This window comes from Plasmodium malariae, assembly GCF_900090045.1.
Source record: "Plasmodium malariae genome assembly, chromosome: 10".
In the NCBI taxonomy this organism is placed as follows: domain Eukaryota; phylum Apicomplexa; class Aconoidasida; order Haemosporida; family Plasmodiidae; genus Plasmodium; species Plasmodium malariae.
Window position 1 is genome coordinate 2,029,327 of NC_041784.1, and position 72,089 is coordinate 2,101,415.

Sequence of the window (72,089 nt, forward strand, 5' to 3'; positions counted from 1 at the left end):
TAATTCAAAATTTCACGTTTTGTTATGTAATTTATGCAAAGTTAATTTGTATAAATAAACACAAAAAATATAAATTATATATATTTGATTCCGGTTGATATAAAAATATCATTAAATGAATATTTTTAGATAAAAATTGAAAAGAATAAATTCACCTGCATATACATAACAAGAATTTCTATATACTATTAAATACCTAAAATGTTATTTATATTAAAATAAATGAATTCAATATAAATTTTTACAAGTAACATTATTTAATATAGTCCTAAGAAAAACTTAAATTCCTTATCCTCATTTGTATTGTTATCATTAAAATTGTCAGTATATTTAGATAAGCAAATATAAATTAAAGTAAAAAAAAATAATGGAAAGAATATGAATATAGATATATATAATGGAATTATGATAGGTTAAAAACAATTACATTTGTTGTTAAAAATGGAATAAAAGCTTTGTACATTTTTTTAATTATTTGGTTTGTTATACCTTTTAAATTATTGTACATTTTAAATTCCATATCTAATACGTTATGTACTTCTTTTTCGTATTTTTCATCTATATTCTTTAATATTTTAGTTATAAACGATGAACGTTTTTCTTTTAACATATATTTGTTCGTTTGATTAGATGTTTTTGATTCTCTTAATAATTTTTCAAAATAATCATGGACTTCTGAATTTAGGGAATTTTTGAAGTTATCTTTAAATTTTAAAGTATTAGATGGTTTTTGAATTTTCATATTTTGCTTTTTTTTTTTTAAATTGTTCCTTCATATCATTATTTTGAAATAATGTATTTAATTTATTGAAATTATTATATTCTTTTTTACTTGCCATTTTTGTTTCCTTTTCTTTTAAGAATTTGTATAAATTAAAGGAACCTATATCTGTTTTTCACTTAATAATCTCTTTATGCTTATATCTGATATATTATTTAAGTAAATCCTATTATTTTATGACTTTCCGGAGGTATTTTCGTAAAAATATTGGAGATTATTTAATATCTATGAAAACATCAATATTCTTATACGAATAAAATATAATTTTTAAAAAGAAAAAGTAAGCTTACAAAGGTTGCATAGAAGTAATTGCATGTAATAACTAACATACCTCATAAGAATCGTGACATATCCATATTAATAGGGAAAATAGTAAAATTATAATAAAATAAAAGAAATTATTTAGATGAACGGGCATCTCGAATTTATTTTTAGATGATAAATTTTTTGTGATTACCAAATTTTTATCAGTTATTTATTTGATAATATTCAATATAAGATTTGTTATAATTTTTCTTTATTATTTTCTGTTACTTTAACAATTTTAAATTGTTACTATAATATATTTAGATATAAATTTTATTCAAATGCTGTAAGTTAAAAAGTACATTAAATAAAAATATGATAATAAAATTTTTATGTAAATATATTATTAATTATATTAATATGTATAGAAATAGTTTTAAAAAATATTAGAATACATACAATTATTGCATGGCAATTGAAATTTCGTAATCTGCAAATAATTTATTTCAAAATTTTGGTTTCTATACTATACAAAAGTATTATTAAAATGTTTCAATTATGTCTTTATTAAAATGGATAATACCTAATAATATTACATGACATACTTTATATATACTAGTCTTTGGAAAATTGTCATTTAAAATTTCTTCATTACGATTATAATGATGAAATATATATTTAAATCTTCTTATGATTGACATATGAAAAGATTTTTAAATAATTTTTATTAAAAATAATAATTTGAATAACAATATATATATATATATGATAAGGATAAAAAAATTAAAAGATTTTAATTAATACCATAAAGTACACACAATATTAACATTATTATATAGTTTATGAAAAAATGTTTAATGGCATGTTAATAATAAAATATATATTATTTGAAGTTACATTTATTGTTATACCATTTAAGATATAATGAAATTTTATTTTTTAAATAAAATAAAACGTAATTTTGTTTATGTTTCCTCGGAACATAGTTCTTGTAATATTAATTAAAAACTTTTAATAATGAAATATATAAAATAAAATGTAACGTAAGTATTTGAAAAATATTATTTTTTGAATTCCTCCTATAAAATTAAGAAAATGTAATAAAAAAAAAAACTAATAAAAAGTAATAAATATACAAAGTTAAAAATATTATAAAATATTTTGTGTATAAATAGTTTAGACATTAATGTTTCTGTAAAATTCAATTATTAGGTATTTTAAATAATTTAGCAATAAAATTAAACTAACTAAAGAAAAAAAAAGACTTCATTAAGTAAAAATATAGAAATAAAATTAACATTATTATTAACTAAGAAAACGCATTAACATTACGTGTAATAAAATAGTGGCAGTTCAAATTGTGCATGTTGTTTTTACAATATGTTATTAAAATGTTATTAATTCTTTTTCAAATTTCTTTATGTAGTAATATTTAGTTAAAGTTATTAGAACATTATAAACATATTCCTTATTTATTAAATGTTTATTCCGTATAATATATCTATAAATAAAATGTTCATATCTGTTCTTTACATTTATTATGTTTATAATGAATCTTAAATTGCTATTTTTAATTACCTTCTTTTGTACATACATATATATAAAATTTGAACAGAATTTTTATTTTTTAAAAATAATAAATTTGTATAGTATGTAAAAATATTTTTTGTGAAGTTCTATAATGAATAATTTTTTTAAATTTTATGTATGTTTATACTTTTAAATATAGTCCTGTATAATATTTACTGAATTTTATTACATGCCAATAATATGAACAAAGGATTATTACAATGTAATGTGATTTATTGGTTATTAACCTGGGTATCATATTATAAATAGTTAATGATGATGAAACAGAGTTTACGAGGGTTACTATCACCTTAAATTATATATATAATATATTAACATCTTGTATTATCTGAAAAAGAAATTAATTAAATTAATACACATTTTTATCTATAATATAATTAGAACGAAATAATAACTAAGAAATTAGTAAATATTAGAACTAACATGTATATAACAAAAATTTATGTATAGTGATTATTTAAAATAGAATATATATAAGGTGTTAAAGATTTAAATTTTTAATATTATTATTTATGGGATGTTGATATGTATGTGTACGTAAAGATTTCATTTTAAAAAAATATTAATCAAAATAATAATAGGGAATTAAGAAATTACTATATTTAGAAATATGTGATAATCTATGGTTTGTTATATTCTAGCAAATGTCACTATGTTCATATATAATCATTTATATTAACTATCATATATAACTAATTTAATTAATCGTCATAGTACATGAACAAGCAATATTTATTGGAAATATATTATACGTATAATGAAATTAATAACTAAGTTAAATTCAAGTACTTTGTAAAATTTATAAGGCAAAAATGAAAAACGTATGATTTATTACATAGAAAGAATAAATGTAGAAGAAATTTCGAAAGAATAATAATTTCGCACATCACTTTTCTAATCTAAATGTGATATATTAATATGTAATAAAATTAGTTTTTAAAAAATCTCTGAGAAATAAAAATTAAGTTTTCTATAATTTATTATGTAATAAAAAAATTTAATTATAAAAAGTAATTTAAGATTATTTTTTCATTCTTCCAATATAATATATATTGCATAAAAAAAAATAATATAAAGGGTAAGAAAAAAATAATATATTCTGAAATGTTTGAAATATTTTTGTTAAAAAAAAAATAAGAAATTCTAATTTAACTATATTTTGCTTTTTGATACTTAAATATGTTATCAACTTTCATATTATATTAGAGAAAATAATACATAATGTACTGTTTATGAATAAATGTTCCATTTTTCTATTATCAAACTTTACGAATAAAGAAAATATTATATGCATATTTTTAAATATTTAGTATACATATTAAATCTATTTCCATTTTTATATTTGTTTTTTTCAATTAATTTAATAATAACATTTATGTTTTACATATATTTATATGTATCTTGAACATTCATTTTACGTGTCAGCAATAGATATGCGTATTAACATATATTTGATATACAATATAAAGAAGATATACATGAGAAGTATATATATATTTTTTTTTTTACAAATCTATAGTGTTATAATTAAGATATATAATATAATTAATTAAGTGCATTATATTTCTGGAAAATAAATTATGTATCCTATGCTTGTAATTGTTATTAATCGAAAATGAATATATATATTTGTTTAATTAGATATTCAGTTAAAAATAAAATCATTAATCTTTATATTAGATTATACATATTATAAAGTAATATTCAATATAACAAGTAACTTTGTTGAATAATATAAAGAAAAAATAAATTAAGAATGTAATAATTTTTTTTTCACGGTGCATTAAAAATATTATTATAAATTATACTAAAAATAAATTCCTGTCAATGTAGAATATAATGTTAATGTAGTTATAAAATTTAAATGATCTATTACCTAAAGGAAGTATATACAAATTAAAAATCTAAGAAAAAAATACAAAGAATTAACGAATAATATATATATATGTAATTAAATGAATTCCTTTGTAGTGTTCTAATGCTCTTAGTATTATTTCTGTATCAATCACCTTTTCAATATTATGAATTAATGTAGTACATATATGTAAGATATTAGTATAAATTTTAAAATTATATGCTATTAACTTAAAATATCCTATAATTTTAATGAAAAAGTTAGTTATTATATATTTAATCAAGAAATATTGCTTAATGTATCGCGAATTGATACTCAGATGATTAATACAAAAATATTAATTATTTTTTGTACATATATTAAAGTCTTTCTATTTTTATTTAATAAAGTATTAAAATAAATGCTTTATATATATGATTTAAGAAATAAAAAACCTTTTATATATTAGGAATATTTTTGATATATCTTCTTTTTAATAATCGCATTTAATGCTTTCTTTTTTCCTTTATATTAATAGTTACTTTACAAAACTCCTCCTCTTTTTCATTCCCTTCCGATATTACAAAACCTTAGAAATATTTTTCAATAGCAACTGTTTTCTTTTAAATGTTATCCTAATGTTTTTTTGGATGTATACATATGAATTTATAAAATTTATTTTTCTGCTATTTTATCGGTTTTTATACTGTTTCATCATTAACTATAGAATTTAGATATGTACATTCTTCTTTTATAAAAATTAATAGTTCCTCTCTAAAACAATTTTCTTAGATATAAGCAAGAATTTTCTTGTTTATGCTACTGTCTAGGTTTCTGTTGTTAGTTTTAATAATATCTTTTTTTATCTGTTATTTTCTATATAAACTTTTTTTTGTCTTCTATTTATTTAAGGAACTATCCAAATATGACTCCCTATTTTCTATATGTTCTACTTTTTTGAATTATTCCAAAACTACTATAAATATACACAGTTATACTAGTAATTTTTTATTTTATATAATTCTTTATAATTTACTTTGTGTTCCAATATTGCTATATTTATTAATGATACATTACTTTTAGGATCTTCCTTTTTTTATAGATATGAAATGCTTAGAAATTTCTGTGTTCGCCCCGTAAATGAATCCTCTTCCAAATACTATTCTATAATTATGGCCTTTTTTGATATACTCGATCAACATATATATTTTTCTTTTTCTAGAAATGGAAATTTTTAAACTTCATTCAATGATTTCTTTTTTAATTTTTTCATTTAATTTATGTAAGCTTTTACTTCTCTCCATTTATTTTTCTAATTATTAAGCCAATCTAATTTTTCTAGTCTTTTAGAATGATTTCTATGTCTTTCTAATTTTTTATTGCATAAAATATTTTATTTCTCAATTTTATTGCTACTGTTAATATTTCTCATTCTTCCTTCTACATTTGTCAAATTATGATAGGTTCAACTTCGCTGTTCTGTGAACTCTTATAGGCATATTTCCAAAAATTCTACTTTTCATTATTCCCATTCATCACTAATGTATGTTTTGTGTATATCAGTATGCACTACTGTAATGGATTTGGATATATTCTTTATTCTATTTTACTCCTTTACATTTTTATTCATACACAGTTCATTTATTTTTATTTTTTTTTAAGTTCTAAGTCAACATTTTTTCTAGGTTTTAAATGATTGTGTTAAAAGCTTAATTTTTGTAAGAAAAAATAAGAGTAGTTGTAATCTAAGAAATATCAATTATTTTCTTTTCATCTTTTATGTTTTTTTGTATTTTATAAATGTTTTAAAATTTAATTTTTTTTTATTATATTTTTAATTATTTCATTGTAATATATGATTAAAATTATGGCGTGATATGTAGTTTACATATTACATTTATTTAAAAGCAATATAAAATAAATAATTATTCATGTGTGTTACTGAATATTTCTTCATGGTATTGTAATTAAAATATTTACTTAAAAATAATATTTAATATTAATATAGATATTTTGCCTAAGTAAAATTTTCATACACAAATACAATAATAAAATTGAAATAGAAACATATAAAAAAGCGCAGTATATATTTGAAAATATAAATAAAAGTAAACTTATATAACAATCATAATTTCTTTAATTACGATATTCTAACTTTTTTGCATCTAATATGTATATATTCACAAAGAAGTAACTATCATGTAAATTACTATAACTAGTCACTTACAATTAATATTTTTTAGATAATATTATATTAGAAGGTAATTCATAATTATAGGTATATTATTAAAATAAAAATATACCTAAAAAATATGTATGATAAGTGTTAAGATAAACTTTATATTGATGATAAATACATATTCATTTTACAAATATTCTTTTAGCAGAATACATAAATATAGAATTACTTGATACTGCAAAACAAACTTGTTTTTATATATGATTTCACTAATAATACAATAAATTATATATATTAACATTATGTAAATGTTATTTATGTGATATTATTGTTAAATTTTAATTAGTATTTTTTAATTTTACTGGATTTAATAAAATTGTTGTAACCATTTTTTCATTAACGAATTATGTTATATACTATATATTTCAATTATGGATTAACATAATTTATTAAATTCCCTACAGTTTAGATATTATAGTAAAGGAATCATCATTTATTTTGTAATACTACATTAATATATGTCATATATTTATTATAATCATTTTCATACAATATAATAAAAATCCTGTTTATCCACTATACCTAGTGGTATTGTCATGCATATACACTTATTGAATTGCTCTTTAGGATGCATATCAATATAAGTATATATATATTATATAAATATATTTCTGATAATAAATATTATATATATTTACTATTCTAATCTTTAGTATTAATATTGTTAATGTAATCAATATTATCGTATTTTTCTACTTTTTATGTATCTTCTTCACAATATAGGTATCCATAAAATATTTATTTTGTAATTTCATATATTTTTTTTTTTCGAACTTTTTAAACATTTTACATGTTTTTTTTTTTGTATGAAATCTCTATGATTCAATTAGAATATTTCTTTATATTATTATTTGTGTTATAATATTCCTAAGAAAATGTATTTGAACATTTTTCATTTTCTTATTTTTTCAAAATATATTTCATTTATTTTTTTTATCATAAATTATATGAGAGAATATATCTATTATTGAGAATTTATATATTATAATTTTTTACACTATGGTATGTTATATGATACCTTATCTTAGCCAAATATGTTTGCTTATTTTTAGAACTCTTTGTAGCTCTTTTTTCTATTTTCTCGTTTATATATTTAAACATATTCTTATTTCTTCTCGTTTAAGATAAAACCAAAGTCTAAATGAAGTAAAAAAAATTGTTATAAACTTATTTGTTCCTAGCTACAAAACATATGCAACAATAATTTTCATTCTAAATAGATTAAAGAGATTGAAAAAAAACATTCTCAATTTTAATTGAAATAATATATTGTGGTATAAAAAGAAAAAATATTTAACATACTACCATAAATATTTATATAATTATTGGAAATGAAGAGTTAAATTTACGACAATTAGAGTGAGAAGTTGATCAATGTGAAAGAATACATAAGTATGTAAAGTTTTTAAGAGAAATAAACTTCATTGTATTTGAAAAAGTTCTTGGACTTCATTGACAACGTTTAAGAATTGTACCCAGTTATTCTTGGTAATACGATTTATACGAGAATTATATTTATTTAAAATATTTTTAAATTATTTTCAAAGTTTATTGCATTTTGTGTAGTATATCTATTTAAGTGATCATTATATAAACAAATATATATTTCATTATAGATGTGAAGAATACATATATATTGAATTATAGAGGTAGTATAACAAATAATTAGCATTAAAAATATAAAAAAGTGGAAATTTTTAAAATATATGTTTTTGTAGAAATGTATAAACATAATCCTATTAAAATAATTAATGTTTTAAATTAGATAAATAATACATATTATATATAAAAATAGAATATTTGTTTGAATATTTTATTTTTTGTGGATATTGGAATATATAAGTGATGAAACTATAAAAATATTATACTGAAAACTGAAATTTAATACTGTTTTATATTTAGCTTGTGTTATTTGCACAAATTAAAAATTGATAATATACTTTATTAAATATAAAAAAGATGTAATTTGGAATATATTTAAAATTTATGTATATATATATAAACGGAAATTTACACATTATATTTGAGATATATATACATTATAAGAATGAAAATTAAATATTTTACTTGGAAATTAATGTATAAGTATGTAACTTATTAATGTAAGAAACGTACAAATAATTTAGTAAAATATAGATATTAGTTTTAAGAAAATATTTATAAATGTTGTTTAGAAAAGTCAAATGGTGCTAAAATTGAAAATTTTTTATTTATATATATGGAACAATTTTATTTTATAGTTAAAAAACTTTTAATATATTATATGTGGATTACCATAAATTCATGATATAAATTAATTTGTATAATATATATAAAAATTAACTATGAGTAAATATTAAATGTTACAAAAGAGAGAGAAAAAGTAGAAGAAACTAAGAAAAAACCTTAATGAATATCATAAGGCAAATAATTTATATTTTAAAAAAGTAAAAATATAATAATTTTAATTTCTGTAAATGTTTTTTTTTTTTGGAAATTTAAAAATAGTATATAAAATTTTTCTTTTTTTTTCCATTTTAAGTTTATTATATATTTACTTGGAAAATATTGTGATTTAAGACCAATATTGAAAGGCCATATTTCAAATTGTTACAATTATTTTTGTTAGTGCAATATTTTTGTAATTACTACCATTTTCCCATAATACATAAGAAATCGAAATATTTTTAAATGAAATATTTTTGCAGTTAAAGGGTTTTTTAATAAAATATTATTTATTTATATATTTAAGTTAATCCCTTATTCCGAACCTTTAAAATGTGTACTTTATATATTTTTAAAAGAATAAATAAAAATTAATATATTTCCATAAAATTAGTAAAGGATGAACATCTAAATCATATATTTTAGAAGATTATATTGTTATTCATTCTGATTTGATACAAATATATTTTAAATAAAATTATTTTATTTGTTATATTTTTAAATTAATGAAATTATATGCAAATAATTTTATAGAAATATATCTCTAATCTTCCAATTTTTTTTTTTGTTTTTTTTTTACTATATCTGTATATCTTCTAAATATATGTAGTTAATAAAAAAAAAATTAAAATCTTAAGTTAAAGTGAAACTACTTCATTAGTAATAAGATAAATTAAACTTAATTAAAATTTTTTATTTTCAAATATTATGGTACATAAGTAGAAATATCAGTCCTTGTATGCTTGAAGAATATATATTTTTTCGTATATTAAGTATTACTATATATATAAGGTTTTTTAAATATATAATGCATTATAATTTATTCTATGTTATTGAGGAATAATTAATACATATATTTTAAATTATATAAAACAAAATGTTGCTTTTTACATTTATTATTATTAAAATTAATATTTTATTAAATATAACTAATTTTTACAATATACCATGTTTATAATACTAGAATTATTAATAGAATAGCACATTAAAATTAGTAATTATCATCTTAAAATTAGAGAAATCTATTATACATATTCTCTACATTTTCTATAGTATATAAACTCAATATATATATATTATAAGAAGCTCCATATTTATTTCTTAATTGTGAATATTATTAATAAAAGAATTATATAATTAATGCACTAGAGTAAAAAAAATTAAATTATATATTTTAAATGTTTTTGAATCAGTTAAAATTACTCTATTTTATTGAAATTCAGTTTTCTTTTAAGGAACGTTATAATGATAATGAAATAATATATTTTTAAGGTTATTTTACTTTGTATGTGTGTTAAAGTTTACTATAGTTATATAAATTTTACTAATTATTTAAAAATAATAAATTAAAATTTTTTATTCATATAGCACCCCTTATAATTAGAAGTATACAATATTATTATTAGTACATTGCATACCGAATATATGGGGATATTGAAAATTTGTAAGATGGAAAATAAAACTAAGTCAATTATTATTATTATAATTGCTATGTTTATGCTTAAAACTTGGTATTGTCATTTTTATAATGATACGGTATAATAATATTATTTAATAATATTTGAATTATTCTTATTTTACGTATTTTAATATTTTTAATACTATTTTATTCTGTTAAATTATGGATTTTATTAAATAAGAAGTATCTAAAATTTATTTTGTTAAGATATTTTTAACAATTAATTGTATGAAAATTGTAACCTTTGTGAAAAGTTATGTCCAGTAAATTATGAATTTCTAGTAGAATATAAACAAACTAAAGATTCATATATTTTGAGTTTAAAGGATGATATGCTAAATAATGAAGATAAGAAGAAGGAAAAAAACAAATGATCTAATATAAATTTATTAAATAAGGTGCATACTATACAGAAATTGGTGATTATAATAGTGGAATATTTGATAGAAAACATTTTCATTTTGAAAAAATGGGGATAAAAAAAAAACATTACTATAATTTTATTGAAAAAAGGAGGAGAATTATATATATAAGTTTATAGAAAATAGTATTTAGATGATACGGATTTGGAGTTCCTATTATTTGTCTTTTTATCTTGCTAGGATTAGGATACCCCATATCTCATCGTTATAGTGTGGTGGAAGGAATAAGGGGGAAACTCGTAGAATTACTTCCAGTATTTTATGATGACCTCGATAAGGTATTAAAGGTTTGTGAAATGAGTATAATATTATATAGTGTAGTCATCGTTATTTTATCAATTATACTTACAGTAGTGATTTATACGATCTTAAGAAATAATGAAAAATATCAAAAAATTAAATATAGGAATAGGTAAAATATAAATCAAGGAATACGTTTCTTTGGGGTAAATGAATCTTTAGTATGAAATGATATCTATAATATCTTTTGTTTTGCGCTTAATGAGCATACCTTATTTGTTTACATTTAATAGATGTTTATAATTAAATTAGCCTAAATAATTTGTAACAATAAAAAAATATATTCTCTGTTTTTTGCTTATTTAAAAGTTATAAATTTTTTTAATGTGTATTATAATGTATTGCCATAATTTAATGAAACATTATAATTAATATATATATTTATATAGAGAAAATGACTTCTATGAAATGTTTTATATTTTTTCTATAAAATTTATATATAATAAAACAATATATATAATTGTACTAAATGCTCATGTTATTTTATACTAGAATTATAAAAAATGATATATTTTGTATTTCAATAAAATACTGTTTAAATTTATTATTTGATAACACCTTTAATAAAATGTATCATTATTTTTAACTTAAAAACGAATTTGCATTGTTTTGTATTCATTGTAATGATGTAATAGTATAATTATTTCAAAAAGATATATTCACTATAAAACAACTTTTTTGATAAGTATGTTAAATTATATATTTATTAGATTACCGTATTAAAAAGATTTTTTTTATTTTTCGTTTTAATTGTATAAAAGTAATATATAATAAAATAATATCCTTATAATTGTGGTTTATTTATAATTGTTGAATAACTTATGAATTATAAAAGCTTCAGAATAAAATTTAGGTGTAATGTCATTTAATTCATTTTAATTTTTCATAAATAAGGTGTTAATTATATTTTGGAAAATTTAATAAAATATATATTATACTGAAAATTTATAAATAAATAAACTATATAAATATTTTTCTTCTTTATATATTTATAGTATTAGCATAATAAATTAAATGTAATATTATATTAATAGATAAATGTTTTATATTGCTTTGGTTTTCTAACTTTGTTTTTCTGTAATAATATATATGTAAATATGTGTTATACATTTATATAAAAAAAAATTATCATTAAGGTTTATGAAAATAAACATATACTCTTTACAATTATACATTATTATGTAGATGTTTATGCATAAAATGTTGTTATATTTTTTGTTTATAAGTGTTTTACTTATAGTGTTAATGTTAATTTAATATGTGTATAAATATATATATTTTATTAATTAACAATTAGTAATATTTTTAAATTAATAACTATTATTCCTTGAACAAAATAAAAGTGAAATATGAAATATTTATTTGTATATAATTTATAAGTACAAAATATTGTTTTATTTCTTACATATTTCTTGATACGTTATATTAAAATGTTATTCTACTTTTTTTATAATATATAATTAATTATATATAAGGTGTAAAGTTCTGTATGCGATAGTTTTGAGAGTAAATTTAATAAATAATTTCATTTATTAAATTTGATTTTTCATAGATTCTCATGAAATTTATTGTACAGTATTAATATATGTTTTAGCTATCATAACTGTATACATTTAAAAAGTATCTTTTAATAATTTAAATAATACATGCAAATGTTTATTGTTGTATCTGTATACTTAGTTTCTAGGTGAATATGACCAGTATATATTGAAATATTTGCATAGAAAATGTGAATATATTACTTTTATGAATTTAAATAAGAACTGTCTATATATTTTTTTTTATAATATTAAATATTATTATATTTTATTAAAATATTTATTTCTATGAATGTAACATGTATGTACATGAATATATATGGACTAATCTTCTGTGGTAACATGCTTTTTCTTTTCTATATTTCCATATATTATAAGAAATAATTATATTTAGAAACAGAAAGAATTATGTTTTATTTAATACATGATTAATTGGGAACGATCTAAAAATTGAGAAGACCATATATTATTATTTGAAATTTTACGGAAATTTTTGCTTTGAAATATATTAAAGTACTTTTGTTTCCTGTATATCATGTTAGGACTATTATTATGTTTACTCTTACATTGTTCGCACTAAATTTAAGTACATAATTGTAAAAATATGTATAAATTTTTAACTTTCATTTTGGTTATGCATAATTATAAAAATATTCTGTGAAATCGTAAAAGCTGTTAAAAAAGTTTTACATACTTCATATTAATAGTTGGTCAAGAAATAAATTAATAGGTACAATTAAATCCTAGGTGTTGAAGAAAATTGTAGAAATACAAGGAAATATAAGTTTATTATTAAGGGTAATTTATAGAAAATTTTGAATAATTTTTTGTAATTGTTAAATATTAAAATTCAGTGAAACTAGGATAAAATTCATATGCATAGAATGCCATATGTAAAGTCACTTTTGCTTTACTTATTTAACCATTATACGGAATTTACAGAATATATAATTCTAAAAATACTATAATTAAGATATTATTATTTATCATATTTATAATTTAAGTAGTCTAATATTTTTTTTTTTTATGCTTGTTATTCATGATATTTCGCCAAGAGTAATAGTTATATAAATTTTTTATTTATATTATATGAACGAAAAATTGCTTCTATTATTATTTTTAGTGTATTTAATTTTATTGGATAAAATGCATTATAATAATGCACAAACATTATATATTCATCTAAAATATTTTTAAAGTGAAGATAATGTTTTATATTTTATAAAATTCACCATTTAAAAAAAAATAATATATTAAGTAAAGCAAGTAAGATATTTTAATTAAGAACAAAAAAAAAAAAAAAAATTAGATTTTTTCTATTTTTATTTATAAAGGATTATAATTTAGAAAAATTAGAATAAAGAAAACAAATATATAAAAAAAAAAATAAATAAATAAATATAAAAATCAGTGAAAAAACGATGTATCTATAGTTACTAAGGTATCAAATAGTAATTTATTTCATGTTTTATGAATCTTTATATGTATTCATACTTTTTATTTTTGCATTATATAATAAGCGGATATATATTATATACATATTATATTATGTGCCATTAAAATAATATGTATACAGTTAACAACATATAATATTCTGATTAAATAAAAGAATTAACTATAATATATTATAATATAATAAAAAAAAGTTATACATTTAAATTACATTTTTAATAGTATAATTATTTACTTCAGTATTTAAATGTAACAATAAATTTCAGAATATATATTTGATACAATATAGAAAAAAAACTTTTTTTTTTTTATCAATTTTTCTTTTATAAGTTTAAAAATCAGGATTTAGTTCCAACATTGAATTTTTTTCTTCTTTTTATTGCTTATTTCATTCTTTTTTATATATGCACTTTTGTATATATTTAAATTTCTGTTCATTGTATTATATAGACACTGTTTAATTTTTTAGTTTCTGCAGTCTATATTTTTAGTTTTATTTTTCATTTTATTAACTATTTTGGAAATCCTTTCATATGTTTACATATATATATGTGTAATTAGTATAATGTATATATATAAATATATTTTTAAAATTTTCTTTTCTTCAAATTTTCAGTTTTTCTTTTATCTACATTTTATAATATTATTTTATTTATTTTATTTTTTAGAATTATTATTTCAGAAGATAAGGTTATAAAATAAACAATTATTAAATATTAATAGTATGACTTTATGAAAAAATTATTAAATCTAAGAAAAAATTGTATTTGAATTTTGTCATTTCAACAAAGTTACTGAATAGTCAATATATTAATGAACGGTTATAATAATTGTTTTGATATGTATAATTATAAATGTCAAACTTATTCTGTTTTTTCATGCTTGTGTATTACTTTTAATAGTATCTTTACTTATTTACCGATTGTTCTTTTATAAATAAAAAAACATAAAAAAAAGAATAATTGAAGTAGTTAAGAATATGTACATTGTAATAATATGCATATGAAAATAATGAAAAATACGAATTCCTTTTTTTATATTACATATATCTATATTAGGAGAACTTATTCTTAGTAAAAAAAAGTTAATTTAAGAAAGGATAGGATGGAAAATAAGGAAAACAATGATTGATAAATCTATGAAAATACGCTACGAAAACAAATGAAAATAAGAAAAAAATATAAAAAGAAAAAAATCATAAAGTATGGTAATGTATAATAATAAATATATAAGTATAACGCACATTTAAACAAAATTTTTTTTTTTTTTTAACATGTTTACCTTTTTAAGGAAGCAATTGATAAGATGTTTTCTACAATAAAAAGATAAATATTAACATAAATGACAAATGCAAAACGGGCATGAAAGAAAAAAACAAAAAGGAAGTGTAAAAGTTTGAAAATATGTTTTATTTTATTTTTACTTTCTTATTTATATATGAAATTGAAAAAACATGAAAATAAATCTATAATTATGTACAATCTTTGGAAATGGTAACATAAGAATTGAAAAACATTTTCGAAGAATTTTTATAAGTCATGCTGCTATACTGTACAGATGAATGTGTACTTACGTATGTGCATAAAGATATACACATATATATAGACTTTCCATAGAATGATCTATCATTTTACATATATCAACATTTATATATATCTATTACATAGAATGAATATTTGTTTTTATAAGTACTAAAACACTTTAACATATTTGACAATATCATTAAAAGTATTAAACCAAGAATTATCTCTTCATAAAAGAAGAGAATATTAAAAATTTATAACAAATAAATGAAATTAAATGCATTTTACATGGAATGCTTTATCGTTTCCACCTTAATCATTCCATCTATTTCTTATTATGACTGAGCTTCATACGAGCATATGTAAATTTTTTTTGTGTTATCCTCACAATAGAAGGCGAGCCAAATAATGAAATTCCATAAGAAATGTACTTTTATGAAGTCACCTATTTGTACATGAACCATTTAAAACAAAGTAAATTGGATACTATATTTGTTGTCGGAAAGTAATTTAATGCGTATAAATAAATGAAATAATTTGAGTGCAAAGTTGAGATAATATGTTTGTATATTCATATGAAGTATTATTCATAAGTGAATGCTTATTTATGAATATAACTCTAATAAATTATATATACTAGCTTTCTTACATATGATATCATGTTTATATTGAAAAGTCCTCACTGGGAGTACATATGCGCCTACATGAACACATACGTACATGTACACATGTATATATATACGCACATATGCATATGAACATATATGTACATACATATATATACGCGTAAATACATATACGAATACATATATGCGCACATATATAAAAACATTTGCATACTAGGTATATATTTATGTGTTTTTACTCACAGTAGGATCTTATGATACCCCACTGCATATGTATACATGTGAGAGAAAGTTTATGCTTACATCAAAGAATGAGACAAATCATAAAATTCTTATAAATATCAGGGGAGTAGAACACCAATGCATAAAATATATTGAAGCAGATATTTAACTCAGGGATGTAATTAAAGAAGAGGAGAAGAAAATATATGTTTGATAGATCATCTTAACATGATATTGCTTAAATTATTTAGATGAACAACAAATTAGTCTCAAAACTAACCAGATTATATCACGTCTAAGTTACATATGTATTTTTTATTACTTTTATTAAAGATTTTTATTCAAGGTTTTAATTAGCATATTCGTAGTAAGCACGGAGGAAGTACAAATACGAGTGTAAAAACGGAAAATGAATAAAATGCATGGATATAATGCTGAAACAGATATATTATTAATTAGTCGTACTTCTATGTAGGAGAGTTTATATGTAAATGTTGGTGTATATATGAATAAGATGAATTTACATTTAAATTGGACATATTTTGAATATTCACTATGCATAAACAAGCATGTAAAGGTATACATTTATAGTAATAAAAAAAAATGAATAAAAAACTTGCACATTCAAATATGAATATAATAAATTAAATCATTTGTAACTTAAAAAGAAAAGAAAATTATACTATAATTTTTATTGTTCTCTTTTGTAAAAATTACATTAGATATATATATGAAAACTTATTTTTAATATGAAAGTTTTAAATATTTTTTGAAAAAAATAAATTAATTAGAAAAATTAAATAGCATTAAAGTATTAGAGTGGAATGAAACACAAGTAAATAAAACTTGTAATGATCATAAATTTCATGCTTATTCTAAGATAAATATTTTTGTGTGTACAGTATTCATAGATCTCATAGTAATAATATTTTCGAAGTGCCCTAATAATTCTATTATAAGGATAACTGAAAAAATATTAACGCAACAATAGAAAAATAATAATATCATAGAGTATGCGGATAAAAAGTATTAATATATTTTTAAACTAAATATTAAAATAAAAAAAGTTCTATAGCGCATTACTATAGTGACATTAATAACATCTATTAAAAGAAATATATAATATTGTCTTAAAAGGTATACTTAAGAAAAATAGTTATTACAAGTTATATTATATCTATAAGACAACAAAACGTATTAAGAGATTAATATAAATATATATATGAATTAATATTTATATATATATTTAATAATATCGTTAATTAATCTTGTAAAGTTTTCCAAAGAATCTAATAAAAAATTTCAACAAAAAATGTGAATTATTTATAGAATATTCTTTTATTTTGATGAATAATATAAATATTTAATTTTAATTGACGCGAATATTTTTAACAAATATTACATGTATAATATAATTTGAGAAAAAATAAATTCTCCTAAAATTTGACAACAATAATAAATATGAAACATTTGAAAATAATTGTAGTTTAGAAGCTTATGAATTCAAATGATTTTTATCATTATATACTCTGTATAATAGTATTAATTATTCAATTAAAATCTTAACATTTCTATATAAACACGAATTTATAAATTTTGACAAATGTGTATCCAAATGAAAGATGTACTTAATGTTCTTGATAAATGAATATTTTTAAATATATATATATATATATGAAAATCTTAAGTAAAAAAGTTTATTAACTTATTTTTACATAATTCTCATAATGTATTATACTGGTAATTTAAAGTTTTTTATATTGTTTTTTTAAAAAACTAATTTGTTTACACACGTTTGAATGAATTAATATGGTATTGTCAAAATAATATATTAATACATTGTATTTTTATGAGTATTTACGTTCACTACATTCAGCGAACATTATGAAATATAACTATTTCTGATTTTATATGTATATTTTATAAAATGTCTAATTTATTTTATGCTAATAGATGTAGTTTAATTTATGATTCTGAGTAATATTTATTAATAAATAAATAAAGAATATACAAAATTTTATCTCCTTCGAAAAAATGTTAAAATTTAAAGTAATGCATTAAATATTTTCCTAAATTTTTTTATATGTTATTTTACGTTATCTTTTTGTACTATTTAACGATATCATTTTTTTCTTAAATTATTTTATTTACAATAATTGTTTACTGGAATTTTGTTTTGAGTATCTTATTTACTAAATGTTTTAATTTAATAATATTTTTCTCCTTTTATATTATGATCATTTCTATAGATCTTATAAACTTATATTAATTTTTTTAAAAAAATAAAATAATAAATAATTATAAATTACTTAATTCTTAAATTTAATAAAATTAACTTATAATAAACAAAATGTATTATTTTAAGTTATACAAATATTATAGTATGACACTTATAATAAGATAGTACAAAAATATAAGAGTGTTAAACTGGATGGTACTTTTTAAAATAGAAAATTGTGTACATTAATTAAATCCTAGAATATAATTTTTATATTATTATAGTATAAGTGCTCTACACGTCATAGGTTTATAGCACATATACGAATAAATATCTGCCCAATATAAAAATTGTCTTTTTTTATTTTTTCTTTTCATTTAATTTTATAAATACTATTGTACTCCATACATCAATTTATATTTTTCAAATATCATATAATGTTTAAAAGGTATAAAATACATAATGAAGTAGGCTTATTCTTAAAAATAATAAGGAAAAAATTAATTAATATGTTCTATATATAAAATAAAGTATCTATTCTCTCCTCATATATCTTTTTTATTATAATTATGAACAAAGATTTTTATGAAGTAAAAAGCTATCTTATTTTAATTTAGTCGTGGAAATTATTGCTAATAAAAATTTAGAATTCTTCTGTTAGAATATTAATATATATATATATATCTTTTTTTTTTGGGAATATATAAATAATTTTAGATGTACAAAAACTGATATATGTTGTGTTGCCTTTTTTATAATAACTTTCTTTAAAATATTTAAAGGAATATATTTAAAAGTATATTTGCTTTTTTATACCCCTTGTATTTTATTTATGTAATTTTATTCTTTTTTAAAACATAAAATAACAGCGCAAATAAATATATATTATAATTGCTATTTTGTAGATAAAGCGTTATTATTTTACCTAATTAAAAATATTATAACATCAAAACATCCTAATATGATAGAAAAAATATAATCTTTTATTATATTAAACATACTTATTATATTTTTTATTGGGAATGTTTTAATTTATGTTATGCGGTATAATAGAAACATAGCTGATAATATTTCGTATATTATTTGATACCTAAAGTTGAATATACATATAAATTAATTTTTATTATTTGTATGTAAATTTATTATATCATAAAAATTTAAAGTAATTTTTTTTTATTGAACTGTAATTTAGGTAATTCTTTAGACAAATAAAGCAGTGAATATGGAATCTTTAGTCCAACAACTAATATATTATTATCATAAAATGAGAAAGAACAAACAATTTACTATTAAAGATATATTATATGATATTAGATAAGATGATTCAGAAAATGAAGGTAATAATATTTACTCAGCATATGGTATAAATGATAGTTTAAGGTTAAACATAATTCAAATGCTACAGATAATAAATTATTTAAGAAATTAGAGTCGGCTATATGTAAGCCCCTTGAGGTGATAAATATATTTATCTTTTGGAAATCTGTTATATAGAGTGTTTAGTCCTGCATATATTTGCCAAAAAATTTACCTATCCTACAAAAAAAACAGGTTTAAAGAATTTAGAAGATATGAGTAGCCCTTAGTATTTACTTTACAGGAATACATTCTATTATAGTATTTTTATTTTTTATTGCATTATGAAATTTATTGTTTATTAGAGAATGAATTACTGAGAATATTATTTTGCTCTAATGAGAAAGGTACAACTGTATTGTATTTTGTTGCTTTAATATGTATTTTAAAGTTTATTTATATACTGGTAAAATTTTAAAAACCCATAGATAGAGTAGGAGAAAATGAAATGATGTCCCGTTTATAATACATATACTGTTTTCAAAAATAATATTTATCACTAATCTAAATAAGTTTTGCTTTATGCTTAATAAAATAATATTCTTAGAAAAAAGAATTGTATTTTAATAAATTTTTTCTTATGGGACCTACATATTATAAAAGTATACACTCATGAACAAAAGTAAAGAAAAATATGTTAAATATTTTTAATAGTACGAATGTTTCTACTTTTGATTATTTATAATACTGAATTTTTTGGCGTAATTTAGTACTGTTATACATTGCATAATAATGTATATATATATAAAGATATAAACGTGAAATTGATATTTCTCGATATTTACATTATAAATATGTGTTTTATAAGCACAAAATATATATACAATTTGTATCATATGGATTCACATTATGGTAAATATGTAGACGTTTAATTTAATATTAAAAACACAGTTAATATAACTTTAATAATCTACTGGAGAATTTTATATTTTTAAAAATTATATTTTTTTCTTCTATAGTTTTATGTGATCATTTGAATTAACTTTTAAAAACATATGTTATACATTAGTTTTATTTTCTTTATATTACGTTTTTCTTCATATAGTAAAATAAAAGCCGTATTTGTTTTTGTGTTTAAATGTATTTTTTATTTAAAAGTAAACATAACAAGTTATATTTATAGAAAAAATATTATATGAAATATATGTTTTATAACATGATGCTATGTTTTTTTCAATATATTTTTTTTATTATTCATGTATGAAATTAGAAAACAATAATAATATAATTCTTTTTTAAAGTAGCAATTATTAATATAATATCATCGTTTTAACAATTCATGAAGAATTATTTTTAAATGTGGATCTTGAAATTTCCTCAGATTACATTTTATCTTACGTATTTGTTGGAGCTACGAACTTTTTTAAAAAATTACTTGGACAACTGTGAAATATACACAAATAATAAAAAATTATATTTATTTTACTATTGAAATAATTAAACAACTTAATAATATTACCTATAATATTCTTATTTAATGTACTTTGTACAAAATTACTCTAAAAATATTTGTATCTTCTTTCTCATATTTCTAATAAATATATATATAACATTGAAAAAATAAGAAGTAATTTAAAAAAATTCGATAAATTTTTAAACTTTTCTTGCATATATAATAGTATGAATTACATATAATTAAATACTATAACCTGTATTAATTAAATTAAAAAATTAATGGATTCTTTTATATATTTTTTAATATATGCTTTTGTTGTACGTTAAGTCATATACTATAAATTTGATACTATAAATGCATTATATATCATAAAATAAAGCGTATGTTTATAAAGGATCTAATGGCATTAATATAAAGTAAATAAAACAGAAAGTTATAAAAAGTATTATTTTCTTAATTTATTATTATATTGTTATAACAATTAATAATATTATGGGAATAACTAATTTTTCCATAATATAAATGTCATAGTGTTTTAATTATTAATAAGAAAATATCAATTAAGTGAGTAATACTTCACTTGATGTAGAGAAAAATGTATTATCTATATTCTCTACATTCTATATTCTCTATGTACTCCATACTTCTAAATATTATAAACTCATGTATATGATTTTTTATTTGATTTTTTAAATTAATAAAATAATTATTTAATTAGTTTACTATATAAAATAAATAATTTATATATTTTGAATTTTTATTGATGAATTCAATTTATATCATATTTTGTAAAGTTAAATTGTTATAAATAATATAATATAATATAACAATTTTAGAATATATATTTGAAGTTATATTTTTTTTTCTCCCTTGTAAAACAAATTGCGGTTAAATAATATTTGTTATGATTTTATGAAAAAAAAAAACTAATTAAATAATAATAATAGAGTTCTATATGATTAAAACTATATTATGTTATTGTTAATTATATCGTTTCTCAATTTATTACTGTATTAAATACTTATATTATGGAACAAAAAATTAAGTCACTCTTATTTATTAAAATTGCTACATTTAACCTTTTTATTTGGATATGTTATTTTTGCATTTTCACAGTATGATATAATTATTTAAGGATATTTGTGCTATTTTTATTTTTCGTGCTTTATTTTTATTAGTTCTTTTATTTTATATTAATTCATTCTTTTAAAGGATAATTATTTTTTTATTTTTTCTTAGAGTACGTTTAACAAATCTTTGGATGAATGCTACAAACATAGTAGAAAATTGTATACAATAAATTATCGTTTACTAGCAAAATATGAACATGATAACGATTCAATTATTGTTCGTTTAAAAGAAGGGATACAGAATGGAGTGCATGATAGAAGAGATAAATCTAGAAGTGGAATATTTAGTGATGAAAAAAAGAAAAAGCCAAATGGAGGTTCACCTAGGATTGAAAGAAGCCATAAAAAAAATATGAAAAATAAATATCATATATTTGAAACAAAAAAATTGTCTTATTTAGAAAAAAAAATATTCAAAGAACTAGATTATGAAGATTTTCTAAAAAACAACAGGACATTTAGTGATAAGGTTTATAAAAAAATAATATTTAAAAAATGCGGATTGCGAGTTGCTTTGCCTTTATTAGTATTTTTGGTGTTATCATTATCATACATATTAGATAAGTTTTGGGGATATGGACTTACATCTGCTTTGTATAATGTAATACTTATTTTTTCACCTGTTCAACAAATAAGTATTGCACCTGGGAATTCAATAAAAATATCTTCGGCCATAAAAGATTTACATGATTTTTTGAATAAACCATCTTTACAATGGTTCACACAAATTTTATTAGAAAACACAGTGACAAAAAAGATAGCAAATTTTTGTGTGACAGGATTTTTGGGATTTCTAATATATTTTGTGCCTTTATTCATATTAAGTATAATGCTTATATCAGCGGTTGTTTATTATCATAAAAAAGTTAAAAAATATGAAAAAATTAAGTTCAGGAAAAGGTAAATGAATAATAAGTAATATTTTTCTTTCTCTAATAATACGCTGAGCATGAACTAATACCTGTAATATCTTGAATGGTTTTCATAATATGTATATTCATAATTGTTTATAATTTATAAAAGTACGTACATGTAACTGGTCTCATTCATACACACCAATAAAAAGAATGTTCTCACTTTTTTGTGAATTTGAATTTTTCAATATTTTTTAATTTGCATTTTATGTTAGGTTTCATCTAAATTGAATATTTTGGGTTATATATATTTATGTATCTCCATTTATTACTATAAAAAAATTATACTTGTGCTTAAGAATTAATATGATGTAACATAATTTATATACTTTTATTGATGTCTTGTGCTAATTTATATTTTAATTATTAATAATACTTCTTTACATTTTTTTATCTTTTTATAGTCTAAAAATATTATTTGTTGATGAATTTAGAAAAAATTTTATTAGGATTTAATTAAAAAAAAATATATCTCGTTTTGTATCTAATAGTACGAAATGAATGTACTTTATTGTATTGATGTATATATTATATATATTAAAACTTAAGATCTATTACATAAAATAAGTTTTATAAGAAATATGTCATAGAAAAATTTCAGAGTAAAGCCATTTTCAATGGATTTTTATTTTTTTTTTAAATAATGTAAAAAATAAAATATAAATATAATATATCATTATTAAATTTAGGGTACTATAATAGTTCAATAATTTCATAATTCTAAATATTTACAATTAAATAGAGAGTTACCATGATTTCGAGTTTTGTTATTTTAATTAATTGTGCTGTTAATTCAATATAGTAAAAATTCAAATAAATATATATTATATTGAAAATTTATAATTAAATATTTGTATGTATTTTATATTTTTTACATAGTTTTATGTATAAATCAATGAATTAATAGTAATCGAATACTGATAAAACAATATGCATAAATCATTTTTTTTTTTCATAGGAATAAAACTTAATAAACATTTATATCTATGTCAAAAAAATACATTATCAGTAGGGATAATGAAAAAGTATATAATTTGTTTACATACATATAATAATGCATCTACCTTTTTTTATATATTTTTCATCATTTTTTATGTTTATTAATATATTATGTAAATAGTTAAAATTATATTATAGATGTATACAAATGCATATAATTTATATTGAATATATCAAATTAATTTATATTAATAATACTTTTTTTTTAAACAAAATGTAATTTAAATGAAAGGAATTATTTTTTTATAAATGATTTTTGAGTGTATTACTTTTTTTTTTTTTATTACATAGGTGTCCTTTAGGTATATTAACGAAAGTTTTGTATTTTTTTGTAAATGTTTTAATTAAATATTTGTTGTTTAATATTATAAATGATGGATAATCTTTAATTTTTGATAAATAAAAAAATGCACTACAGTTTACATTGTAGGCCTAGAAATATGTTAAGTACATTTTAGACAATAATATAGAATGATAAAAAATTACTCTAAGCGCTTGTAGATTTGAAAACCTTATCAACTAAAAATACTGCATATTAATATAAATAATAGATATATAAAATGGGTTTGCAGAAGAAAATGTTGGATCTACAGATGAATAAAATAATCATATGGTATCAACACGAATATGTATATATGGGAACAATAAACATATGGTTTATATATTAAAAAAGGTGAAAAATATATTTTTTATAAGGATATTTATGTATTTCTATATTATTTCTTAATTTGGAAAGAACATAAAAAATTTAGAAAAATATAGTATGTTTAATTAAAAAAAAAGGCACAAATATTTTGAAATCACAAATGTTAATAAAATGACAAAATTCTATTTGTAAGTAATATTATAGCAGAATTATATTACGTAGTTTGTTTGTTTTTTGTAATTAATTTTATAATATACATATATATCTGTATTATTTAATATTTTAAAACTCTTATGTCATATTTTTAATATAAAAACCAAGCTATGAGATAATACATTTAAAGATCTAATCATTGTAAGATATAAAAGTACCTAAATAAGAGTACATGTAGTTATTGGGTAAATGCATGAATATTTTAAAATTATAAGAATGCAGTAATATTAATATCTGTAATGTTTTCAATTTTTTTAGTTATTTATTTATTCACTAATAGGAATAAAATACTTTTAAAAGAAAAATATTAATATGTTATATTTCAGATGATTACAATAATTCTCTTGGAGTATTATGTTTTAATAATTAGTATTATTGTTGGGATACAAATCATAAGGAATATATATATTTGAATATAATATATTATTGTACCTATATATACTTTAAATATAGTATTTACTGTTTATATACATGTCTATATATTATAGAAAACATTTAAAAATTATTTTTGACTTCAAGTATTTTAAAAGGAATTAATAAAAAATAATATTATTTTTCTATATATAACTATGGTAAAATTAATATATCATAAAATTAACTATATTATATTGTTGTTCTTTCTTATCTGTTATGTATATATTGTTCTCCATATGTATCATACTTTTTTTATAACTTCATATAAAATATAATTAATGCGAATGTAGTAATATTTTTGTAACAGTTTTTTCATTAATCAATTTTTTTCCTTTCCTTTTTTTTTTTTTTTTTATTATATTAACAATTCCACTAATTATATAAGTAATTAAAAAGAGCTTATATAATTTAATAGATAAATATAAAGCATTTTAATTTAGAAATAATGATATAGATTAATATTAAATAAAAACTGTAAATCCCAAAAACTATGGTATAAAAATAAAAAATCAATTTGTATTTTCTTTTAAAATATGTAATTTTTCATAAATTAGGTATTCTCATATAAATACTACATTTTAAAAGCTTTATATACAATAAAATATTGTGCTTAAGGTGGAACTATTACACGTGCTATAATTAATGTAATACAAAATATTGTTTCACTACTTTTGCATTATTATTAACAAGTTATAGTAGTATTTTATTTTAAAGAACAATTTTTTCGAAAATGCAAAGTTTGCATAATTTTAATTATTAATAGTACATCTTTAAAACTAGTAATTATTATTTTATTATATAGATTTATATATTGCATATATATTCTCTATATTCTATATACTACAAAAACTAAATATGCACTTAAATAAGAATTTACACGTTAATTTCTTAGTTTATACTTAAAGTATATAATAAGATTATTATTTAATTAGTGCACTACATTAAATAAAAAATAAATTCTAAATATTTATAAATCAATTCAAAATATTTTATTTTAATAATAATTGTTTTTTAAATAACATTATGAAAATAATTATATGATATGTTTTAAAAGTTATTTCACTTTGTATATGTGATAAAATCCATTATAGCTATATAAAATTTACTATGTATTTATGAAGGAATAATAAATATAAAAGTTTTAAAAAAATATTACATCCTTTGTTATCAGATGCATACTGTACTATAATTAATCTTTTTATTTTTGCATTAATTAAAAATATTTATTATCTATATAATGGATCAAAACATTAAGTTGCTCCTTTTTATAAAAATTTCTACATTTATACTTTTAACATGGATATACTATATTAACAGTGAGTTGGTACAGTTATATAATTTAAAGGTATTTACAGTATTTATATATTTAATATTTTATTTTTATTAATAATTTTACGTAAAGTCAATTATTTATATTTTATACATAAAATATCTAAATTTTTTTTTATTTTAGTGTACGTTTAACAAATCCCCCGATAAAAACTATAACCTCAGTAAAAGATTTGATAAAAAAAGTTATCGAATACTGGCAAAATATAAACAGAATAAAGATTCAAATGATATATATTTAAAAGAAATATTTGAAAATAATGGAGAAAATAAGAAGAGAAATATATTCAATAATGAAAATTGCAGAACAGGAAAAAATAAGCAATCAAACAGAAATTTATTAAACAAAGCGCAATACTATATAGACGTTATAGATTATAATAATGGAATGTTTGATGGAAAACATTTCCATTTTGAGAAAAAATGGTTAAAAAAAAGAGATTATGACGAATTTAGAAAACAAAAAAGGAGAAGTGGAGAAATAGCCTTAAAAAAAATAAAATTTAGAAGTTACGGTTTAGGAATCACCATATTTTCTTTTTTTTTATTTTTGGGAATAGGATTAGCCGTCCTACCAAAATTACCATTTTTAAAAGGGGTATGGGATGCTATTGAAAAAGCACAATTCTTTATACAACTTAAAGGAGCTATTGAAGTTGCGGAAACATATGTAAATAACTATCTTTATGTAATATTATTTATAGTACTTATGGTTATATTATCAGCTATAGTTATAATAGTGATTTATAAGATTTTAAGAAATAATGAAAAATATGAAAAAATAAAGTTGATGATTGAGTAAATGAATAATAAATATTGTATATCTTTTTGTAAAAAAGTGTTTGTTATGAAGTAATATCTGTAATAGTTTTAGAGATATACTTATTAAGCACATAAATAATTTTTAAAATATTATAAGTACATATTTGTATACCACATCCATTTAATACACAACAATAAAAATATGTGATCTCTATTTTTGTGAATTTGAATGTTTTAATATTCTAGAATTGTATTTTAAATTGTTATTATAGATTAATTAAATATAATTGCATAATACATATATACTTATTAAAATATATATCCATGAATATTATATAGCTGTGTTTTAAGTTGTATATATAGTATCACAATTTATGTAATTCAATAGAAATGTGATAATTTATATTTGTAATAAAATGTTCAGGTTATATACAATATCTTGTAATATAAAGTTATTATTTGTTTAGGTTTTTAAGAAAATGAATTATTTTTAAATTAGCAATAAATGTGTCTTAATTGTATTTAATAAGAATAAGTGAAAATATTTCTATACTTTGGTATGTATATATATATTTGTTTTTGCTTAGAGAAAAACTTACTATTTTTTGTGTAACATAAGTTTTTCGTGCAATATGTTATAAATTATTTTATTTGTAATTTTTAATTTTAAAGACATTTATTTTTTCTTTGATAGCATAAAATTTAAATAATAAATATATAAGGAAATGATATCCTTTTAACTTATGGATTAATTATGAATGATTATTAAATTGAGAACAATATATAATTACATTTGTGTAAAGAGTTACAATCATTTTTAATAATATTCTTGTTCCTAGTTATAGTGTAAAATAAATGTTTCACGAATCAATTATATATATATTTTATTGAAATATTATATTTATATAATCTATATATTTTATATATCTTTTATATAATAAAACGATGAAATTAATAGACAATATTTAATGAGATATTAATTGTTCTTTTGTTAAAATTCAATTTTTTTCCTTTTTCATAAATATTATTTATTTTTCCTTAAATAATTCAAATCACTGCTCGTTTTATATAATATATTGCGAGTCATTATTGTTATATTTCAATAATAATTAATTTATATATTTTAAAAATTTAATCAATGATGTTAGATAGAGATGTCTAATAAAAAATAATAAAAGCCTTATTTTGTTTTTTTATAATACACATTACGTTTTTTGTTTTACTATGTAATTTTTTTTAATTTTTTTTTTAAGGGGTTTTTGGATTACATTATTTTATTACCTTTTAATAATACGGGTTGTGCAAGCATATTATCATATACTAGACGGCTTATTTTATTATACTAAATGTAGGAAATATTTATGTTCTATTAGGAATTTAAGAAGTTTTAGAATGCTTCAATTTTTTATTATATTTTATAAATATATAGAATTATATTTTTCAAAATAGTATATATATAACAAATTAGCTTATTTATAATTATGTTTGGATGTTTTCTTTAGATTACTTTTAAATGTTTTTGTCTAATAACTTACTGAATAATAAATTACTTATAATAGTATATAAATAATTTTTTTTTTAATTATTTCTATTATATCTTTAAACATTTTATAAGATATTTTTGTGTCTATTATGCACTTTACATTCTCAGATAATTATTAAATAATAAAATGTGTTATATAAGAGATTTTATAAAAACTGTGGAATTAATAAATTGTATACGTTGATGACAATCATTAAGTATTATGTTTATATATAATATATCGTTAAATTTTTTTTATTTGCACATAGATATCTATGATATGCAAGCTTTATTATAATTATTAAATTGTGTAAATATATATTTAAATATCTAAGAAGGAACTCAAAATTGTATAATATCTAGTAAAATACAATAAAAAAATATTATTATATATATAACGTTTGTGGAAGAAATATAAGAATATATTAAATTTATTAAATGTTGTTATATCTTCAGGTTAAAATATTTTATTCTCTTATCTATTCAGTTGATGAACCGAATGTGGTCATAATTTTATGTACATTTTTATTGAATGCCTAATGGAAATTTAACCGTAAATATTGTTTTTGTTTATTCTGACCATATCAATATATATACAAAATAATGTTATACAAATCCATAATATATTAAAAAATAGGAAAGAAACTAGTTTATGTGCTAAACAAGTTCCTTGAATAAATTACATTAATTTAATTATTAAAATAAATAAATGTAACATATTTTTGAATTAAAGTAATACTTTCTTTTTATTACTTACATTTTATTTTTTTATTTTTTGCTCATAAAAACGTATAGTTCTTTAGAATATTTCTCTAGTATATGCATTTATTCCTTTATGCCTGGTATATGTGAATCGTGAGGTACTTCGGGTGTTACAATACTTTGTACGCGTAATATATAAATTTAAAACCGTAAGAAGTTAACCATTACGACGAAAAACATAAATTGAGAAAAATGTTTTCAGGTTATAAGAATTTTATATATATTCTAATAATCCAAAAAAATGGTGTATATATTAAAATTTCATTAACATATAATTTCTGTATCTTATAAATTATTTCATTAGATTTAAAAAATATAAATATATATATATTTTCAAATTTTATATCAACAATAATAAATTTCATACAGCGTAAATAATATTATACTTCAATATATCTAAATATATTTATTATTTTTACTGTTATCTATAAATATATTATATCAATTTCTTTCTCAAGTACATCTGGATATATGTACTTAAACTAAATATAAAGAAAAGCTTTAGATATTAAAAACGGACTTTTTTTTCTTTTAATATATTACTTTACAACAAAAATGATCTTAAGTTGTAACATATTATACATGATAAAGAAATAACAAAATTTTTGCAAATATCTTAAATTAGAGGATTTTATAAATGTATTGTCTTATTAATAAAATATATTATTCTTTATTTTACAAAATATATGTTGTTTATACTGAATATACACATATATTTTTAAAGATAGTTGAACAATATATAAATAAACATACAAAAAGAGAAAATATTCTTATAATTTTTCTTTCGAATTACTTCCATTTAAAAGGGAACATGAATAATCTGAAGAAAATATAATAACTTAAATATTATTTTTGTGAATATAACTTATTGAAGAAAAAATTATTTGAATTAATACGTAAGAATACATAAAGATTGTAAGTAAAATTATATATTTAATAATTATTATATAATTAGTATGATTATAGATTATCAAATGTATAATTTATAAAATTTAATGTATAATCATTCCTGTATGAAAAAAATAATAATCCTACTTAACAAGAAAAAAAAATAATGAAATAATTTGAGGAAAATATATAACTCACAAAATAATTAAGAAATATTATTAATATTATGTGTTGTCCATTATAATATTATTCGTCATTTATTTATGATTTCATAAATAACAAAAATGATCCTTTTAAATGGCGCTATTTTTAAGGCTTTTATTTGAATAAAATATATAATATGAAAAATAAATAATATAAATAAAAATTAAGATATAAAAATGTTTAATAATATATTTAATAATATTTTTTCTTTATTTATGTCAAAATTAAGTATAAAATATTTATTTATTTATTTATTGAAGGGAGCTTTATTACGAAAACATTATTTTATTAGTGTTTATGATTTATTAGTAACAAACTAGAAAAGTATGAATAAAATAAAATATTATATTTATATAGTGAAATAAACGTGAATAAGAATCAATAGAATATGTAACAAAAACAAAATATGAATAAAATAAAATATTATATTTATATAGTGAAATTAACGTGAATAAGAATCAATAGAATATGTAACAAAAACAAAAGAAAAAATAATATAAAATATTTTTTTCTGTTATTCATTTTAAATATTGATGAGTAAAATATTATAAATAAATATATAAGACTTAAAATAATTTTTCAAAGTATAATATATTTGTTATATAATAATAATTCCATTATGCAGAAAATACAATATATTATAAATACAGTTTTTTTATATTTTTTATAGAAAATACATATATGCAGAAGCATAAGAAAATATTAGTTAATATTTCGTTAATTTATTTATATAATAAATTACATTTTGGTTAATTTATCATTAGAAAGGAAAAAATACATATGAAATATTAAGGAATATATATAAATTTTGCAACATTACTTTAGTATATATAAATAATTAAATAGATATCGTAAGTATACTTTCCAAAATTAATATAAATATTTAGATTATAATAATTCCTTCTAGTTAAATTATAAATAATTTGTTTATTATACTGTACAAATAAAATTATATTTATTTTTCTCTTTAAGGAAATTAGAATTTTTATGTTTCACTTAAATTATTTTATATATAATAATCCACATGATTGTTTAATTTATATATAAATATTTTGATATATATCAAAATGTTCACTGCAAGAACTGTAATATGAAAGATAAAATAAAATATTGACATATGAAATAAAATATCATCAATATACATGAAGAATTTGTAGTCGATTTATGAGGGATACATAAAAAATAATAGAATTATAATTAATATAAATACATTATTAGCAATATTCTTATAATATTAGAAACAGTTTATTTATTATATTTCATATGAACTTTTATGCATTATTCCACCTTTTTTTATATATTTTTAATTTTTTTTAATATGAGAATTTATTTTATGCTTATAATAAATGTATGTATTATTACATTTTCTAACCTGGGTAAAACATGTGATTTTAAGGAATGATTTAAAATGATTTGATGGAATAATTCAAAAAAACTGAATTTTTTAATTTTATTATGTAACCATCGTAAGACATATATAAGTTTTTAAACGTACAGATATACCTGAGATAAAATATATCACTACAAATGATAAGTTTTAACTCTACATGTTTATATTATATTTTCCATTAAAGAAAGTTTAATAATAATGACTCATTATATATATATATATAATGTAATTTTACTATAATACTCTTATTTTTTTGCTATTTACTATTACATTTTATAAATGTTAAATTTATGCAAGTGTTGATTAAAAGTATTATTTTAATAAAAATCCATAGAATTATAGTTTATTCTATAAATTAAATTATATTTTATACTGAGAAGCATGTATATAAGTATAAATTATAATAAAAAAAAAATGCCCAGGATATATTGTATATAAATATGTTGTAGTTTTTTATACATAAATACTTATACATCTGTATTTCTGTTATTTCCCTTAGAGCATATATTCAAAAATTTGAAAATATATTATAAAAATGGAAGGAGAAAAGGAAACGATTTTTGTATATTTTCATTTTTCATAGATATAATAATAGATACTCGTTTTTTTTTAATAGCATTATTTACATAAAATAAATTAAGTAAATTAATTTTTTATGAGTATTTAAGTATTTACATGATTTGTATTATGAATTCACTTTTTAGGATGAAATTTTACAAGAGTTACCTTCGTACAAGTTATATGAAAAATTTAAATCTGAGGCCAATGAAGAAGATGACGAAATCAGTTGTAATATATTTAATGAAGTAAAAAGTAATTTAAAAATAGAGTGTGTTAAACTATGCAATAAAGTTGTACGAAATTTTAAATCTTTATTAGAAATAGGTAAACCAGAAATATATGACGACATTTGTTTGCATTACAAATACTGGGTATATGAAGAAATAGGGAAATTGTTTGAAACTAATAGAACAAATATCAATGTTAATGCTGTTATTACTGCATTTAATAAATTACAACAATCTCTTACTGAGAATTATAGGATACATAATTGTGAGTACAAATTTGGTCAAGATATCATAAGCTCTTTGAATGCTAAAAATAACGAAAAAATTTTGTATATATATACTACAAATTATAATAGAATAAGGAGTAGAGAATTTTGTAATATGTTAACGTTTAATAAATATAAAAAATACCTTAATGCTATCAGTAATATATATATAGATAAAAAGACTAAATGTTGTGCCTCAAACTTATCGATATGCCCAAATTTGTTTTTGAATTGTGGTGATGAGTTGAATCCAAGTAAAATATCAGCTCTTTTAAATTTAGAAAATGGTGATAGTTGTAATAAACTAGAAAGTATTAAAGAAACTGAATCTGCTGACAAAAATTTGGATTCTAATGTTTTAGAACCAGATATTTTGGATTCAATTCTTTTTACAGATTGTCCTATTAATAATTATAGCGAAAATTTACAGTGTGGTTTAGTCCGAGCATCTTCCATTAGACGTAGTAATGAAAATACAGTTAAATACAAAGGACAGAGAACGAATGCAGGAAGCTCATCTTCAGAAACTCGTATGATAAAAGCCAACGTAGATTCATCAGAAGTTCTAAGTGAAAGCAGTAGTAAGCAATTTTCTCCTAGTAATTCAGAAGAAAAAAATAAAATGATATTTGTTGCAAATACGGATAATGGATTTCGATGGAAATATGGAAAAGGAGATATACGTTGTTTGTCTAATATATCAGAGGATGATAAATATGGATTGTGCGAATATATGGATGAATTGGTTAAAAATGATATTTTTATAAAAACAAAAGATTCCAATGGACATATATTTAAGAAGATAGGCTCTTGGACCTCAGAAGAATTACAAAAATTAATGGATATAAAAGAAAAGTGGAAATCAAAAAATGTTGTGAGATTAGAATTAAGGCAGTTAAAAAGTGTTCATGTTTTAAAGCCTACACAAGCACAGGGTTTTGTTATGAAGAGTTCACTGTCAGAAAAACTTCCTGGAACAGATGCAGCATCTAATATATTACAGAATATATTTTTTCGTATTTCTAATGTAGTTGCTTTGATTATGGGAATAATTTTTGTTTTTTTCCTTTATTTTAAAGTAAACACTAAATTTAATATTATATTATTAGTACATTATAAGTTTCCATGAATAATAAATATGTTTTAAAATATTGTAATTGTAATATAATAATATTTTATACATTTTACATCTGAGATTTGTTCATCAGTTTACTCCCTTTGGATCATGTCTAGATAAAAATAGAAAAAGGAAAAAAAGATATAGGAATAATTTCGCTGAATTAAATACTCAAGGATTAACAAGGAAATTCATAAAACGTACATATAGGCATTCTGACAGGAGGAGATTTAGCGTAGTAAATATTGAGAGGTAAACTTCATTTTATTAGTATTATATAGAATATTAAATGATTTATTTTAAATATATTAAAAATAATTCAAAATTTAGTTAGACTTACATGCTATTAATTATCCAAAATTAAGAAAAACAAGAATAAAAGTAGCATAACTAAAATATTTTCATTTTTCTTTTTAACTTTTTATAGTTTTTTGTGTGTATTTTTGGAATACTTTTTAATAATATTATTAATTGAACTTTTTTATAATACCTCTTTTTTATTTAATTTACTTTTTTTAAATAACTACAATCTTAGCGGACACTAAAGTTATTTCTTATATATAAAAAAATATATTTGATTTTGATGTTTAGTAATAATTTAAAGCTCTAATATACTATGAATTGTAATAGTATATTTGAGGGATATTTCTATATATTTTAATTTTACTCATGATATAGTTTAATAAGTTCATTTAGTGACTTGTTAAAGCTTAATATATATGAAATATACTATAGTTATATTTAATATAAAAATAATTTGAATTCATAGATACAATGTATAAATTTAGAACAAGTAAATTAGCAAATATAACAGTATCTATATGAACTTTTAAAATACAACCTTGATGTTACTCATAAAATAATAATTTTTAGATTAGTTCATTTTTCTAAAAATAAATGTATAGAAAATTAAGATTAAAGATTATGTTATCATCTATGTAAAAATGTTTTGAATTTTAAATAATATTTATATATTATTATTTTATCTTATATTTTGTGTAATATCATATTCCGCCTGGTGCGTACTCCTTTTATATATATAAGATGAAATTAATGAATATTCTGAACCCTAAATTATATAAGACTTTTACTAAATTTATAGTTAATTAAATTTGAATATTAAAATGTTAAGGAAACGTTTTATTAATATAATATATATTATTTATTAGAGGAATATATTATAAATTTAAGTAAGAAAATAAACTAAAAAAACTTTATTTTAAAAAATGTTAATACAATTGGTTGTATGAAAAAAAAAAAAATAAATAAACATGAAATCTTAAGTATTATACATGAAAATTAAACCAAGTGTCCTGAAAAATTATATATAACTATTGTTAGTTGTTATCAGTGTAAATAAAAATTTAATTGAAGTTTCTTTATAAACTGTTATATAAATACATTTTTATTATTACATTTTTCAATATTAATAAAAAATCTTTATCATATTTTTATGTAAATAATATAAATGAAAGAAACAAAAAAAAGTTGAGAAAAATAAATATTCCATAGAATCTTTAAGAATATTATCAAATTAGCATAATGTCTTTATTGTAAAATATATAACTTACATTTTTATAATTTATTTCATAATAAAAATAGAGTCTTGCTTTCTTGTGCAAGTGTTATATATTAAAATTTTTTTTATGTAAAAATGTTTGTATAACTCATTAACATATATATTCATAAAATAATAACAGCGTTCAAATGATACTAAACAAGTGTTACGCATTATTTTAAAGTATGTGAATAAAATTCAATGAAACGTGAATATAATTATATCAATTTCTGAGAACTGTTTAAGTAATTCAAATGAAATATTATAACGTAATAATTATATTAGATTTTTTCATTTTTACAAATTTATTAATTTTTATTATTATTATTTTAAAATATTAATATAAACTTTCGATGATTATTATTTTTTTTTTATTAGTTATAATATTTTTTTGAGTATAATAAATATATTATTATTATCCCCTATATTATAAATTAACAAAGAGTAAAATTAATGGAATGTAAAATAAATTTCTTTTTACAAGAATTTTTTATATTATATGAAATAATAACTATTTATACTTTACCGTAGATATAAGTTTTTAATGGTGTGTATTTTAATAATATAAAATATTATTAGTTTTTTTTAAATTATTGCATATGAAAAATTAGTAAATTATCTATATTCTTATATTTTTCTTTTTATCATCTTTTTTTATAATTTAAATATGTATTCTTTTTGTAATTTTCATTTGTAATTAAATATGTCTAAAAATATTTTTGTAATTATTGAATTTCTTACAATGCTTATATAATAAATTTATTTTTATCTTCTTTTTTTCTTTTTTATCATATTAATATTTCATAAACGTATATTTGTTTTACCTTTTTAAAAGGAAAGAAAAATATAAAATTTATGAGTTATAAGCTTATTTTTAAATAAAAATAAATTATATATAAATTTAGATACAAATAATAATATCGTAAAAAATTTATATAAAAATTTAATACTTATTCTATAGAACTTATAATATACATATTCCAAGATATTTTGCGAACTATAAATTTTATTAATATATAAATTATTATAAAAGAATATTTTTTGTTTTTTATATAGATACTAATGTATACCTTACGTAACAAAAAATATTATTGGTAACTTCATTTTTTTTTCTATTATGGTTTATGTAATAATAATTGATAATAATTAATTGTAACACGAAACGCCACAAAAGAAGCATGAACTATAATTGAATTATTATTTAGAGACAACATAAATCTTCATGAAATCTTTTTGAATATATTTGAGTATATATTATATAAATGCTATATTTCGTTTTATTTAAACACAAACTTTTTATCAGTAATTAAATAATTTTTGACTTCATCTTATATAATCTTTTGCTCCTCAGTATTATATTTTTTTTGAAACTATTATTAATTAATTTTGTCCATTTACCATTGAACACTTAATCATAATATTTTTAAATTAATCATTTATATATATTTTAATCATTTTCATAATAATTTTTCTTTTTGTTTCTTATAGTTATAATATACATTAATTACACTAAATCAATTTTTAGTTTATTTTGAGCTATATATATATATATATATTAAATTTATTTGTTATAAAAAAGATAAATCAAAAATAATAATATAAAAAGTTGCTTCTATATTATACAGTAATTAAAATATTATTAATATTTTTATTAATCCATATATTATAGTATTTAATCGTTATACAATGAAACAGAATTATAAGTCTCTCTCTTTTATTAAAATTGTGGCTTTTACCCTTTAAATTTCTATATAGCCTTATAACTATAATATGGTATTATAATAATGTTTCATTTTATTGTTTAATTGTTTTTTTTTGTTTTTGCTTCATATTTTATTTTTTGAAAATAATATTTTCTTGCTATGGAAACATCATCATTGTAAATAATAAATGTTTAAATTTTTACTCATAGAACTGTTGTGAAAAATTGTTGGATAATAAGTATAAGCTAGAACGTTACCTAGATTTAACATCTAATTGAATACTAGCATATATTTTAGTAAAAGCGAAATATAATAAATTTATATATAAAATTAACGATAGCACAGAATCAGAAAGGACAAAATTAAAAAATTGCTTATTAAATATGAAGGAACTAGATGAAGTAGCTCAGAAAAAGAATCATTTTTTACTAAATAGAATAGATACATTCTTTGAAAAACAAAATATTTAATCTATTAGATTCTATATATAAATTATGAATACCGAAAATATTAGTAATAGGACCACATGAATGATTATATGTAGAAAGATAGCTTTAAGAGTTACTACAACTCTATTAGTTTTATTGACTGTGTTAGCAGTAGTCTTAATATCATTTTGTGTAATTTTTATGTTTGCTTCTTTGAATAAAAACGCTGTTTAGAGCTATGTATTTTATGTTTTCATAGCACTAGTGATATATTCATTATTTATTGTATTATTGGCTGTTTTCATTGTATTAAGTATTGTTTATACATTAAAAAAAATTGAAAAATATAAAATGATAAAAGCGAATAATCTCAAAATTTGCTTTAGTTAGTTAATTTACTTTGTAAGGAAAAATCTAATAAGTAATAAAATGATATCTTGTATCCTTAAAAATATAACTACCATAAAAAAGTGCAAATACAATTAACTAATTTATATAATTGCACCTACGTATACATGGATATTTTGATATAAAAATATGTATTCTATATCCATAGTGAATTGTGTTTTACCTTATACATTTGTGTTTAAAGGAATTTTTTGTATATAATTTAATATATTGAAACAAAATAAGAATAATAATATAATTACGTTGTTTTAAAAATATATATATGTTTTATAAATTCATATAAAAAAATGTAGCTAGTATAACTCTGTTAAATGAGTGATGAAAATTATGCTGATACCTTAATAAATGCTCTTATTTTGTTATCCTTTCTTTTACTTTTTCATGGTATAAACTATGTGGTAATTTAAATATAACAAATATATAAAGTGTTTCAAATTAATTGTAAATCTCTTTTTTTGTATATAATAGAATAAAATAAGTATGTTCTTTTTTGTTTTTATAATAATAAAATTTAATTAATATTTATTATAAATGGTATTATAATAAATACATTATAATTCTTATTTACTAAAAATACCTTTTTAATATATGTTTAAATTTTTGAATGTTTTATGAATTAAACTATATATATGTTAAAATGGAGTTAATAATAAAGTAACAAAAAAATAGATATTTTTTTTTGTATAACCCAATAAGTACGAGTAAATAATTATTATTATATTTATTATATTATGGATATATTAAGAAAAAATGAAATTTCCAAAATAAGGAATTAAAAGAAAAATTTTAAATTGAAAGTGTGCTACATTTTTATACAGTTAAATTTTTACTTTTTTATTTAAATGCTTAAAACAATATTTAAAATATACAAATATAAAAAATTCTACTTATATATTAAATATAGTAGTCCATATATTAATACAATATATTCATTTCTACTAACCTAATTTATGAATTTGTTTCTTATTATAAAGTTAATAATGAATAGTTTTATTTACATAATAATGATACTCGCAAGTTAGGTAATAAACATATTAGGATATGGTGGGAAATTTTATTATTATGCAAAAGAAAAGTATTAAGTCGAAAATTATAAATTAATTGAAAGTATATATGTAAATTTTTAGTGAAAAATATCTGGCAATTGCATTTACCTTGTGAAAAATGTATGTAATAATAGACGAAAGTATAAACGAATACTGTAATATTATAAAATTAAAATTGTATGTGTTTATTTAACATTTAAATATAAAAATTAAAAAAAAATAATAAAAATATATAATAAAAAATGATACATGAATTTTTATTTTATTTCCCTTAATTTAATGATGACTGTAAAATATATTGTTCTTATAAGATAAATTATTATTAAAATTTTTATATATTAATTTTCAATTTTTGTATTGACAAATATTGGTAAATATATAAAGAAGGGTTAGTTGTTATAATCATAATAAAATGTACAACAAAAAGTTTTTTATTAATCCAATATACTTAGTAAATATTTTCACGTTTATTTAATTTACATTGTATCGATTAAATTTTAAAGAACGGTTTAACGAATATTTAATTATTAAAAAATATAATATTAATTATTATTTTTATATATGAATAAAAAAATCAAACTTGAATAAACTAAGGTTAATTTTTGTATAAGTTTCTATTTTGAAATACATATACTAGTGTAAAACCTTCTTTATTATGCTAATAAAAATGTTATAAATAGTTATGTTGTTGTACTCATACTAACTGATGTGCACTAAACTTAATGTTTTCTTTTCAATTTTAATTTAATTTTTTTTAATTTATGGTTATTCCTAATAATTATGATAAAATAGAATTAAAAAAAAAGTTTTTGCATGATAGAACAAATTTTTATGTTGAATAATTCTAGTATATCTTTAAACTTTTTGAATTACTCTATTAAAATAAATCCCTTTAATTTTTATAATAAATATTGAAGGAAGATTCACAGATTCTATAAAATTTTTAAACATGTTCGAAGGTATAAAAAAAAATAAAAAATGATAACATGAGATTATTATTTAATGGAGGTAAATTTTAAGCTAAAACAAAATTTATGCACTTTATATAATATTATTTAATATTTTTTTTTTAAATATATTTTGCGTTATAATATATTGAAGGAATTTATCTAAGTAGGATAAAATGTATATATTTTTGCATTAAATGAATTATGGATCATATGTATAGATATCTATCTGGAGTATATAAAATATGATAATACTATGATTTAATGTTATGTGAAAAGATACTGTTTAGACAGCAAACATCATTATGAATGATATAATTATTTTTATAACTTAATACATTTAAAGAATTATCAAATTTCAAGTTATATATATAATCATATGAATGATTTTAGGTAAAATAATACTTCAATAAAATAAGAAAAAAGACAAAAAAGATAAATTTTTATGAAATTTAATGAAACCTTTAAAATGATATATAAATTATGTTTATTAAAAATGACTTTATGTAGACTACTTTTTGAATGAGAAGTAGAATTTTAAAAATATATGGGTATTAAAAAAATAATTTAAAATTTATATTTGAAGTTAAGACTACAGAGATTACTTATTCAGCGTTACAACCTTTGATGCCATAAATAGATATATTCTCATAAGAATTATGAAATCAAATCTTTTTGCATATAATATATTTAAAAGTGGAAAAATGTATATGTAATATACATTATTTAAATTTTTGATGAATATATAGAAAAAAGAAAATTCAACGATATTGAAGTTAAGAATTCCATAATTATACAAAAAGTTAGAAAATAGGTGATATAATAAATGTATATACGAAACAATATTATAAAAGTGTTATTTTTAAAGATGTAATAATATGCGTTAATTCTAAGAAATATATAATTTTATATTAATAATATATGTAAATTATAGCTTATGCGAATATTTACGTAAAAAAAGAGAATCTTTGTTGAGGTATGTTTGTACAGTACATAAGAAAACATAATTCAGAAGAAGAAAAAATAAAAAAAATACTATATTTTACTATATAAATAAATAAAGTTATCGAATAGTTACATTTCATATATTTTATATACTCATAAGTATTAATTAATAATACAAAAATATTTTTAAAAATTAAAACGAATAAGAACTTTGTATATATTAAATGAAAAATATGATTTAATTTAATATAATTAATGGGATTTTTAGTATTTTCTATACATGCGATATTAATGTTTTTGATACAAATATACTTAAAAAAATATATATATTATATATAAATCTGTGGAAAGTATATTTTTAGATAAAACATAAAACATAAATAATTTGAACCAATAACTAAAATATAAATAATTTTCTCATATTATGAGATATGTATAATTATGATAAATCATTTTGGTAAGATTAAATATGAAAAAATAAAGAATTCTAATATTATATAATTTTACTAAGGCGTAAATTTTTTTACTATAAAGCATACAAAATTTTATGCACACTTAAATTACTGTAATAAGTTAAAAAATTTTAAAGTTTAATTGTTCATAGTGAATATTTTTTTATACTTATCAATGGATTTAGATTTATCTATTAAATAATTTTATATATATTACTTAACCAGCGCCAACAGTACTGCTACTTACCTTGCGGAAGTATACATATACTCTCAACCGTAGGTGATCTACAGAAGTAGGAAATTGTAAGAAAAAAAATAATACAAAATATAATTAGAGTAAATAATAATATTATTTTTTTATGAAATTTTTTTTTTTTATATAAATGAAGAATATACTTGATGTTTTTTTCTTAAATATAAATGATTTCTGACTATATTTTGGTGTTTAAAATAATGATGATTAATGCTTGAGCTGTTTCGAAATAAACTTGATTTATTCTTTGAGTCTATCTTTTTTTAAGATGCATATGTGTTTTTATGTTATTCAACATTATCATAATGTTTTATATTATATTTTTTTTTTATTTTATGTTGAGAGTTGGGTAAATCATGTTGTTTTGGAAATTTCGTATATTGCATTAAATTATTAAATTTTTGATCAGAAATATCGCGTTGCATTAAACCAATAAATCTTTTTCGAAAAGTGTTATAATCTTCCAATGAATTTAGTCTTTCTCGTAAGGAATCATTACTTTGATGCAATGAATCATTTATTCTATTTTTTGATATTTCAATTTTACTATTTTCTGCTACTTCTGTTTCACTACTTAGTAACCTTCTGAACCTTACGTTGAATGTGTGATTTCCGTCGTATCCATTTTCCCATGATTTGCTATGGATGGTAACTAGAAATGAAGATGAATATTCAGCATTCAAATATAATATTTTATATATTATTTGAATAGAGATTTATTCTCGTAAAAAAAATTAAAAAAAAAAACAAAGAAAAAACATAGTATATATATAATGATTATAGTACTTCATCAACATATTTCCTAGTACATATTAAAATGAAGAATATAATAGCTTCAGTAAAAAAGGTAAGAATATTTGTATTTTGTTGTATAATGAATTCTTTTAATGTTGATAAAACTTTTGCAATAATTAATATACTACTTATAAATAATATTTTTCATAATAGTATGTAAATGCTTGATTTATATTTTACTTTAATTGTTTTTTATTATGTCAATAAAAAAAAACTTTATATTTTCTTTTAAAAAAGTATAATTTTAGCATGCACTGAAGAAGAAAAAAATATATATAATTAAAAATAAAATTTAAGAGTTTTATTTATAATTGTTATTAATATTACTAAAATAAAATTAATTTAATTGAATTTATTAAATTTTAAGAGTATAAAATTGTATGAAAATTATAACTGAATAACATACAACTTATTTAAAAAAAAAAAGTTATAAATACTATACATAGATAAAATATTTAATTAATGATATATTAGAGGATAAAATCCTAGCAGTAAAATTTGCATTAGTATATATGCAAAAAATACTTTTAGAACAATTTTGTTTAAATCTGTTGTTAGATGATGAATAATAAAAGCTTATTTATAGATTATATACTAATTATGCTGAAATGTTTTTTACAAATATTTTGATAAATATTATTAGTAGACAAAGAAGAGTATACATAAACTTAACAAAATTATAATATATTATATTAGTTTACGTATATGTATACTATTAATTTTGATTACAGTTGGACATTAATTAATAATAACTATATTTAAGTAATATAATTATATAACAAATACTTATTTTTACTTTATAAAATAAAAAATATTAAAAAATTTTACTCTGTATTAGCATTTATCACTATTCTCTATTTATTTCTTGAAGGGGACATATATTAATATATATAGTCAACAATTTTAATAATATAATTCTAAAAAGAATATTAAAATTATAAAATATATGAACTTATTATACTTTGTTGTATGAAGAATCCAACAATGAAATCAAGTAGGGATATAGTAAGAAAACCAAAATAAATAAATAATACAATATCCTTTTATAACGTACATTTTTTCTCTCAACATTTTGCTCGTATTATATTTGTACATTATTTAATTTTTTGCAGTTTTTGTAATTCTAAAATATTATTTTTATTTTAAATTTGTTTTTTTTATTTTATTAGTTTATATCGTTTTTGTTAAATAATTTTGTAATTATTAATTCAATACGAGGATCCTCAGAAAAAAAAATTTATGAAATCAATAGAAATATTTTTTAAAAATATTTTAAAAAAAATTTCATGGAATGAATCTTATTTAATAAAATTAAAATTCGAAAAAAAAAAAGGAAAGGAAAAAAAAAAGTTTTTTATTATGTTTATATAAAATATTTTATTTATTCACTTTATTTCTTTATTTACTATTTTATCTATATGTGTGATTTTTTTTTTTTTTTCACGTTCTTTTTATATTTATTTTTTTAATATGTCATGAAAATAATAGCTTGGTGCAGGAATTGAATATTACATTTATTTAAATTTGATACAAAATTAATAACAATTTATATAATTTATTGAAGTTTTTTTTATAGTACAATAAATATATTATGTATTTTTGTTTCTTTTCTTTCTTAAAATATAACATATAATATTAAAATATATATGTTCAGTATGTAAATCATTGATATAATATAAACTAATAGAAATACTTCAAGAATTAAAAGAAACCCACAAAAAAAATATATAATTAAATGTAATTATATTTAAGAAAGTATAGTTGTTTATGTAACAAATTATATTTTTCTTTTATTTATTTAACATGTATAAACCCCGAATGTAAGAAATGTGGAATATATTATTAAAATAAGGCACTTACATATTTAAATTCTTAGTTAATGTTATTTCTTAGTAGAGTTCATAATTATCTATATGTTATAATAGGGAGTAAGTCCTTAATAATAAAATAGCTTCAAACTAATATAAAATATATTGTTTTGATGATAAATATATTTTTATTTTAAGCATATTCTTTTAGTTATGCAAATAAATATAGAGCACCATCATGCTATAAAAAAAAACTTGTTATATATTTAATTGTAATGAACATGAAATAAATTATATTTACCTAAATTATTGTAATGTAAAATATGTGATACTATTGTTATGTTTAATTAAAACGGATTAATTCTATTGGATTAAAAAATTTCGTTCTATATATAATAGGTTTAATATCAAATTCTATATCTCGAGCATTGATATTTCAAATTTTGATTCCATATTTTAACGAATATCTGTCTACTTAGTTATTATAGTATCAAAATTATAATATTTGTATTACTACTACATTAGTTTATAACGTATTTTTATTATTACAAATTATTAGGCAATACAAAGAACCTTTTATATTTCACCGTATATAGTTATAATGTTATACATATTTATTTATTTAATTGTTTTTACATATATTATGTGGATGAATTATTGGTAATACATATCATACGTCCTAACTATGCTAAGCTTGAGTAATAACATTCATATTATTAATTAATATTTATATATTTTTAAACAATAGCTCCATGTTCTTAGTGAAATAAAATATTTTTACAAAAGAATTAGTATTTGATTTAGAGTCGTTCTTTTTACCTCACTAAAATAGTTAACACGTGTCTTTATATAAGAACTTTATATAATTTACTTAGAATCATACCAAGTTCAATCCTATTAATTTGCAATATCATTATTATAAAATTTTATTTCATAATTTTTGTTTTCTGTAATTTTTTAAAACACACTTAAGCTAACATGTACAGTTATTTATTTTATATTATCAATGATTATTATAATTGAACAGTTATAAATTAGTATTATTTGATGCATAATATGCTGTATAATGCATCGTATTACTTATGTATATATGGTAATTTTCATAACAATGACTAGTTAATTGATTATTTTGTTCAAACAAATATTTAAAATTTTTTTAATTTTTTTTATTGAAAGCAATATCATTCTACAGATCGAGTAAAATAGTATTTAAAAACACATATTTGTAAATACAGCATTATTATAGCTGTAATTCATTGTCTTAATTAATTAAAGAGTATGTAGGAGAGCATCATTATTTTTAATTAAAATAATTTATAGTTTTAAAAAAAGAAATAATATGTAAAATAATATAGTAAATGTTTATGCAATTACTGGAAATTGGTAGATGAACTCTTGCTAAGTATCACTCGAATATATTTCTCGTGGGTATATAACTCATGTGAAGGTCTTATAAAATATGAGATTCATTGAAATTCAGGAACTTCGCGTATCAAGTTAACAAATTTTAAAAATAGTCAATTTTTGCAGTTGTTTAATATTTTTGAGTATTATATTTGAAGATTTGAATTTTTTTACAAACATTATTGCTTTTTTGTGTAATATATGTATATATAGTTTATTATTTAATCAATCTTACTGACTTCCAGTCTGTAAGGACGGCATATATTGGCTAAAAATTAAGAACTCTTTAAAAATAGTGAAGAAAATAATTTTTATTAAAAATATACAGAAAAAAAAAATTTTCAGCAGTTTTTCCTTCTTGTAAAACAAAAAATATAGATATACTTTAGTAAATTATAATTGCATCCACATAAACCATATATTTCATTGTACAAAAATTGAGCATTTAAATGAACATTTTATTGTTGTATGTATTTTATTATATAGCTAGTGTAAATGTAAAAATAATGCTTTGAAGTTTAATATTATTTTATATTTAACTAATTTTATTTTTATATATTAAACACCAATAATGTTTTTTATTAAATATAATATACACAATATAAAAGATATCTAAAATTTATATATATATATAGGCACAATTTACTTATTGTGGATATATTTAATGAGGAGATAATTAAATTTATAAAGGAAATGAAAATATTTATATTTTATTTATTAATTAAAAATAAAAAATAAATAATTTGAAAGAACATAGGTTTATATTTTAAATAAAAGTTAAGAAAAAATGAATGTTGCTAAAATTTTAAAAGCTTATTTGTAAATAAAATTTTAGAATGTCTTTACTATAAAATACAATCGTATTACTTAATTCATTTTATAAGTTATACATATATTATTATGAATATTTAAATTAATTTGAATTACAAATTATATATAAATATTAATTGTTCATAAAAAAGTGAAACGAACAATTGCGTGGAGTCCAAAAAGAAACTAAGAACAGGGCTGTATAAATACTATCACTGGTATTGTATATTTGTTAAAACAATGAAAATATAATAACTATAGTTTTTGTAAATATATTATTTCTGTAATTTATAAATGTATTTAAAATTTATCAATATTTTTCTCTTTTTTAATTATTCCCTTGAATCATATATCTACTTATGAATAACAACATAAAATTATATCTAAGATGATTACATTAATTTTAGGTATATAATTTTTATAATTATGATATTATTATATATAAAAAATATAAAAATAAAAATTTTTTGTTATAATTTATTTTAGTTGCTAAAAGTATTTTTAATAAAATATTAATTATTTATATCTTTATGTCGATGTATTATGCTTCATGTCTGAAACATATTCCCAACAGTATTTTTAAAAGAATAAATAAAAGACAATATATTTTTTGTGAAATCCTAAGTAAACAAATTAGTAAATCACGTATTATAGTATATTATGTTGACATTCGTTCTAAATTGTTAGTACATGTTGTATTCTGAATATTATTTGTGAATTTATTTCATTTGTCATATTTTCAAATTAAAGAAATTATATATAATATTTCTATACTATTATTTATTTTAATCTCTTTTTATGTTTTTACATTATATTAATATTAATTTTAAATATATATAATTAATTAAAAAAAAATTAAAAATATTTGTAGATAAATGTATCGAATTTTAATTTAAATATAACATTATAAATTAAACATAATTGAAACATGTAATTTTCAAAAATTATGATATCAAAATAAACAATAAGTCCTTATTTGCTTTTAGAATCATATTTCTTTTTGTATTACCTAGTTCAATGTAAATTTTACTCTTTTAAAAAATTATACTTAATAAAATATTGCATATACTTAAAGGCGAATTAATGTATTTGTTATAATTAACATAACATGATGAATTTTTTTTTATTATTAACATTATTATATTGTAATAATTAATAATTATTTAAAATTAATAGTTTTTCCAAAGTACAAAGTTTATAAAATTAGAATTATTAATATAACAATAATGTTAATGTTTGTAGTGATTATCATAATAGATAGAGGAATATATAATATGTTATATACGTTCTATATTCTATATAGTAGATAGGCTTAACATTTGTATATAACAAGAAATTACATATTTATCTCTTAGTTTATTCTTAAAATAATTAATATAAATATCATTTAATTAGTGAACTATATTAAATAATTAAATTATATATTTTAAATATTCTTGAAAGTATTCAAATCATTATTTCTTTAAATAACCTTATGACAAATATTACATACTATATTTTTAAGTTGACTTTTCTTTGTAGTTGACGCAAAGTAAAATGTAGTGATATTTATTTTTTTTATTTTTTAAGAGAAAAAATAATAATAACAAAAAAAATATTTAATGAATTGTTACAGTATCGTTTTCTGTCAAAATCATATTATATTATTTATAATCATTTTTTTTTTTTTTAATATATTAGAATATTAAAATTCTAAATAATGGCTGAAAATATTAAGTTACTTTTTTTTATAAAAATATTTGCATTTATACTTTTAATTTGGACATGTCAATTTAAAAAGAATATGGTATAATAATATAATATATAGGTTTAGCTTTTTAATTATTAACATTTTCCGTCTTTTATTTTTATTAAAACAATTTGTTGCCATTAGATTATTTATTTTATTAAATAACGAATATTTACTTTTTTCTTTTAGAGCACATTTAGTAAATCACTGGATGAAAATCGTAATCTTTTTATAAAATTAGATACAAGAAATTATCGATCACTAGCAAATTATAAACAGAAGATTGATTCAAATAATGTATGTTTAAAAGAAAATTTTACAAATAATGGAGTGAAGGAAAAAAAAGTCAACGGAAAAAATAAACAGTCTAATAGTGCGTTAAATAAGATGCGATACTATACAGAAGTTATTGATTATAATAATGGAATGTTTGATGGAAAATATTTCCATTTTGAAAAAAAACGGATTAAAAAAAAAGATTATGATAATTTTCTAGAAAAAAATAAAAGAATTTGTGATATAACTTTAGGAAAAATAAAACTTAGAAGTTATGGATTTGTAGTCGCTATTTTTTTTTTTTTTGTATTGTTAGGAATAGGAATGCCCGCATTACATGTATTAAATCCTTTTAATGTTGAAACGAAAGATATGCAAGGATTATGGAAAACTTTGAATGTAACTATAGAGAAATGGATAAAAGGTATAGAAATACAAGTTTATGTGGCATTATATAGCGTACTTATGATTATGTTATCTGTTATTCTTATAATAGTGTTTTATAAAATCTTAAGGAATAATGAAAAATATAAAAAAATTAAGTTAATAACGGAATACAACGAATGACAGGATATATATATCTTTCTGTAATGAAATGTTTAATATGAGGTAAAATCTATAATATTTTTTTTTGATATACATAATAAGCATACATATAATTTCTAAAGTATTGTAGATGGGAGCGTGTATGACTGCTCTCTTTGACACAGAACAATAAAAATATGTGATTTTAGTTTATTTGTTAATTTGAATGCTTTAATATTTTCGAATTTGTATTTTAAATTGTGAATGTGACTTAATTATATATTATGAATTAATATATATATTTGTGTGTTAAAATATATTTCTATGAGTATGTATGTTTATTATAATGAATATATAATAGAATAGTTCACATAATTATATAGAATTGTATTTATATTTGTACTAAACAGTTTTTTTATTTTATAATTTGTTCTATTATAAAATAATATTTGTTAATATTTTTAACAAAAAACATTACTTATTTAAAATTAAAAATAAGTCTCTCTTGTTTTGTATTCTATAAAAGTAATTGAATGTAGTTTTATAAATATATATATATACCTTTATCTAAAACAAAAAACTTAATATTTATTGTATAAAATAGGTTTTATGAAAAATGTACACCATAATATATCTATTGTAAAATTGTTTTTATGTGTCTTTTTATTTTTTGTGTATTTTATAAATGTAAAATTATAAATATGTAATAAAATAACATGTCTTTTTAGTTATATATTTTTTATAAATGCTTGCTAACTTCGAAATTATCTATTATTAAAATTATATGATTAATTAAATCAATTTATTATTTATTTTTGTGCTTCAAGTTATACATATGGAAGTAATATGTCTATGAAAAAATAGTTAATGTGAAAAGAATTAAGTATATTGTAGAATTATTGATTAGGATCATTTATGAAAGAAGAAAATAAAATAATGAAATGTACTAGAAAATGAATCTAATATTAATTTGAAATATGAGTTATGGGATAATATCATAAAAACAAAATAATTTATGAAATAAAAGGCTAAGTGTCATAGGAATATATTGAATGAGCTAAAAAGTAAAGCAAATTAGCATTTTAAATATTATATCAAAAGATGAATTAATAGAATATATAGGTATAGAAGAAGATAAAAACACTTTGAATGTTGTAAAATAATATTATTTTATATTCTATGCGAGAAACTTAGAAAAATAAGTGGAAACAGCAGATAACGTAGTATGTACAAGTCATAGAATAATATTTATAAGAAAGTTTGTATGGAATTGATTAAGGTATATTGGAGAGATTTATACGGTCACAGTGAGAATGATAAGGAAGATATGTTAATAAACACCACATAGAATTTGTTATATAAAGGAGTTTTCGAAGAATAACATAATCATAAAAGAAAAATATTAATAGAAGAATTATTTTTAGTCATATATATAATAGTATTAGAGGAATATATGTATGAAGAATGCATTAGGTGCAAAGAAAAATTTTAAAAATCAAATGTTAAAAATATGAAGAAATATAGTATCGTCATGAAAATTTGCATCGTTTATGTATAACTGATGAAATGAAGGAACTATATTAAAAATAAAGAAAATAAAAAATATTAGAGATATAGAATTGATATGATTTTGTAACATATACAGAGTTTTGATGAAATATAGTTATAATAAATAATGGAGTTTAAAGATTTGAATTTATCTAAAATAAAAGATAAAAATAGTATTAATGGAAATACATTAGTGGAAACAAAGAAATGTATGCAACTATATATCCATAAGAACATATGTAAAAAAACAAACAGAAGGAATATGGAAATAATATGGTTATATATTGTTCTTTATAAAAAAAAAAAAAAAAAAAAGGAAAAAAGTTTAATAACCTAGGTAAACATATATTTATAAAAGCTGATAAATTTTAAGGAAAAATATTTGCAAACATATATTAAAAAAATAATTGTAATAACATAAAATGTTAAAAAATAATAACTTAATTTTTTTTTAATATTTATTTATTTTATATTTTATTATATAATATTAACATATATTCTAAATATATACATTTTATTAAAAAGGAAAAAATTAATTTAGTATTTAAAAATATATTATTTACAAATCATTATATGCATTAATCATCATTAAAGATAATTAATTCCAAAAATTGTCATTAAAAAAGAAAAAATTTACAACTTATTTACCATTAAAACATAAATTTTTTTGTAGAATATATAGTATGAAATAAATTCAATTTTTTAAATGTATTATTGAACTTTAATGAATGAAAATATTTTATTTAATATATTATATAATACTTTAAAAAATATGGTTATACTCATTCATCTTTATTATTATTGTAATAATTAATATAATTTACTAATCATATCCCGTTTTTCTAATATATTTTTATTATAAAATTATAATAATAAATAAACATTCATAAAAATAGTTATAATTACTTCAGAATAGAGAACAGTGCATTATCTGTATTCTATATATTCTATATAGTAAACATTGATGATTCTGCATAAACTCAATATTTAGAAATATTAAGTAGTTTTTATTAGTTTTTATATTTTCTTTTTAAAAATTTTTACAGACATAGTTATTTAATTACCATATTTTAATAAATAATTTAATTATATATTCTGAATATTTATGAATGAATTCAAAATATTTTGTTTTAACTGAAAATAGTGATATAAAAATAAGATTAGTATTAATATTGTATAATATATAATTCAATTTATTTTTCTTTGTAATTGTTGTCAAAAACATTATATATATACACTTTTTCATATTTTTAAGGAAAAATAAAAAATAATAAAAAACAAAATTAAATATATAATAAATTATCCTTTGTCATTAAGTGTACACTATACTATTGTAATTTATTGTTTACGGAATATATTACAGTATTAATAATTTATGTTATGGAGAAAAAAATAAAGTTATACTTATTTATTAAAATTGCTGTTTTTTTCCTTTTAACTTGGAAATATCAATATTGCAATGATTTGGTACGAATATATTATTAATGAAGATATCTGCTTTTCATGCATTTTGAGTTTTATTTTTATTAGTTTTTTTTTCCACGATAATACTAATTATTATTTCATATAATGAATATATACTTTGTCTTTTTAGAGTATATTTACCGAATACATAGAAATTGACTATAATGTTGATACAAAATTGGACAGAAGGTGTTATCGTTTACTAGGAAAATGTAAAAGAGATAATTATTCAAATATTGTAGGGTTAACAGAAGAAATATCAAATAATGGAGCATACAAAAGTATAGATCTATATAATAATGAAAAAGGAAACCCAGGAAAAAAGAAACATATTAATGGTACATCAAAGTATGAAGAAGGCCACAAAGTAACTGTGAAAAATAAAACGTGCATATTTGAAACAAATAAATATTCCCATTTAGAAAAAATTATATTCAAAGAACTTGACTATATGGATTTTCTTAAAAAAAACAGAACAATTAGTGAGAAAGTTTACAAAAAAATAATATGTAAGAAGTGTAGATTACGCTTTGCTTTACCTTTATTATTGCTTTTGTTATTATTAATATCACTGATATTAGATTTTACCTCTACTTTTGGCCCTTTACATATTTTGCTTAACGGATTGAAAAATTATCTTAGTAAGGATTTATTTTATAATTTAAATTCAACATTGTGGCATTCTCCATTAAGGTGGATATCGTATTCTAAAAGGACTGTTAATAACGGAAAGAAAATAATGTCTGGTGTTTTAGGAAATTTACTTGGTATTATAATATATATTTTGCCTTTAATTTTATTAGGTACCTCAATTATATTTGGAATTATATATTACCATAAAAAAGTTAAAAAATTTGAAAAAATTAAGTTTAGGAAAAGATAAAGACGAGCAATAAGTATTATACTTCTTTTTATAATTAAATAATTAAAAAATTGTTATATATAATATTATTAGTGATATATATCATAAACATATCTATAATTGCTTAAATTTTATTAATATTCCCAGACATACATGTTCTACTTTATGCACAAAAGTAATAACTATTCATAACATTTAGTGAATTTGAAGGTTTTAGTATTTTTCAATTTGCATTATAAAGTATTGTTTTAGCTTAATTTAATATAATTTTTATTGCATGCCTATGTTTTCTATATAAATAAATTTCTATAAAACAGATTTATTTGTGTATTAAAATTACTATATAATAGAACAGTGCATATAATTTTAAACTATTTTTGCAATAATTTATATTTTAAATAAAAAATCTTCCTTCTTATTTTATATCTAGTTCTAATTTAAGCGATTTTTTTTTTAAATTATTAAGAAAAAAAAAAAGCATGGATTTTAAACTAGCCATGAAAGTCAATTGTTTTGTATTTAATGAAAGAAAATGAATATTTTTTGTTATATTGATATAAATATATATAATTTCTTCACTAAATATAAAACCTAATATTTATTTTATAAAATATGTTTTGCTACAATTTTATTATAAAACACAATTATCGTAAAAACCATTTTAATGCCCTTTTAATTTTTTTCTTATGACATAAATTTGAAGTTAGAAATATATAAGAAAAAATATCCTTATATAAAGTGGATTATTTACATTTGCTTACTAATTTATATATTTTATATATTTACAACTAAATTAAAAATTTGGAATCATTTATTATTTAACTTAATTGTGCTATTAATTAATTTTTGTAAAGACAAATCAAATATATATATTGAATATTTATATATAAATAAAATATATATATATTATTTTAACATTATTAAAACATTGAATAATTGAATTAATTGTGAACATATATTAATGGATAATATGTATAAGTTTTTTGTTTTTTTTATAATAGTAAAATCTTAAGTATGTGTATATGCCTGTAAAATGCTAAATTAACGTTACTAATAATGAAAAAAAAAACAGTTTTGTAATATCTTATAATAATACTTAGGCATATTTTTATATATATTTCCAATTTTTCTTGTATAATAATATATTATTCATAGAGTTAATATAATCTTAATGATGTGTAAATATCTATATTTTATAGGGCATTTAATAATTCGTTTATATTCATAATACTGATCTTTTAAATAAAATAAAATTAAGAAAAAAGTAATATTTGTTTTATATATTTATTATGTACACGACATTGTTTTTTAGTTTTATAAACCTTAATAAGTTATATTTAAAAATTACTATATTTTTTATAGAAGTTTTAATTAAATGCTTGAAATTAATTTGATTTCTTATGTGAATAATTTATTTGCAATATTCGGTACTAAATTTAATATATTAAGATTGTACCTTTATAAATTTAAATGAATATTATAATATAATATTAATATTTGTTTCTGTTAACACATTAAAATATAATTAAAAAATTTTTTTTAATCAAAAAAATAACACATGAATATTTATTTCTTTGCAAAAGTATACAAAAGAGATTATCAATACGAGAATAAAGTATACAAACAGTTTTCCTTGCTCAAAATGAAAAGATTGCTAATAATAATTTTAATAAAATAATTTGTATGTATTTTTGGAATTTTAATACGAAGTATTAATGTATTTTATAAAAATATATTTTTCTCTGTATATAATAGATATACTTACGTAAAATGATTATACTACAAAAATATATATTTTGTTGTTTCTTTTTTTTTCCCCCTTCTAATTTTTTATAAATATTTACATGTATATGAATAGAGGACATAAATTACATACGTATTTATATAGATAAAAAGTTCATTACTTCTTATGGTTAATTCTCCTTTTTATCTCACTTTTTTGGTTTTAATCTTTTTTGCATTTAACATTTAAAAAATTAAAATAAAAAAATAAATTATTATTAACTTATAATGAAATAACCATCTGGGAGAATCTTTAAATTAAAGAAAGCGTAGAATTTGAGATCTACCATTTTAAGAAAATTACTGAATTGTGAATATAGCATTGAACGAATATAATATTTATTTTGATATATATTATTATAATTGTAAAAATTATTTTATTTTGTGTGATTGGTATACCACATGTCACTTTATTCATAAGTATTATCGGAGTGAGCATCCAATAATTTTAACAAAAATAAATAATGATGTTGCAATAATTAACAATATGTAAACTGTAAGAATAACAATATCAGGGATATGGACGATACAATTTTTTTTTTTAGAATACTTGTAACAATATCAAGATTAATCATTCACCGAGAAAGAAAGTTACACTGAAAAAGGAGAGAATGGAGAAGGGAAATCCTGTCTTACGAGACAATGCATGAGGGGATGCAAGAAAAGGAAAATAAGAAAAATAAAAAAAGGTAAAATAACAAGAAATGTAATTTATAATGATACAAAATATATATGTATATTTGTAAATTTTTGAAATGATTTTTTTCTTCTCCTTATTTTTCTATTCTAAGAAAACAATTACAATTATATTTTTTTAAAAATTTAGATAGATCTATATATGAATGTTTTATAAAAATAGACAGAATAAAAAAGGAAGTTTAACAATTTGGAGCATTTTTCTAATTTATTATTGTTTCCCTTAATTGGAAAGGAAAGTCTAAAAGTCACGAAATAAGTGAGTAATTATGTATTTTTTTGGGAATTGGAGATATTAACGTTGCACAAATCGTTTTTAAAGAATTTGTAAGTGTTAATCATGCTGAAGTACTGTGGGTATATATGTGTACATACGTATTTGTATATATACATTTACATATAGGCCTGTATATATGTAAAACATATGGGAGCGTGTGTATGTGTACATATGTATACTTACATAATGTATGGTATCCATTTACATATTTCAATAAATATCCTTCCCTGTATTTCATAAAACGAATCTTAATTATTAAACTTGAAAAAAATTCATTGAATTATTTATCTACATTATGAGAATTGGCACAAGAATGTTTTTCTGTATAAATAGAGAGCACATAAAAATAAAAATTACTAATAAAACAAATAAGACGTTTATTTTACAAATGAATTTATCTATTTCATTTAATGAAATAATTATAGCAATTCCATATTATGGATAAGCTTCATAGATATATATATAAATATTTTTTTATGTTGTTGTACTCATTATATGTGACACAAATGAAGGAATTCGTAGAAATAATGATTTCATAAGGACACTTGTGTTCATTTAATCCGTTTAAAAAAAAAAAAATAAAATAAGAAATTTATAATAGGAATACAATTTTATGTTAATAGCTGAAATAATTTGAGAACATAATTGAGTTCATAATATATACACGTTAATAGGATAGCATTGTTCATGTTTAGATGCTTATCTATACATATGACGTGCACACATATATATTTTTTTTTGTTATATTATTTGTCCTTGTAACTGTTAGATCATTTATAATGAAAATTCATATAGGCGAAAGCATGCGTACATATTTATATGTATACAAACTTTTGTATATTGTACATTTGTTTACATGTCATTAATGATATTACTGACTTATGTTGGTCCGTTATATATGTGAAAAATTTAGAATAATAGCATACACATAAGAGAGAATGAAGCGGATAAAAAAATTCAGATAAATGACAAGGGAAAATAATAATAATGCATGAAAATCATTGAAAGAATTACTTCTCCTATCGATGTTAATAAGGAAAAGGGCTAAAAAAAAGTATATATTATGACTCATCTGAAACGTGAGCTCTTTATATTAATTATTTCGAAGGGAAATTTGTTTAAGTGTAACCCATTTTATATTACTACAAAACAGTTAATGTACTTTTTATTAACTCTATTAAAGATCTTTATATAAAAATTAATTCATGAATTAATCTTAATCATGGAGAAAGCAAAAAAAAGAAGATAAAAATTACAAAAATATAAGGCGTAAATGTATGTGCGAAAAACAGAACTTTTTTAGTTCGTCATAATGTGATGCAAAATGTTTCATATATGTAGGTAAGTGTACATGTATATAAACTGTATTATATGTTGATTCATATGTTCATAATTTTCATCGTAGATAAACAAGCATCTAAGGAATTATAAACTTGTATTAATAAATAATACGCTGCAGGTTATTATGTATGCACGTTTGAATGTAATGGATGAACTCATTTTAAATATAGAAAAGAATAAAAATAATACTCTAATATATATATTTTTTTGTAAGTATTACAGTAGACATATATATGGAAAATTATTTGCAATAAGAACGTGTTAAATATGTTTTGAAAACAAATAATTTAATTAAAAAAAATAAATGTACGTAAATGTCTAGAGGAGAATGAAACACATATGCATAAACTCTTAATGGTCCTGGTTTTAGCGATTATATTAACATATATATATTTGTATGGGAACACTTCAATAGACATAATTGTAGTAATAGTATTGTAAAATGTTTTAGTATTTGTTTAATAAAGATGACTGTAAAAATATTGCTTAATGAAATAGTAGAAAAAAAATAATTTCACTGAAAAATGTACAACGCTCATTAATTAATTTTTAAACAAAATATTAAAATAAAAAAAGTTGTATGCCTTATTATTATGACAGTAATTACATGATAAATTAAAAGAAACCTAATATATTACAATAAAAGTTATATTTATATTAAATCATTATTACAGTTGTCATTATATCAACACTGATTTAAAAAGTATTAAAGTATTAATATGGATATATATGAATTAATGAATGCAAATATATAAAAAAATATATATTTAATAATGCTACTTGTACATGTCATATGAATTAACATAGGAACTAAAGTATTTCAAAAAAAATAAAAATTGTTTATTAAATGTTCTTTAATTTTATCAAATATATATAATTAATTAATTTATATTGCTGTGAATATTTTCAATAGCCATAACCTGCATTAAATAATTTAGGAAAATAGTGAGCTCCTAAGAATTAGCATCTGTATTAGTTGCATGAATATTTAGAAAATAATTAAAATAATAAAGCTTATAAGTTTATGTAATTTTATCATTATATATTATTCATAATATATCGTACTCTTGAGATGAAATGTTGTTTTTGTTTTATATAAGGAGGAATTGTAATTGGGGGAAGAAATAAGAACTTCCAAGTAAAAGAATCATTTAAGGATCTCTAACCAAGAATATTTTTACGTATATTTATATATATATAAACACGTGAAAAAATGATATAAAAAAATAACAATCTTATTTTTTTGATATACAGAAGTGTAATATTGATTATACTGTCCATTAAAAATTTAAAGATTTTATATATTTTTTTTTAATTAACTATTTTTTAGGAAAATGATTTAATTACACGAATTAGTGTCAATTTATTATTATAGTTAAGGTAATATATTTAATATATTATTTTTTTATAATTATAACTATGCTCTATATTAAATAGAAAGTGTATGATATTAATATTTCTACTTTTATTTGTATATTCATAAACTATTTGTTTTAAGTTACGTAAGAGATGTAAATTAATGCATTATATTGTTATTATTTATTTATTAATAAAAAAAATACATATGCAGTTTTTTCCTCCATAAAAATATGAAAAAGAAAAATAATGAATTAAAGCTTTTCCTAGAATTTATGGTACGTTATATATAGTTTTTTCGTATTTCCTAGGGATATATATTTTGATGTTATATTCTTTTTTAATTATCATTTCTAAAAATATTTTTTTTAATTCTTTTGCTTTTATATTTTTTTCTTTTATTAATATTATATTTTCTATGTAATTTACAAATTTATGTATTAAAAAAAATAAAAAGTATAAACTATTTAATTTTTAAATTTAATAAATAACTTTAATTCCTTATACGTCTAATGCACTATTTTAAAGTATATGAAGTTATGGATTTCCACTTTTAATAATATAATAAAAATGTATAAAAGTGTTAAATTGGATAGTACATTTTAAAATAAAATATTTTTTTTTGTGTTAACTAATTTCTATAACGTAATTTCCAAATAATTCTCGTATAAATGTTCTACATATCTTTGAGATATGAGATATGTTAAATTATAATTATTGCTATAAAAAAATTTGTCTTTATAAATTTTTCATTTTTTTAATACTATGAATACTACTACGATATATATTATAATTTATATTTATAAATAATAAAATAGTATCTAAAGATTTAACATGTACTTATAACTAAACTTTTATTAGCAATATGACAAAAAAATTTATAAGTATATCCCTAATATATGCTTATATATTATTCTCAACACATATATATTTTTTTATTTTAATTATGTTATAAAATTATTATCCTAAAAGAAAAAGGTCCTCTACTTTATTATTAATTTGAGAGCTGTTTGTAAATCAAATTTAGAATTGTTATATTATACTGTTAATATATATATAGATAGAGAGGATTTATTAAAATAATTAGTATTACCAAGAATTATTTTGATTTTGCTTTTTTGTAAAAAACTTCAATGTAAATGTTTACAAAATTATTTTAAAAATCATCTTTTCTTTTTTATACTTTATATTTGTATTTGATTTGTACAATATAATAATTTTTTAAAGAATAAGTTATTGTCGAATATATTACACACTTTTGTGATAACCTTACGAAAATATAGTGAATTTTTTAGCTATTAGATTTATTATAATGTTATCTAGTTTTTGTATAAATTAAATAATTAAATCTTTTTTTTAAGTTGAAGTTTTTTTATTTATTCTTTATGTTTGGATATATACTTATTTCACTAATGTGTTTTAATAACCTAGCAGAAATTTTGTGTAATATTTTTTTTTGCCTCATACTATATAAAAATATATATATACGTACGGGTAAATTTCCTTCGAGTAGGTATATTTAATATAAGATAAATAATAAAAACAATTTTTTTACGATGTACTGTATTGTTAATATATCTTTTGTTAATTAGAATTGTCCACATGGTATATTACAAGAAATGATATATTATTATCTGAACATGAGAAGGTAGTAATTAACATAGAAGTGAAGATATATTGTTTGAAAATGGATATGACAATTAAAACAATTAACATGATGATTTTCAATCAGAATATGTTGGAAAGTTTTAGTTTAATGATAATAATAATTCAAGAATTGCAATCAAAAAAATTAATTAAGAAATGATTATCTGTTAGATATAATCCATTATCTGTAACATACATATTTATTTTTAAAAAATTATTGCATATGGGTTCTACTGCTGTATATACAGATAAGAAATATTCTGATACTTTCCAAAAAAATAAGTTTAAAAGATTAATTATTTATAAGCATCACTTTATTACTTACTCAATGGGAATACTTTCCTTTATAATATTTTTATTACTTTATTTATTTCTTATTGCATTGAAAAATTCTTTATGGATGATGGAAGAAATGCTAAGACTATTCTTTATTTCTGAGAGGGGAATTACAAATGCATTATTATTAATTATATAATTAACTATTTTAGTGTTAATTTATATTCTGGTAAATTTCTTAAAATAAATTAATGAATAGAAAGAAATAAAATTGACTTGTCATAATTAATATATTGAAATAAGAAATAATGTTCTTGATGTATCCAATGAACTTTTACTTTATACTTAATGAAATTGATCTAAAACAAAATTAATTGTTGTATATTTATAATTTTTTTTTTGTGCAACCTGGATATTATATAAAGGTATATTGATACAGAAAAGTAAAAAAATATATATTTAATATTTTTTATAGTTAGTATATTTCTATATTAGATATTTTATTATAATTTGTTGTTTTTAAATAGTTTAGTAACTTGACTTAATATATATATCTAGAATATCTTCCTTGATTCTTAAAAATATGATATTAACTTTGCTATATATTCCCTATAAATATAAAGGCTTTATATTGAAAATTTATTAGTGTATATGATTCTTGTATATTTGTATTATAATAAATGTGTGATCGTTTAATATAATATATAAAATCAAAATTATTATAACTTCATTCATATAATGAAATTATTTATATATTTAACAATTTTTTTTTCTTTCTTGTTGTTTATAAAAGATCATTTGAATAATTTTTTAAAAAGTTTTATTATATATTACTTTTAATTTTAACGTTGTTCTCCATTTAATGAATATAAAATCATTTTGTTTTGTCTTTGTATATGTTGTTTATTTAAACGTAAAAATCAAATTATTTTTTAAAAAAACATTTTTTGGAACAAATGTTTATTATCTCATTTAATGTAGGAATTTTTAATATATCTTTATATTATTTTTATAGTTAATTTATCAAATTATAAGTAAATGATAATGTGATTCTCTTTTAAATAATTAATTATTAATAAAGTATTATCAAGTTTATAATTGCTAAATATTTGCACTAAGTGAAATGCTTAAAGAACATATCATATTTTACTTTTTATCTAATGCAAAAATTATAGTACAAAATTTTTTATAAGAATTACTTAAACATCAATTAAAAAATACACGGATAAAAAATTGTATATTAATTTTCATTCTCCAATCAGTTAATTTAATATATTGTTTAATAAATACACGTCTTATATTAATATATTTAGTATAAGAGTTACCCTATCCTTCATATATTTATTGTTTTTTTAATATCATTATTCTAAATATATATATCAATATAAAATAAAAAAAATGAAAGTAATTTTATAATTTTACAAACTTTTATTTGGAAATAACAATGTCAATTTTATTAAATTAAGTACTATAACCTTCATGAACTATATTATAAATATAAAGGTTCAGTCTTTATTTACCTTTGAAATATATACTTTTTTTAATAAATTAAGAGATATGTTATAAATTAGATACTTAATGTATATTTCAGATCATAAGATAATTATTTTATTTAAGTAGTAACTAATGTCAGTAATATTAATTAAATCAAATAAAATATTTTAATATTATAGTATACATTATTTTTATTACATTGTTACTATTATTAATACTTTTTGAAGAATAATAAGATTTTTTTAAATATAATTTTTATAATGTTGGAATTTTTAGTAGAAAGATGTCATTATAATAAGTAATTTATCTCTTAATATGTAGAACATTGTGTTACCTATCTTCTCCATGTTCTATATTCTATATATATTCAATGTTTTGAACTATTAAAAAGTCATATATATTTTTATTTTATTTTGAAAAGTATAAATAAAAGAAAATATTTATTTATTATTCTAAATTAAATATATAATTCATATATTTTTAATATCTATTAATAAATTTAGTTTATAGTATTTTAACTAAAGTTATTTTGTTATAAATAACATTAAAATAAAAATTTTGTAGTTTACATTTGAAGTTATTTTTAAAAGCATCATTATAAAAAAAAATAAAGATATATAATTTTATTATTATTTTACAGAAAAATAAAAAATAATACGAAATAATATAAATAATAATAGTTCCCTTTATCACTATATGAATATTATATTATTGTTATATTTTTTCTTAGTATATTACATTTTAAAACTTTTATACGATGAAGCAAAAAATTAATATTTTATTATTTATTAAATTTACTACGTTTATCCTTTTATGTTGTATATGTCATTTTTACATTCATGTGGTATATTATTATTATTTAGTGATATTTTTGTTATTCGTACTTTTCGTGCTGTATTTTTATTAATTCTATTTTTTCACCACTGAACAATTTATTATAATATATAACTATATGGGAATTTTATTGTTTTTTAGAGTACTCTTAAGCTATTGTTAGAGGAAAATTGCAATAATTGTAAAAAATTTCCTGCAAGAAATTATCGTTTACTGTCAAAATACAAGAAGAATTGTGATTCAAATGCTTTATGTTTAAAAGAGGAATTGCCAACTAAAGGATTTTCCCCCCCAAATGATATATCTACTAATAAGAAGGATAAATTAGAAAAAAACAAAAAAAAAAATGGATGTTCATCAATGATTGTAGGAGATTATAAACCAGATGTGAAAAACAAAACTTGTATATTTGAAACGAAAGAATATTCCAATTTAGAAAAAAAAATATTCAAGGAACTTGATTATACGAATTTTCTTAAAAATAACAGGACTATTAGCAATAAGGTTTACAGAAAATTAATATGTAAAAAATATGGATTACGCATTATTTTACCTGTATTATTCTTTTTGTTTTTATTAATAATATTTATATTAGAAGTAGCACTGGGATATGTAGGAAAAACTAGTTTATTGTATGTATTAGGTTTAAACAAGGTTAATTTAACATCCTTGTCCAGCCAAGAACCATGGAAATACATTATAGAAGCGTTGAAAAAGACAGATTTCCTTAAGCACGCTATAGAAACTGGAGTTTCCCCCCAGAGAGTATGTGAACTTTGTATTAGTGCAACAGAAGTTAGTGATATCTGTATTTTAGGACAATTTTTTCGCATTTTAATATATTTTGTACCTTTCATTATAATGAGCATAACCATAATATCACGAATTATTTATTACCATAAAAAAGTTAAAAAATATGAAAAAATTAAATTAAGGAAAAGATAAAACACATACTAAAGAATATTTTTTTTTCTGTAAAAATATCTAGAATATGAACTAATTAATGAAATATATATAAACATATACTTAATAAACATATGAAAAATTCCTTAAAATTTTACAAAAATTTATAAGTATACATTGCTTTTTTTATGAACAATAATAAATGTATATGCTCTTAGTTTGTTTGTGAATAAGAATATTCTAATATTTTTCTATTTGTGTATCAAAATATGATTTCATATTAATTGTATATTATAACTTAAAGCATATAATTTTGCATTTTAATGATTTCTTATGATCATAAAATATTTTTACGTTATAATTAATTAACAATATAACATTATGTATAATTTTATTAGTAATATTTGCTAATTTATATTTAACTATAAAGAATACAGACTTTTATTTTTATATTTCTTTGTGCTCTAAAATAATAATATGTTCGAGAAATTAAAAAAATATAGATTTACTATAAATTACGTATAAATGTGTTCTTATTTGTGTTTCATAAAAGGAAGTTAACATATTATATTATACTGATATATATATATATTATATTTACTAACAAATAAGCATAACTTATTTTTTTTAAATATGCTTATTGATATACATGTTATAGAAGAATATTATTTAAAAGTCTTTTTAACAATGATTTAGTATTTTTTGTAAGATCTAAATATAAAATTAAGAATATATAAGAAAATAAAATATTTATTAAATACTGTTTATTTATATTTGTTTAATTACTTAGTTTTTCTACTTAATCACAATTATATAGAGATAAAAAATTCTTTTGCTGAATTATTGTTCGAACATAGGATGTTAATTCAATTTTTTAAAATTAATTATATATATATTATAAAGAAAATTTATAAATAAATAAATATATATATTTTTTTATATCTTTAAATAATTAAATTATTGAACTATATATAATCATATTTTAATAGATAATATATTGAAATATTATTAGGTAGTTACTTTTTATTTTTTCATAATAATAGACCTATATATAAGAATTACGATGTTAGTTCAGTATAATGGAAATAAATGTATTGTTTTCTGTAAAGATATAATTATATATGAATAAATTATATTTATATACGCTACTATTTATTCTTAACTATAAATATATTAAGGGATAATATTGATTTATATATATATAAGAACATACATAGATTATGTTGGTAATGTCTAATTCATTTTATTTTCAAAGTTAATTTTTTATGTAAAATTTAATTAAAAAAAAGCATAGTTTTTTAGTACTTAATTCATAAGTATAAAACATAGTTTTTTTGATAGATATTGTTTACTAAATTATATTTGTTTCACTTTTTTATTTTTTCTTTAAATTTTTAATTAAATAAGTATTATCTACAATGTTTTCTATGCACCTGTTTTGTAAATAATTTAAATCTATAAAATTTGATTTTGTAAAAATTGAATTAATAACTATACTAAAATATTAGCAGATGTTTTAGTTGTAACAATAAGATATTAAGAATTACTCTTTATTCAATTAAAGAAAACATAAACAATTTTGTTTTTTAACGAACGCTTAAAACCTGCAGAACATGAGACTAGAATATGTAAACATCTGGGAATTGAAATATCGGAAATATTGATTATACTATTTTAACAAAAGAATGAATTATTTTTATTATCTTTTTTTTTTTGTTTTTTTAATATTATGTGTTTATATAATTTATTAAAATGTTTATTTAATGTATGGAATATGTTATATGTAAAGATAGACGAAGTAATTATACCTTGACAATATGTTTTTTTTTTTTCTTTTTATGGAACTATATTAATATTTTTTCTAAATCTATATATCAAAAAAATATAATAAAAAAAAATTATGTTTATGTGTAAAAAGATTTTTCATATAGAAATAATGGTATAAACTGAATTTAATTAAAAATTATTGTACAAAAGTATAATATGTGTTTCTATTTTCCTTTAAAATATATATTATTTGATATATCGTGTAATAGCAAATATTTTCAATTTTTTTATTATATGCTATATTATAAAAAATTTTATGTGCATCTGAATTATATAAATTATGTGCTATGTTTAACATGATTCAAAATATTAATTCATTAATATATTATTACTATTATTATAATAATTATTATTTATAAGTATAAAAAATAGGTCCTACCATATATTGTTTATAACTTTAGAATTTTTAGTAAGAAATATCCTTATGATTTGTACTTATTGTATAAATATATTGAACTGTATATTATCTATATTCTCTATGATCTATATTACATTCATACTGATTATTTCATGATATTGTAAAAAATAATATATATTTTTTTTAGTATTATATTTTGAAATGAATTAATAAAAAAATATTATTAAATTAGTATATTACAATAAAATAAATATATATTTAAAAATTTATTAATAAATTCAAATTGTTTTACATTTATGTAAGTTATTTTCATTTTCAAATAACATAATGATAAAATTCATATAATATACATTTAAAGCCATTTCACTTTTTATATATTTTAAAATCAATTATAGTTATATAAATTTTATTGTTGATTTATAAAGAAATAATATAAATAAATTTTTAAATAAATGTAGCGCCATTTTTCATTGGAACTATATTATATTTAGTCAATTGTTTTTTTTTTTAAATAAATTAAAATATTAAATATTTACTTAATGGATAAAAATATGAGGACAAAAATATTTATTAAAATGTTTGCGTTTATGATTCTTACATGGATATGAAATCTTAACAATTTTATGGTATAATAACATCAAATATGTATATTTTTTATTATTTATATTTTTCTCATTTTATTTTCGTCAACATAGTATCTTATTATTAGTTAATTTGTTCATATTAAAAATTAATATTTATGTTTTTAGAATATGCTTATTAAATCCACGGAAAGAAAATATAAATATGGTATAATATTAGATAAAAGAAATTATAGAATAATAGCAAAAACTAAACAGGATATATATCCAAATGTTTTATGCTTAAAAGAAAAGTTTCCAAATAATGAAAACATTAAATATAAAAATATATCTAATAATGCAAAAGGAGTTAATAGAAGAAACAAGCAATCAAATAGAAGTTTATTAAATGAGGCACAATACTATACAGAAGTAATAGATTATAATAATGGAATGTTTGATGGAAAACATTTCCATTTTGAAAAAAAATGGATTAAGAAAAAAGATTATATTGATTTTCTTGAAAAAAAAAGGAGAATTTGTAATATAGCTTTAAAAAAAATAAAATTTAAAAATTACGGATATATAGTTGCTATGTTTGTTATTTTTTTTTTCTTTGGAATAGGATTACCAGTATTATCTAACTTGGAGTCTTTGGATACAGCATGGAATGGGCTGGACAAAAAAAATGTATTGAAAATTTTATATGAAGCCGTAAAAGGGTGGGATCAAACAGCAAAGTCCACTATTTATTTAACAATATTTAGTGTACTAATGCTTACATTAATTATTGTGCTTGTAAAAGGAATTTGTAAAATCTTAAGAAATAATGAAAAATATAATAAAATTAAGTTGATAACTGAGTAAAATAAATAATAATATATATATATATATTTTTCTCTAATTAAGTCTTTAATATTAAGTAATATCCATAATATTTTTAGTGATATGATGAATATGTATTAATATAATTTCTAAAATATTATAAATTCTTATGTATATAATTAGTCATTTTGATACACAAAAATATAATATATGTTAATCGTTTTTATGTAATATTTGAACGTTTAAAATATGCCTAATTTCTATATTAATGAATAATTTAAGCTTAATTAAAAACAGGTATTATAACAATTATATTTTTGCATATAAATAGATTTCTATGAATAACATGCGTCTGTGCTTTGAAGTGGATAAATAATAGAGTTATTCATATAATTTTATGGAACTCAGTTAAATTATATTTTAACTAATAATTAGTGTCTCCTATTATGTACGCTGTTTTGTTATAAAATTACTATTTGTTATGGTAATTGAAGGAAAAAATATTGATTGTTTGGTATTAACAATACACATTTCTTGTTTAGTATTTAATAAAACTATGTGAGCACATCATGCTTAACTGTCATATATATAAATATATATTTTTACATTAAAAAACCATTAATATTTACTTTATATAATATTTTTTATGAGATATATGTAAATGAATATATTTATTGAAAAAATATTCTTAAAAATCCTTTGGTTTTGTTCTTATTGAATAATTCTCAAAATATAAATATATAATAAATTAATATAGCTTTTGATTATGGAAAATTTATAATTTTTTAATAATTTGTGTATTATGAAAATTCATAATTAATTGAAGGGCAAAAGCGAATTATTATATTAATATTGTTCCTAATTATATTCTTGATACTATTCTTTATAAATTATTTAATATATATTATATTGTAAATACATTATATGATGTTTTTATTTTCTATATCATTGAAAGTTGAAATTTGTTAATAATATTTAATCAAATGTTAATAGGTAATATTTATATTTATTTAGAATGTAATGTTTAACATTATAATCTATATTGCGATACAAAATACATATGAGTTTGGTACTGAAAATATATATAAACGTAGTTCTGTTTATTTTTATCTAGTTTTTCTAATGTAATATAATCATTTTATTCCTTTACTGCAATATTGGTGTGTGTTTATTGCATTAATGGTTTAAAATAATAATATATCTTATTTTTATAAGTAATCAGAGAAAGTAGAATAAGACACATAATTAAAATTCTAAAATAAACAACGGTATAACAAAATGTTTTATGAATCATTTTTTTAAATATGCACTTGTGAAATATATTTTATTATATGTTTACATTAAAAACATTATGGTTTAAAACTCATAAAATATTTAACCTCTTATATTTTGTTTATATATTATATTATTTTGTATATTACTTCTATGGATGAATATTTATAGAGGAAGATATATATCCAATCAATAGAAATGATAACTATATAATAGATATATATAAAATTCATAGGCAAATATATTTTTCTATTAATATAAAAATTATTAATTTATATTGGCTTAGATATTTCAAAAATTACATTTGATTTCCTTATAACTTCTTTGCTATTACATTCATATTTTAAGAATAATTACGTTATATATACTAAATTTTGGATATATACAATGTAACACAATTATTGAATTAATAATAATTAAATACTTATTTTATGGATAATATATCTTATACGTTTTTTTTTATGTAATTTAGTTAATTTTTTTTTTCTGATGTGCTTTTGTATAGTATTATTATATTACCCTATTATTATAGTGGAAATTAAATGCATATTTTAGTGTCTACTTTATAACTATGGTATTTAGTTATAAATATTCAGATTTTATTTAAGAGTTATTATAAATTTAATTATTTAAAAATTAGTTTCAATTATACTAACTTGTGTTAATATATTGAGCATTTATGATTAATATTTAAGGAAAAATAAGATTGAATAACACATGTTTCAGGGTTGCATTTCATTGGATCTTTTCCGTACGTTATTGTAATGTAAAATCTGAATAATAAGAACAGAGTCCTAAGCACGTACTCTAAATAATGAAACCATGAAACGTAATAACTGTAGTAATTATATAGAAGAAGATTTTATAAATGTTTTAATATTAATTCTTAGATATAACATTCGTTTTATTTATTTCTATGTTCTTTCTAATTTAAAGCTTCTTATTCGTTTGTCTATAAATTACATTGTTTTTTTTTTTTTCTTTTCTTAACAAAGGAATACTTCTATTAATTAAATAAAAGAGTTTATCCATTATTAATTCTTTTTGTACCCTTGAAATATTGAAGTAGATATTATTTTTGTAAATTATCTACTATTTTTTCGATTGTTTTGCTTTTCTGTGAAAATGTTTTACGTTAGCAGTTATTTTTTCAATATGAATATATAAAAGTTATCATTGTAGGCCATTCGCATAGAACACTATCTATCGCACCTATTATATTCTTAATATTTGACATGTATATAAGTAAATTCAAGATATATATGTTTTGTCTACGAAAATATTTCAATATATGTTAAATTATATAATTTTTAATTTTTCGTTAATATGGAATATTGAGTTACAGTATATGTTGATAATGCCAAAATAAAGGGAAAATTAATGCCTTTTATTTTTTGTTATTAAAAATTAAACAAAAAAAAAAAGGATATATATTGGTATGTAAAGAGGTGATTGAGTGAAAAAAATTTTTAAAGTAATATTTAGAAGAAACAAAAAGAAGGAGAAATAATAAAATTTTAGATAATAAATAGAGTACAATTGTAGAATGAATAAAAAAAAGAAGAAATTTATTTGAAAAACATCTTCCAAAAAAATATAAAATAAATATAAAAAAGAATTAGAAAATATTTAAAAATTTAAATCCATTATATTAACGATTACGCATATAGAGTGTTATCCGTTCATTTTATATCAAATAAAATAATACAAAAAATACATGCATATATACTTGCATCATATTATCAAATGGGGTAATGTTAAACATTATGATTAAAAATGAAAATTCAATGCTTATTTAACTAGTATATATGTAATATATCTTAATCCAATAAAATAAGGGTAATTTTATATCTATACTGTTACAAATTAAACAAATGCACTCATGCTACATAATGCAAAAATGTATACTTTGTACTCATTTAATTTGTAATATTGAAGAGTTAAAACAATTTATTCTGAGGAATTTTATACTTATTTGGTAATTTGAATTAAGGAATGAATTGTTTATATTCTGACTAATAAATTTAAATCTAAAGAAAAATCCTTAATTATATTAGACATCCTAATTATAGAAGTAATATTATGATATATGGGAATGAATGTAGTATTAACTAGGAAATATATTTCTAATATAAATACATGATAGTATATATGTTTTAAAATGAAACATTATTTTTATAAATTGCATGAAAAAAGCAAAAGTACTTTTCTAAAATATAATATTTTTCATATACTGAGAAAATTCAAGAACATGAAGTAATATATAAGAACAAACACTATTTAAACACAAATGCAATATATGCATATAAATTTAAAAGTACATTGTGATTTTTTATATATGAATGGAAAATTGCAGTTACAATTATATAACTATTCTATATTTTATTTAATGTGAATTTTCGAATGTAAACATTATTCAGTTCTTCTTTTCAGTTATCCAGCTTCATTTTTATTCTGTGTTTCTTTTTTTTTCCAATAAGCATCCTCTTCGTTCAAGAAAAATATAATATATTCATTTCTCATGGCTGTATAAGGAAAAAGATTAACTAACTTATCTTTATTTTATATGTTTTTTATTATACATATTTGTCTGTTTCCTAGTGTTCACTTATACATGATGAAATATCTATCCTGGAAATTAAATTGATGAAAAATTTGTCATTCCTCTATGTTAATGTTACTATAATATTTATTATTTTTATTCACTAAT

At 18.5% G+C, this 72,089-nt stretch overlaps 8 protein-coding genes and 3 pseudogenes across 8 annotated transcripts, besides 3 other annotated features; 8 read left to right on the plus strand and 3 right to left on the minus strand.

The window, feature by feature from the left end:
- Positions 1 to 403: 403 nt before the first annotated feature.
- On the minus strand, positions 404 to 742 carry PmUG01_10052100 (uncharacterized protein; the record flags this gene model as incomplete). Its single annotated transcript, XM_029005723.1, has 1 exon — positions 404 to 742. The coding sequence occupies one exon, from the start codon at positions 740 to 742 to the stop codon at positions 404 to 406; it is 339 nt and encodes a 112-aa protein (XP_028862283.1).
- A 4,410-nt stretch (positions 743 to 5,152) lies between these two features.
- On the minus strand, positions 5,153 to 6,051 carry PmUG01_10052200 (annotated as a pseudogene).
- Positions 5,153 to 6,051: a sequence feature (STP1 protein, pseudogene).
- Positions 6,052 to 10,539: 4,488 nt separating this feature from the next.
- Positions 10,540 to 11,411, plus strand: PmUG01_10052300 (annotated as a pseudogene).
- Positions 10,540 to 11,411: a sequence feature (fam-m protein, pseudogene).
- An 11,243-nt stretch (positions 11,412 to 22,654) lies between these two features.
- Positions 22,655 to 23,660, plus strand: PmUG01_10052400 (fam-l protein; the record flags this gene model as incomplete). The annotated part of the gene is made up of 2 exons (XM_029005724.1): positions 22,655 to 22,741; positions 22,866 to 23,660. The coding sequence occupies 2 exons, from the start codon at positions 22,655 to 22,657 to the stop codon at positions 23,658 to 23,660; spliced, it is 882 nt and encodes a 293-aa protein (XP_028862284.1).
- A 3,519-nt stretch (positions 23,661 to 27,179) lies between these two features.
- On the plus strand, positions 27,180 to 28,073 carry PmUG01_10052500 (fam-m protein; the record flags this gene model as incomplete). Its single annotated transcript, XM_029005725.1, has 2 exons — positions 27,180 to 27,287; positions 27,396 to 28,073. 2 exons carry the CDS (start codon positions 27,180 to 27,182, stop codon positions 28,071 to 28,073), a joined length of 786 nt encoding a protein of 261 aa, XP_028862285.1.
- A 5,261-nt stretch (positions 28,074 to 33,334) lies between these two features.
- Positions 33,335 to 35,226, plus strand: PmUG01_10052600 (PIR protein; the record flags this gene model as incomplete). Its single annotated transcript, XM_029005726.1, has 3 exons — positions 33,335 to 33,361; positions 33,504 to 34,931; positions 35,062 to 35,226. The coding sequence occupies 3 exons, from the start codon at positions 33,335 to 33,337 to the stop codon at positions 35,224 to 35,226; spliced, it is 1,620 nt and encodes a 539-aa protein (XP_028862286.1).
- Positions 35,227 to 42,742: 7,516 nt separating this feature from the next.
- Positions 42,743 to 43,378, minus strand: PmUG01_10052700 (annotated as a pseudogene).
- Positions 42,743 to 43,378: a sequence feature (Plasmodium exported protein, unknown function, pseudogene).
- Positions 43,379 to 49,226: 5,848 nt separating this feature from the next.
- PmUG01_10052800 (fam-m protein) lies at positions 49,227 to 50,099 on the plus strand (the record flags this gene model as incomplete). Its single annotated transcript, XM_029005727.1, has 2 exons — positions 49,227 to 49,313; positions 49,446 to 50,099. The coding sequence occupies 2 exons, from the start codon at positions 49,227 to 49,229 to the stop codon at positions 50,097 to 50,099; spliced, it is 741 nt and encodes a 246-aa protein (XP_028862287.1).
- Positions 50,100 to 52,985: 2,886 nt separating this feature from the next.
- Positions 52,986 to 53,952, plus strand: PmUG01_10052900 (fam-l protein; the record flags this gene model as incomplete). The annotated part of the gene is made up of 2 exons (XM_029005728.1): positions 52,986 to 53,072; positions 53,200 to 53,952. 2 exons carry the CDS (start codon positions 52,986 to 52,988, stop codon positions 53,950 to 53,952), a joined length of 840 nt encoding a protein of 279 aa, XP_028862288.1.
- Positions 53,953 to 63,557: 9,605 nt separating this feature from the next.
- Positions 63,558 to 64,579, plus strand: PmUG01_10053000 (fam-l protein; the record flags this gene model as incomplete). Its single annotated transcript, XM_029005729.1, has 2 exons — positions 63,558 to 63,662; positions 63,776 to 64,579. The coding sequence occupies 2 exons, from the start codon at positions 63,558 to 63,560 to the stop codon at positions 64,577 to 64,579; spliced, it is 909 nt and encodes a 302-aa protein (XP_028862289.1).
- A 2,786-nt stretch (positions 64,580 to 67,365) lies between these two features.
- Positions 67,366 to 68,149, plus strand: PmUG01_10053100 (fam-m protein; the record flags this gene model as incomplete). Its single annotated transcript, XM_029005730.1, has 2 exons — positions 67,366 to 67,416; positions 67,472 to 68,149. The coding sequence occupies 2 exons, from the start codon at positions 67,366 to 67,368 to the stop codon at positions 68,147 to 68,149; spliced, it is 729 nt and encodes a 242-aa protein (XP_028862290.1).
- Between the last annotated feature and the right edge of the window lie 3,940 nt (positions 68,150 to 72,089).